This window comes from Cornus florida, unplaced genomic scaffold (assembly GCF_030987335.1).
Source record: "Cornus florida cultivar Cherokee Brave unplaced genomic scaffold, ASM3098733v1 CherokeeBrave_3.0.0_Hap2_Chr01, whole genome shotgun sequence".
NCBI classification, from domain to species: domain Eukaryota; kingdom Viridiplantae; phylum Streptophyta; class Magnoliopsida; order Cornales; family Cornaceae; genus Cornus; species Cornus florida.
Window position 1 is genome coordinate 97,263,383 of NW_026775571.1, and position 72,089 is coordinate 97,335,471.

The 72,089-nt window shown below is 34.1% G+C and overlaps 2 protein-coding genes across 3 annotated transcripts; one reads left to right on the plus strand and one right to left on the minus strand.

Annotated features, from left to right (window-relative positions):
- Positions 1–4,719: 4,719 nt before the first annotated feature.
- On the plus strand, positions 4,720–17,728 carry LOC132308320 (arogenate dehydratase/prephenate dehydratase 1, chloroplastic). The gene is made up of 11 exons (XM_059806372.1): positions 4,720–5,448; positions 9,889–9,956; positions 10,038–10,130; positions 10,217–10,417; positions 13,131–13,211; positions 13,300–13,395; positions 14,503–14,580; positions 14,674–14,763; positions 14,969–15,036; positions 15,222–15,303; positions 17,316–17,728. The coding sequence occupies exons 1-11, from the start codon at positions 5,163–5,165 to the stop codon at positions 17,391–17,393; spliced, it is 1,221 nt and encodes a 406-aa protein (XP_059662355.1). The 5' UTR covers positions 4,720–5,162; the 3' UTR covers positions 17,394–17,728.
- Positions 17,729–18,282: 554 nt separating this feature from the next.
- On the minus strand, positions 18,283–24,765 carry LOC132308329 (lactoylglutathione lyase GLX1-like). Of its 2 annotated transcripts, none has more exons than XM_059806385.1 (9): positions 24,662–24,765; positions 23,547–23,683; positions 23,295–23,419; positions 22,605–22,669; positions 22,309–22,521; positions 19,629–19,676; positions 19,433–19,540; positions 19,187–19,339; positions 18,283–18,561 (listed from the first exon to the last, which is right to left on the minus strand). In XM_059806385.1, the coding sequence occupies exons 2-9, from the start codon at positions 23,660–23,662 to the stop codon at positions 18,511–18,513; spliced, it is 879 nt and encodes a 292-aa protein (XP_059662368.1). In that variant the 5' UTR covers positions 23,663–23,683; positions 24,662–24,765; the 3' UTR covers positions 18,283–18,510. The 2 variants fall into 2 exon arrangements, with proteins under 2 accessions (XP_059662368.1, XP_059662376.1); XM_059806393.1 differs by having other exon boundaries at positions 23,547–23,686; positions 24,662–24,754.
- Positions 24,766–72,089: the final 47,324 nt, after the last annotated feature.

Consider the following 72,089-nt stretch of genomic DNA (forward strand, 5'->3'; position numbering starts at 1 on the left):
TTGTTAAAATAATCAGAATTGAGATTCATCTTCTCTTAATTGTTGAAGATTAGTCTTTAAACACAACCATAAATGAGCTTTCTGCAAGCATGGTTTTTTTTTTATCACTATTGACTTTTAGGTAGTTGTAGCTAGAAATGGATCCATCTTTGAAACAACTATCTGGGCTTTTGGGTTTAGTTGTATGTTTGGGCCTACTAGGCCTTATTGATTGTAAAAGGGTGCTCATTGGGTATGGGCCCTTTATACCTGTTTTATTACTGTCGGGCTAATGGCCATTGGGCTGAATTCTATGTCCTTTGGGCCACTTTGTACATACTTTTACATAGACAATTGGTTTAACTTCGAAAAATAATAGAAGAAGAAGAAAAAAAGAAATGGATTCATCTCAACATGTGCACACGGTTTGGTACGATTTTTGACGAAATCAAGCTGAAACTCAACAATTCCAAAAACTCAGAATTGGTGAGGATTTGGAACCGAAGCATCAGTTTGGTTCAATTCCAATCGGTTCTCCGATTCCACTGCTTCTTTGTACACCCCTAAATTCATCTAACACCAAAATTAAAAACGAAAATGATCAAATTCAATTAAGATGCCATTGAAACCTTCTTCTCCAAGTCCAATTTGATCGAGAAAATGGGTTATTCTTGGTCATTACAAGAATATGTTTAAAATTTATTTTAAAACCATATTTTTAAAAAAAGTATTTAAAAACCATCATTGTTGTCATATATAATCTACTGTTTCATAATACCACGAAATCCTTTACCCTCTCATAGGCTGTATTAATAAATCATCTATGTATACTCCTATAAGAATGGAGGAAAGGTCCCCAACTTCTTAGGGTACCAAGTAAATTGTACGACCTCTTTATTTTCATATATAGTCTTATAAAACTAACAGGTCAAATGTGGCAAGTGAAAGACAGCCACACATTAGATTCCCAATTCTGATAGTCCTCTATGAATACGAGAGGATGGAGATCATCTCACGCAGGGCAAAAGTCTACTCGATTTGTGAGCGATGACACGGGTCACACCCTATATCTAGTGTTTCTGTGCACTGAAACATGGTCCTAATTCTTAACCACAACATGGCCGAGCGGCAAATTCGGTACTAGGGACAATGTAATTAAAGAATTGGCAATGTACAGTACCACTACTCCCAAGTTAGGTAGTTGGGTGTTTGAATCTCTTGATATTGAAAAATCCATGAGAAACATAATGTTTGAATAAAAGCACAACAACAAAATCAGATGTGGGAGATCCTGCTTTTTTACATATGCGTTTGGGACGCCGACATATCTGATTCTAATTTCATATTCCAATCCCGAATAGACAAAAAACACAAAGTTAAGATGTGTACTGTTTCCAAACACCACCCCAATTATTGTAAAGATTGTTTAAAGTTGTTTTTTGGGTAGTTAGCTATGTGCCTTTCCAAGTAAACGCAATTCTCACTTGATCAAGAACTCACCCTAGCATATAGCCGAAAAATGGCCACACTAAGTTATGTTCATTTGCTATATATATATATATATTATGTGTGTGTATATATATATATATTATGTGTGTGTATATGTGTGTAAAAAGTGGGTTGATGGGTTATTTTCATTGAGCATCCTCCACCAACTTACCAAATTTATCATCCACCAATACCAGAGGACAAAAAAAATCAATCATTTTCCAAGAAAAGCCGACAGCACAAAGTAATGTGAGGGATTTTCTCACAACAAATTAATAGGACACCTACAACTACAAACCGATGCTCAATCATCATCAATATTATTTTTACAAAATTATATGACTCTTTTCATATCAGTGTTCTATCATTTTCGTATTTTGACTCTTATAGAATCAGTGGACTATAGTTACAAAAATAAGTAATCATAACGATTAAAAACAGTGTTCAATCATCATCAATATTTATGATATATGGCATTTAAAAGTTAGACATATCCAAAAATGACTAAACAAAATTATTAAAACCATTTTTAATTTGAAAGCATTCAAAGGTAGTTGGTGCAACATCACTAGCTTTAACTACATTTCCACAATAAACGAAAGAATAATGCTAAATGTATCGAAGCACATTAATTGAAATTGTGAAACAAGGTCTTAAGACATAAGCTTAAGGAGATTTGAATTCCCGAATACCATATTTGACTATAAGTTATTAGATTGTCATTCCAAATTCAATCAATTTGTTTCGTGTAGTGATGTTTAGAACATGCACTTGAGTAGATTTGAATTTCGGATCACTATATTTGACTATAAATTATTACATTGTCATTTCAATTCCGATTTGTTTCTTGTAGTGATTTTTTAACAATTAGCTTTTATTACCTTTTAATTCTTTTCACTTTATATTTTGATCACTAATTGTGATTAATTTGTACACAATTCCCCTACAATAGATGAATGACAATATAATAACTCTACATTAAATAGATCCCTATTAAAACATTCCATTTATTTATTTATTTATTTATTTATTTTTAGGGTTTAAGGATGTATCATCCCTTTTATTCATCATTTAAAGAAAAATTAAGGTATTTATGAGGCTGGCTTTTTTCTTTTTTCTTTTTTTTTTTTTTTCTTGCAAAGCAAGAAATGTTAGATATTAGATACTAGATGCTAGATGCAGAATGTCGAATTCAAGCATTCCAAGATTCACAGGAGGCATTAATCTACTAAATTATCAAAGCAATTACATTTATGAGGCTTGTTAATTAGGCTTATTAATAAAAGTGTATTCTTTATAAATTTTATGTTCCACTTGATTCCAGATGCCGAAATTTTTATTAGTTCAAAAATGATGTTTAAGGACAAAGAAGATCTCTAATGATTTAAACAAACTTTGATTACGAAAATGAGTAGTAGGTAAGCTACAGATCATCATGACTACATTCAACATTAACAATAATAATTTCAAAATTGAAACCATATTGGTGTGATTTTGATATCGAAATATAAGATGTTACAAGAATAATGATACTATATGCATCACTAAAATGCATTTCACGTTTCTAATTCAACCACGACGATTACATTATACAACTAAAAAGATTGATATAATAAGATCAAAGGATTCTAATGATCCAAACAATGACAAATTTTTTATATATCAGCCATAAATTTGAACTAGTTGTACTAATCTTGAAACAAGGTGGTAAATCATTTTTTTTTTACCAAAAAAATATTTGTTTTATTAATAATTTGAGAGTTCACCTTTCACCTTAGAATATAGAGAAGATATAGTAGACTAAAGCTGCAAAAGCTATATATATATATATTATGTGTATGTATTCCGTTTTTTTCTCCCAAGTTTCTACTCTCGAATTGGGATGTTTGTATTGCCAGTGTAAAAATAAAATAAAATTAGTAGTGCGAAAATAACATTTAATGAAATATATAAATTGTAAGTAACTTTTTACAATATAATTTTTTTTTCTGTATATATTTTTTATAAAAATGAAATTTTATCAATTGAATTCCTTTATAATAAAGGTTCCAAATAAGAAGAATGGAAATAAGGATTTTTTTTTTTTTTTACTTCATTTTTCTATTGTTATTTACTTTTCCCTCCAAATGAAAAGTTTCGAAAATAAGGTAAAAATGAGTTCAAATGAGCGCCACAAATTAAATATTTTTTATGATTTTTATTTTATTTTTTATTTTTCAAAATTTTGGGGGCTCATGTCCCCATGTAGATCCGCCCATCCTTTTCAATAATGGAACCACATGATTGCACTGTTGTAAGAGGTAGGATTTTACAATCAAATTTAAGGTTGAATAGAGTCTATTTGAATTTGAGTTCGGTTTCAAACTATTTGATTTTGAATTTAACTAGCAAACTTGAGCTCGAGTCGAGAGTTTAAATTTATTTTTAACATTATTCTTGACGTTGAAGTTTAGTTTGTTCGATTTATTTAGACAATTTCAAACACAAATTTAATTTATAGGTCAAGATCAAAAAGTTTACAGTTCTTTTAATTAGCGTATTCAAAAGTCAATTAAGAGTTGTTTAGACTCAATTTGTTTATTAAATAAATGTTAAATATGAGTTCGAATTCAATGCGTCTTTTAATAAATGAGTTTGAGTTAATTTTTACTTTGTGAAACTTAAACTTAAACTTAAAATATTTATAAAAAGTTGGACTTGGTTGACTCCCAGTAAAATGTGATTACATATTTAACTTGACTTTTTAAATTAATTGTAATTATGATAAAGAAATAAAAATAATAAAACAATCTCTGAAAAAATGATTCCTGCAAAAATATATATAAAAATTCTAACTTGACTTTTTAAATTAATTATAATTATGACAAAGAAATAAAAATAATGAAACAATCTCTCTGAGGATCATTCTTGAAAAAAATATATAAAAATTGGGTTCAATTGAGTATTCAGCAAAATGTGATTACTTCATTAACTTGGCCTTTTAAATTAAATGTAATTATGACAAAGAAATAAAAATAATAAAATAAACTCAGACTTGAAAAAATGGTTCTTGCGTATTTAATTTGGTCTCTTACATTAAATGGACTAATAAATTAGCTCAACAAAGAATCAAATAGACTTTGAGAGATTTTACCATATTACTAGTTAAATATGGTTAGATGCACTTAATTTGACGGCTGCTCTTAAATCTCTCTCTCTCTCTCTCTCACACACACACACACACACACACACAAAACACAAACACACTCGCACATACCTTATATTGAGTGATTCTACTGATAACCCTTTTACACACACACAAACACATACATATATACACATTCATCCGCTTCTCTCACTCTGGCATCTGCGTTCGTTACAAAACTGCACATAAAGACACCCTCTTTCTCTCTCTCTCTTCTTCGGTGGGAACGTGCTGCCAACATTCAGCTCACCTACCTCTTTCTCTCTCTAACCAGTCTTCCTTCCTTCGTTCAAAGGATTCTCTCCTATATCCCTAAATTTCAGCGTAACGTACGAGTTGTGGGCTCCACTTGGGCACTCCCACACCATACTCGACCTCCCTCCTGACAATGTCGTAATTGGTCTTGCCAAAACTCACCAACAAACCTCCAACGCACTCTGTCTCTGATGAGCCTGAGCCTGGCGTTTTATGATTCTCTGCTGCATTGGGTCGTCACAGATTGGTACCATTCATGGCTCTCAAGGCTGTACCCATCTGGGTTTCTTCGAACAATTCTCATGTCCAATTGGGTTTTTCAGAATTGGGGACCAAGCGTTATGGGTCTGGTTTGAATCTGAGGTTCGATCTTGATAGGTATCGGAAGTGGGAGTGTTGTGGGTTGTTGTTGGCTCAGAGGGCAATTAGTCCAGTTGAAGATGAAAAGCCATTAACGCCTGGGTTGGAGTCACCTGGTGAGACTGATCAGACTCAGATCACTGAGTCCAGGGGCTTTCATAAGGATTTGAACTCTCTTCCTAGTGAGTTAGTTCAATTGGGTTCTTGGAGTTACATTTATCTACATATATGTTATTGTCGATTCTCACTTAGTTCAATTGGGTTCTTGGAATTACATTTATATATATGTTATTGTTGATTTTAAATTTGCAGGCTTATAAGCTTTAATACTGCTAAATTTCTATTTGAGGCTTAAAAAGATTGAATTTTTAACAGTTGCATGACTCATTTAGCATGAATTCGGAATGCCGAATAAATTTTCAGTTGGTAGCCTATAGATAGATTGATTGTGTGTAGAGGTTTTTAATGCTTATAGGTTATTATCTTTTAGCTTCTATGTTTTACCAGATCCAAATGGTTTCATTTAGGTGGCATTAGACTTTATAATGATTGGCATTTACCATTGAGTGCTCCTTTGCCATTTCATGTTGTGGTTTTGAATATTAAACCAGGTGTCATGAAGACCTGTACTGTGTCTTTTTGAATGTCATTACTATGATATTTTTTGGATATCCAATTGTGCAACCATCATGTGTATGTGTTCGAGGAAAATTAGGTTTAAAATGCATGAACTTGTCTTATCAGGCATGTATATTGATAAGATGATGTTTCTGCATTATAATTGGGGTACAAATTGATCACTCCATTATTTCAGCATCCAATTGGCAATCATCAACGGATGCATGCGACAAATCTTAGGTTTAAAACACACGATCTTGTCGTATTTGGCAAACATATTAATAAGTGATGCTTCTGCAGTATAATTGGAGTACAATGACCACTTGGTGGTAATAGTCAAGGTTCCTGTCCTCCTTATCCATAGTGAATCCCAACAAATAATTCTAATCAGGATCCATTCCTAAGCTTAATACTGCTAGATTTCTATTTCATGCTTAAAAAGATTGAATTTTTAACAGTTGCATGACTCATTTTCTTTTATGTTTTTCCTTTTTGATTGTCATGATTGTGAATCACAACAAATACTGTAATCAGGTTCATTTCCTAACTTTGACTACAGATAAATGGGCTTCGATTTTTCTTATGTAGTCATGGCCTGACATGGTAGGATTGCATTTTTCCATATACTGCAAATGATATTATTAGTGACAGAGCAAGAAAATTATTTGAGAGGGGTCGGCCTTGAACAATAATAAGATAAAAATAATTTAAGCTACCATAATAAACAAAAAAACTTTAACTTAATAAATATTTTCATTTAAAATTGCTCATACTTCTGTTTCAAAATTTTATTTTTTTCAGTAAAAGCTCTAATTTCAATTATAGTTAGCCTATAGATAGATTGATTCGGTGTAGAGGTTTTTAATGCTTATAGGTTATTATCTTTTAGCTTCTATTTTTGACCAGATCCAGATGATTTCATTTAGATGGCAATAGACTTTATAATGATTGGCATTTTACATTGAGTTCTCCCTTGCCATTTGGTGGTGCGGTCTCATGAAGACCCATAATGTGTTTTTTTGAATGCCATTATGATGATATTTTTAGGATATTCAATTGTGCAACCATCATGTGCATGTGTTCGAGAAAATTAGGTTTAAAAAGAATGAACTTGTCATATCAGGCATATATATTGATAAGATGATGTTTCTGCATAATAATTGTGGTACAATTGAGTCAATTGACCACTCCATTATTCGGGTATCCAATTGGCAGCCATCACATGGATGCATTTGACAAATCTTAGGTTTTTTTTTCCTAATTACAAATCTTAGGTTTAAAAATCTTATTAATATGTAAATAAAAAGCATGATCTTGTCGTATTTGGCAGATTTTTTTAAAAAACATGATCTTGTCGTATTTGGTAGACATATTAATAAGTGATGCTTCTCCAGTATAATTGGAGTACAATGACCACTTGGTGGTAATAATTGAGGTTCCTGCCCATATCCACAGTGAATCCCGACAAATAATTCTAATCAGGATCATTTCCTAAATTTGACTACAGATTATATCTACTTCTATTTTGCTACGTTTTTCAATTCTCTAATATCGGAATCTTTTTTGCTATTACTCTCAATCGTATATAACATATTTTTATATTTATATTTCCTCTATCTCCCCCGAACAGTCCAATTTTTCCTCCACGTCGATAAGGGGCCAAAAGTTTGTATATAGGCATGGCCTGACCTGGTAAGATTGCATTTTTGACATATATTACTGCAAACTTGGATCATGATAACGGCCTAAGGCATTCTAGTGAATTATAACAAAATTGAAGTACGTTTATCTGTGGAAATGATCCTGATTACAGTATTTGCTTTGATTCACAACAATGACAATAAAAAATGAAAGGCAAAAAAGATAGCTATAGGTGATACTCTATGTGTTGAGTCACAACCACAACAATATTTGTCGTGATTCACTAGGATGCCTCGGTCTGTTATCTTGTTCGAAGTCTTGTCTTAATATAGAGCATTATATGTCAAAAATGCAATCTTGCCGGGTCAGGCCAATAGAATGAGATGGAGGGGCTGGTCAGTGAACTCCTCTCTAAAGAGAACACCATGAAAGCAGAAACGAGTCGATGAAGAAAGAAAAAGCAGTCGTAATATAGAGCAGTATATGTCAAAATGGCAATCTTACCACATCAGGCCATGAATACATACAATGTAGCATAAGTGATCGAACAAGATAACGGCCAAAGGCATCCTAGTGAATCACGACATATATTGTTGTGCTTGTGAACCACGACAAATAAGGACTATGCTCTATATTTATCTTTTATGCTTTTCCTTTTTGATTGTCATGATTGTGAATCACATCAAATACTGTAATCAGGTTCATTTCCCAACTTTGACTACAAATAAATGTACTTCGATTTTTCTATATTTTATGTAGTCATGGCCTGACCAGTAGGATTGCATTTTCCCATATACTGCAAGTGATATTATAAGTGACAGCCAGAAAATGATTTGAGAGGGGTCGGCCTTGAACAATAATAAGATAAAAGAATTTAAGCTACCATAATAAACCAAAAAAAAAAAAAACTTTAACTTAATTTCAAATTAAATTTTTTTTTTCAGTAAGAGCTCCAATTTCAATTATAGATAGCCTATAGATAGATTGATTCTGTGAAGAGGTTTTTAATGCTTATAGGTTATTATCTTTTAACTTCTATTTTTTACCAGATCCAGATGGTTCCATTTAGGTGGCAATAGACTTTATAATGATTGGCATTTTCCATTGAGTGCTCCATTGCCATTTGGTGTTGTGGTTTTGGATATTAAAGCAGGTCTTGTGAGGACCTGTACTATATATTTTTGAATTCTATTACTACAATATTTTTTGTATATCAGATTGTGCAACCATCATGTGCATGAGTTCGAGAAAATTTAGGTTTAAAAAGCATGAACCTGTCGTATCAGGCATGTATATCAATAAGATGATATTGCTGCATTATAATTGGGGTACAAATTGATCACTCCATTATTTCGATATCCAATTGGCAATCATCACATCGATGCATTTGACAAATCTTAGGTTTAAAAAGCATGATCTTGTCGTATTTTGCAGACATTAATAAGTGATGCTTCTCCAGTATAATTGGAGTACAATGACCACTTGGTGGTAATAATCGAGGTTCCTGCCTATATACATAGTGAATCCCGACAAAAAATTCTAATCAGGATCATTTCCTAAATTTGAATACAGATTATATACTTTGATATTGCTACGCAATGTTAGTTGTGGCCTGGCCTGGTGAGATTGCATTTTTGACATATACTACTAGTCATATTACGACAAAACTTTGAACATGATAACGGTCTGAGGCATTCTAGCAAATCACGACAAATATTGTCGTGCATTTGACTCATGACAATTTAGGACTATCCTCTATAGTTATCCTTTATGCCTTTCCTTTTGGATTGTCATTATTGTGAATCACAACAAATAGTAATCAGGATCATTTCCCTACTTTGACTACAGATATACTTCAATTTTGCTACATCGTATGTAGCCATGGCCTGACCTGGTAAGATTGCATTTTTTGACATATACTGTTCTGTATTACGACAAGACTTCGAACATGATAACGGCCTAAGGGATCCTAGCGAATCACGGAAAATATTGCTTTATTGCCGTGCTTGTGAATCACAACAAATAAGGACTATGCTCTATAGTTATCTTTTTTGTCTTTCCTTTTGATTGTCATGATTGTGAATCACAGCAAATATGTAATCAGGATCATTTCCCAACTTTGACAACAGATAAATGTACTTTGATTTTTCTATATTTTATGTAGCCATATATAGTCATGGCCTGACCTGGTAGGATTGCATTTTTTCATATACTGCTAGTTATATTATGATAAAACTTGAAATGATGATCATGGCCCACAGTACCCTAGTTTGTTACAGGGACAACGCTATCCTGTTTTCTTTTGTTTCCTTCCTTTTTGATTGTGTACTATTTTAAAGCTTATGTACATGCATAAATTGCAGGACCCTTGTCTGCAACAGATATTTCTTCATCTCCAGGTGATGGTTCAAACGTGCGGGTTGCATATCAGGTATAACACTCATAAAAAAATTTCTCCTGAACGTCCTCGGCTTTCTTTTTGTTCTCATTTTGGTTTAATTGCCTGATGTAGGGGATACCAGGTGCATACAGTGAGGCTGCTGCACTTAAAGCATACCCCAAGTGTGAGACTGTCCCTTGTGACCAATTTGAGTCTACATTCAAGGTTCAATACGTTCTTAATATGTAATTCAAATTCTAAAGTGGACTTGTCCTTTGTTGCTACTTAAAATGTTGATTTTTATTTCACAGGCAGTTGAACTGTGGTTGGTCGACAAAGCAGTGCTACCCATTGAGAATTCTGTAGGTGGAAGCATCCACCGGAATTACGACTTACTCCTTCGTCATAGGCTGCATATTGTTGGGGAGGTGCAGATGATTGTCAACCACTGCCTTTTGGGGTTGCCTGGTGTTAGAAAGGAGGAGCTAAAGCGTGTATTGAGCCACCCTCAGGTTTACCATTTTCTTTTTCTTTATCACAAGTTGTAAAGTATTTTGTTTTTTTGTTAGTTAAAATCAAAGCATACTAGTGTGATGTATAACCTGTTTCAAATGAAAAAGTATTGGTGCTCGTCAATGTAGGGTAAAAAATGCCAGGGAGTTGCTCTTTATGCCCATATCTCTAGAATCTGTCTCATCAGATAACCATAGCTGCTTCTTGATACAGCTGAATATCTGAAAAGAGTGGCATGAAAAGATAAATAAAAAGCGACAATGGTTCTTTTTACACACTAGGTATATACTGGAAAACAGAAGCGATAATATAAAGACCCTGTTGTGTATCCCATTGTTATTTTGGACCAATAATTTTTTTTCTAATAGATTATGTCAGCTACATGGCATTTCGATATCCAGATGCATAAAAAAGTGTAGCAAGGCAGGTTCTTTATGCAGATAACATATTTCAATTCTAATGGAAGATTTAGGGCCTGCTTGGATCAGTTCTCAGTTTTCAAGAATGGTTTTCAGAAAATCAGAACAAAAAAGAGTTTTCAGTTTTTTTAGTTTGAAATCTGCTTGGTTGAAAAAATTACAAAACAGTTTTCAGAGAACAAAAACTCAGCAATCTGTTTGGTTGTATCTACTGAAAATGATTTTCTGAATTAACCAACTCATTTATTTTACACAAAATTAGCTACAAAATCATGAAAAAGAGATGAATAATCCAATTACATGAAAGGATGCCAACTATAATCAATATTTGAATATTTACTATAGACAAACATCTGATCTGAATACATCCATCCTAATATAGTAATACTGCCAATTGATTCAGATTATATGGTATAGGTCAAGTAGTTATAATTCAAAATTTGAAGCATTTGTCTAATTAGCAGTGTGGTCCATGGACTTATATTTGAAAATAGAAAGTTAAAAGCAAGGAGAGAATATAAATTGTAGAAGTAATAACAAATTGGTGAACAATCATAAGGGACTTGTTATTTTTTTTTTTCCTAGTTGGTACTCACACGCACATGCCTCCACTGAAACTCGAACCCCTGACCTCTCTTTGAGAAGTAGGGGCCTGGTACCGCTAGGCCATTGGCGTGTTGGTTAAGGGACTTGTTATTAGATCAATTGTAAACAGCATTTTCAAGGTTTAGTTTGTCAAACATGAACCCATCGATACAAATAAGGGAACAGAATGTCAGATTTAGATGTGGGCACTTCTTATTAGCATTGCTTATGAATATTATTAGCTTTAAGCATTAGAACTCAGAGATGAAAAATGTTTCCAATTGCAGACGTCAGCAAAGATCCTTGGAAATTATGAACCTTTGTGATATCCTTCACCAAACAAGATACAGTATTCCCCTTCAGACAATATATTATGAATAATCATTTAAGAGCAGTGATCAATTCTATACCCCCCAAATCACTAATGTTTCATATTCATTATACCAATCCATCTATCGATTCTATCTATTGCAGAAGTAACAAAAATATCATACAATCCTCAACCATATGTTCTAAAATCCTAAACTATCTACAAGAACTCCATGGTTTGCAGCAAAGTATAGGCCTATTGCTTCTTTCTACACTACCAATTGAGGATTTATAAAGAAACCGAGAGAGGGACCCTCATACCTCAACTATAGTAAGAATCATTGATTCGGCCAAAAAAAACCAATGTGTCATGGACTTTCGAGGATTTCATATTCAATTCTAAAATACATCTAAAGCCCCGTTGTGTTATTCTGTGTCTTCCTAACAAAAGCTCAATAATTTCCTCCATCCCCACCTTTGTATCATCATCAAAAGCAAAACTACATTTTGTTTTCCATAACCCAAAACCAGACACTTCAGAAATTTGCTATTCCGAACCCTTCTCAGCCGAATTCTGCTTGGACTCAGCTGACGACAACATTGACGCAACCACCTCTTTCCCTTTCTATCTCTCCAATTCCTTAACAGCCACCTCCTCAGCCGCCTTCTCCGCCTGCAGAATCAGCCCGTAGCATTCCAGACTTCAACATCCCAGTCACCTTGAAACACTTCTTGACAATGTCTTATTTGCTCTTCTTGGCTTCTTGGACATAGTTTTCCCAAGCAATGAAGCTGTCTCTGCATCCACCTCCTTTCATGAACAAGCATAACGCACACTCTCCATCTTCTTCATATTCACCTTCCTGATTTTTTTCTAGATTGATTTTGTCCTTGACCTTCTTCATTAGGTTTCTGGGGATTTGGGTTTAGAGAAGAAGCACAAGACAGAGAGAGATCAACTATGGTGACTCAGAAATCTGCAGAGAGAGAAATACATATTCTTCTGTTAGAGAAAAAGAGAGAGAGAGTGTATTGTGTGGCTGAGAGAGAAACGTTATAAACAATTGGATTTAGTGGCTTGTCCGTACTTTTTTTAAAGTAGCCCATAGTACTCTGTGTTTTCCAAATTTCTAACTCCCGTTTCCAAAACTCCCAAAACACCATATAGTAGTTCTCTAAGAACCCACATTCTTGCAACTCACTTTTCTAAAAACAATTGTTTAAAAACTGATCCAAGCAGTCCAAAATTGAGTTTTTTGATTTTTTGTCCCTCAAAAAACAGAAAGCTGTTTTTTTAGTGCCAATCCAAGCAAGGCCTCAGTTTCTCAGTTTTTTTAGCCCTCTATGAAAAAGAAATACTAAATGAAATATTGATAAAAACATCTCTTTGCACTTGCAGGCACTTGATCAATGTGAGATGACACTGAACCAGCTAGGTGTTGTCAGAGTTAATGCTGATGATACTGCTGGTGCTGCTCAGGTGATCTATGGAAGTCTTTCTTAACTTGCTAATTAGTTTTACGGTCAGTAACTGTTGCGGGTGTATCTAAATAAAGACTTTGGGACAGATTATAGCCTCTGATGGCCTAAGAGACACTGGAGCAGTTGCAAGTGCTAGAGCTGCAGCAATCTATGGGCTTGACATTCTTGCAGAAGGAATCCAGGTAAGGCAATTATCTCATTTTGGTAATTGTGGGTCTTCAGTTTTTACCAATGTGGTCCACTACGTCATCAACGCGTCTGTTTATCCGTGCTCTATTTGTTAGTTTTCTCCCCCTGATAAAATCAAGTAATTGTGACGCACCCCCCAAGCAGATCAAAAGTAATGGCATCCATTACATAATACGACTAGCACCTACATTGTTCTGCTTCAAGCAAATTAATTCTTGAATTTCCAGGAAATCTGGAAGTTGGAAATGACAAAATTATGGGGGGAAAAAATTTCAAATTTTCAACTTTCAATGTCATTACTTTTGTTTTTTTATTTTTTATTTTTTGTTTTTTGTTTTTTGTTTTGTTTTTTCTTTCCCTTTTTGGCGTGTTGACTTATAAGGGACAAAAATAAAATGACTGATGAGGTAGTCTTTTATTGTTTTGACTGTATTAGACAACATCTAGAAATGATTAGCAAAAAGCTACTTACTAAAAAAGAAAGATTATGCAGTTTTTTTTTTTTTTTTTGCAAAAGAAAAGAAAAAGATACAGCTCCTTTTTTATTTCTTATTTTCATTTTCAAAAACAAAACAATGGTTTTGTAAACAAAACCAAGAAACGTTAGTGCTAGCAAAGCGAAACATTTGATTATATGTGAAACTTTTCTCTCACGTGCCTTGTACTCTTTTTGTGGGATGTGTACCTTGCTTGGGTAAATGGGTACTTATATAAGGCTATGGAATGTGTAATTTGGAGTCAGTAATTTGTCATCATTACAAAGCAGCAGATAAATGTTCACACAGTGGACTTGCATTGAATTTCTCCATGTTAAGTACCTTAATCTTGATATTTGTGCTTCGGAAGATGATATATGCAAGTATCTCTTTATTGTTTATGAGTAGGTAATACATGTACGTATAAGCATGTCTGTACATATAACCTTCACTGGTGACTTATATGAGATAGATAGATAATTAAACCTTCTCTTAGATTTGTATATGAGATTCATTTCATGTCTGAAATGTCACTTTATCATCTACTTCTACTTTTGAAAAATGTAGTCAATATGATTAACGAATATTGTTATCCTTTTGGTTTTGTTGCCAATGCACTGCCAGGATGATTCCGATAATGTTTCCCGTTTTCTGATACTTGCAAGGGAACCTATAATTCCAGGAACTGACAGGCCCTATAAGGTAGTGCTTTTTATTTAGTCAAATGCACTTTCTATAAATGGTTAAAAATTCATTATTTCCTCTTTTATTTTTATTTTTATTTTACCTTTGCAGACTAGCATTGTCTTCACTCTTGAAGAAGGGCCAGGAGTACTATTCAAAGCCTTGGCAGTATTTGCTTTGAGGGGCATTAATTTGTCCAAGGTATTAAAGAGTTCTGATCGATTACTATAACTCAAACTCAAACTCAACAAAACCATGCCTGCATATTTTGGGCTAGCTACATGAATCATGTTTCCATTGTGCTCTATGTAGTGCCATAACTTTTTTGGATCCATTACTATTTTCCTATATCAAAAGTTTTTGATCATTGTCTTTTATTTCTTTCTTTTTTCACATGCAAGTTCAGATAGAGAGCCGACCGCAGAAAAAGCGTCCATTAAGGGTTGTTGATGACTCTAATAAAGGGAGTGCCAAGTGAGTGCTATTGATTTTTCTGATACATTTCCTATGTTTCCTTCTCTCCCACTTCACACCTCGGAACTCATCATTCTTATAGAAACAAAAGCGCTTTCACATCTTCTTAACCCAAAATAGCTGGGGAGAGGAAAAGTTCTTATTTTTCAGTCCCATTTGCACAAGTGATTGAATTGTGTTGGCAGGTACTTTGACTACCTTTTCTTCATTGACTTTGAAGCTTCTATGGCGGAGACTCGTGCCCAATATGCTTTAGGTCATCTGCAGGTAAGTCCATTATAGTTCATGATTTATTGGAAGTACATCATCCTTGATATTCTGTTTTCTGTGAGATTATTGAATTCCTCATTTTCAGCAAGTGGTGCTCTTAATTCAATATATTATAATTCCACTGCTGTGCATCTCAAACTGTGTGGATTATTGTGATTCCATCCGTGCCAATTGATCTTCTCTTTCCTTTATTTATTTATATGGGACAATCTTTTTCTTGTCTAATTTGTGAGTTGTAGAGTTAATTTATGAGCAAATTGGCACATTCTTCTTTCCCACTTCAAAATTGTGATATATTATTCATTTAGGGTTAGTTTATGCCTACTCCAACATGCAACCCTCTTAAGATTTCAATATGCATCCTAAGTAGTTTATGTCCGCCTGTTGTGGGTTCAAGTTGCTGATTGATGTTGTTGATTTGGATGTGACAAGGGGAGCCAGAGATAATAGTATGGCGATAGACCTAGGCGGAAACCCAAACAAACTAGAAGGAGAGAGTAAGTGGCAGCATTTTATTTCTTGAGGTTCATGCAAAGACCGAGCTTCCTAGATTCTCTGTACCTTTTCCCTTTTCCCTTTTCCCTTTTCATTGAGGAGTCCTTTTCTTGAGTGGTGAGTGCGATAAATGAAGGGGTTGAGCCTTTTATAGCATTAGGGATGTAATGACCCTTGGACAAGGACCTTCAGATAACAAGGGGTATTATGAAATAGTTATTACCAAACAGAGGCTATCGTGGTAAGCTCAAGGCTAGATGTGATTTCTTATGGTCGTCTAGGATGGCACTAATGAAGAAAGTTCATTAAATATGATGTGATACAATCAGACTGGATAGGTGAACTTTCTAAATACGACAGAACAAATGAGGTAGGCTCGGCCTTCCTCAAGACATTATGGAGTTCCCTTCTCTTTCGAATTTGTCCAAGGAGTTCCATCCTCATGGGACAGAATCACCTTGATTAATCTTGGGTTATAGCCTCTAGGGCACTCATACCCTAGGATCCCATGTTGTTACGCCTTGTTATTTTGTAATGTCTCCTGAGGCCTACTCCCTACCAGAATCAGTTCAAGGCAGTTATTTCCACTATCTTATGATTCTCAAACATTTCTCGAGGTTTATCTCCACAGGAGAGAAGGTCCTCCAGGTGAAGAATGCCTGTGGAGAAGGCTGTGAAGCTCATTTATGAGAAAGAAGTCCTCAAGGAGAGAAATGTGTGATTTACCCAAAAAAAACGGAGAGAAATGTCTGTGGAGAAGACTGAGGGTTATTTGTAAGAGAGGAAGCCCTCCACAGTTCTACGCTTGCGACTTAGCTTTTTTTTTGAAGAGATTCTCACAAAGATATATATTATATATAGGCACATGGACGTGCCTGCAGAGAAGGCCGGCCCATGGTATGTTCCTTTGGTCTGGCAAACCTCTGTCTTCAAGGTTCTACCTGTGGAGGTAGCCCTTTTCAATCCCTCCAATCATTTCCGCAAATTGGTATATTGGGGTGTAACTTCACAGTTCATGGGTTCTCTCCTATCTGTTCCTCGAGTATCCTATGCAACCATGGCCCCTCAAGTGTATATGATCTGTCCATGCTTCGTGCCATCATGTTCTTATTACTTTAGACACGTGGTAGCTTGGTCACATGCACCCATCTTGTTTAACCAGTTCTTCATAGCATGGCTGTGTTATTTCGAACCCGAAGATTTAGTATTCTAGTTGTTTGGACCTCTAAACAGATTTTGTCCTAATTTATTTATTTTTTATTTTTACGTATTTGTGTTGCTAAAGAATTATTCATGTGAGCCTTCTTGAGTTGTATTATTCATCTGCCTCTGTCATGGAAGTTCTCAAATGAATTTTTTATGTTCATTTTTAAATTTACAGTGGAAGTGTAGCTTAGCTCTGAAAAGAATTGGTATATAAAAAATAAATAAAAAACTAGTTCGTTCTTTTATTTTCTTAAACTTTCACCTCACTGCTTGGAGCATGTAAGGATGTGTTTTATTCTTTTTCGCAGGAATTTGCAAGATTTCTTCGGGTTCTTGGTTCATATCCTAGGGATACATCTTCAGTGATAGAGGCTTTTCCAAAATAATCAATCTTCATATATTTATTTGGTTTGTTGGGCTTCATCAAAGAAACAGCTCATACTAAAAGGTTGTACATTCTGTTGATCCTGTTGAAGTCAGGTGGTGGGAGGACAATTTTCCCAGCATTGAGCGAGAGTTTTGCGAAGGATAGAATCTCCTGCAGCAGGATCTTTCCAATTTTTTCGTTCTTTTACCCTCCATCCTGGCAGAGGTTTCTTGGTATGTCAGTCTCTCTAGGATAATGAATGTAGCGGCAACTTTGAACATAAACTCTCTCTTTGTTGTTCTGTATCGTGCAAGATAATGAACATTGACTATGCATCTGTTTCATTTTCTTTTCTTTTTTCTTTCCTGCTTAGGCAAACCAACTCACACACACACACACACAAATTTGCTCCACTTGGGTCCCAAACCCTCACCTCCTCTTTGGGATGGAAACGTTATACCTTACCTCCTTGACCTGCAGCCCGGTAGTATGATCCACCTACAACTTGTTACGTTGCAAAAGACAGTACCATCCAACCAGGAAAAAGTAAGTAAATGAATACTAATATCTAGTTCGTTAAACATACCATGAAGTGCTTTGAACGCTTTTTGTGATCTGCTCAAATTGAGCAAAGGGTTACATTCAGAGTTCACAGGGGAAGAAGTAAGAGAAATCAACACAAGGTTGATTTCAAATTTTCGCGTATAAGATGTCAGGATATATCAGAATATCCTAAATGAAGTTGATTCTTACAGATGAGAACAAATTGTTTCTTCATTTTACTGATTTGTTAGTTCTACCAATCTGCTACACCTTGATTTCTGATTGGTTAGTGCCTTCCCTGTCTTCGTTCTTAAAAGATACCAAACATGATAATAGCACAGAAAAATTATTTGGGACTTGGGAGCTACCAAAAATAGAACAATAATAATATATAAGCACCCACTTCAATATTATATAGATAATACAACACCACCAAAGTTTGTAAGTAGTCAAAATGTCCAGAACAGCCATGATGGTTGCTAATACTGACACACTTATTCATATAGATAATACAACAAACTTATTCATATTAGAGAGACATCAAGATTTGCATGCTTGAAGCATCACTCGAGAAAGCTTTTTCACTCCCGCCATTACTCTTTCTTATGCAGTTCCTTCAGAAAATCTTCAGTGTCAACAAGAACCTACACGTACAGCAAAAAGAACCAGAATTTAACTAGTAATTAGTTGACGGTAGTTCCTACACAAACACATTTAAATGATGAAGCTACTCCCCAACCCCATATAGCCTAATGGCAAGGCTCACTCAAGAGTTTGAATTCCAAGGGGTCAGTTTCCCGGTAATTGTGGGGTGTGTGTGAGACCGGGGGACTACATGTGCCTGGCAGTGGATTATGGGGTGCTCTAAAAGGCCCAACACCACCATCGTAAACAAAAATATATATATAGATGAAGCAACTCAATACATAGGTTTAAACATGGGATCAAATTTGTTGCTGTGAAACATCATGGGATACTCGATATTTCTACCAACACAAATAAATGGATATGATACCACACAATCAATGCATGAATTAGAGGATGGTACGAATTGAAAATGCATGTTCAAAACTCTATATTGAGCCATGACTTCATTCTCTTTCCTTGATAAGGCCAACAAAGCTTCAATGAAATGTTTATGCCCTTCTGCATTTCCAGATGCACATTGACTGAGAAGTCACTATACTATTTCTCAATTGAAAATATTATTTCAACCATGAATTTGGTATTGCACCTAAAAGGGGCTTATTTGTTGAAGAAAGAACTTACTGTTTTCCAGCCATCTGGATCTAAAAAGGAGGTAATCTTAGTGTTGAGTCCCGGAATCGGTCCAGGTTGTCGAGTTATCTTCCCTCCAAGCTCTTGTGTAACGAAGTTGACAACTTCAGCGCTTTTGTACACATCATCGGTACTGATAGCAATCTAGCAGCAGTACATCCCATAATTCAGGAAAAACAAGAAATCCATTTAAATGAAAAGAAAATTAGTCAAGTATTGAAGAAGAATTATACAAACCTGGGCATATGCATTTCCTTTGGTGTATTCAGTCACACCATAGTTATATGTCAACTCCAGAACCGTCGTCTGATCTTCAGCAGCATATCCCATCATTGCTAGAGTGAACTGAGCAGAATGCAATAGAATAAACCTCATTGATAATCAATATACCACCTGAATTCTAATTTAAAAATTATAATAAAACAATTTTCACCTTGTACTCCGGATTATCGATCTTCCTCAACAGTTTCATTCCCAAGGCCTGTGCAAATGGGAAATCGAAGAAATCGGATGTGAAAATTTGTTCAATACAATTACTTAATACAGGATGAAACAAAAGATATATCTTTTATGGACCGGACCTATAAAAGTACAAAATTTTCAAATTCCAGAATCAATTATTGCATTGCACTAGTTAACATCAGTTTCTATAATAATTAATTGATATTTAAAATTAAAAAAAATTAAAAAAAGTCTTCAAAAATAATGTTACAAAAAATGTAGTTTAAAAAAATATTACACTTAATTATATATCATTCGCAAGAACTGGGAGCCAACATGAACAATATTCCACTTTCACATCTTTGCACCAGGAAAGAACTGTAGTATACTATTGGTGCATCTTAAAAAACTTCGGCATTTTAACCCTGACCTAGATCAGACACATTTAAATCAGATCTCCAAACATAGAAAAGTTGAAGTGCAACTTGAAATCAAGTCAGAGAAAAACTAAATTAGGGTTAGATACAGTCAAAAGTTAATTTATGGAGCAAAGGTAAATCGTTATTAGTTGGTTAAAACATTCTGACGGATGAATCAGACTACAGAGATTCTTGAAGGATTCATATTGAATGAGTTTTATATATGGTTAGAAAAATTGTTTAGTTTGGCTGATCATAAAGAGCATTTTAGTAGCTTAGTATATAACATACCAAATTGGAGATCAAAGGACCTTCCCGCTTTAGTATAGATAATGAATGGTGTAAATAAAGATATCTTTTTAATTCTGTTACATGTTGTGGTAGATCTAAATCAATATCATTGTTTTCTGAAACATCATTTCTTCTGGTGCATTGTATGAAAATGGAAACATGGTGTGACAAGACTAAACTTGTAATGGGTCATAAGAAAAATGGGAACAACAAAAACGACAACAAATTTATCTGGAATGAAATTATACAGTTGAAATACAATATAGAAGAAAAATGAGAGAATTGTGTAAAGGCTTAAATGAGATGAATCACTCATTCACATCTCTAGTATTTATAGATAAAAAGGGCACATGCTCTTATTACAAGAAAGGAAACTAAATCAAATTTAAATCAAATCACAACATATTCTATGGCATATTTTATAACATAATCAAACCTCTGCTACTATTGTAAGTCATTCCATAAATCGTGGCTATCATATATGCTAACATATGCATAGTCAAGTCTCTGCTATTATGGCAAGTCATTCTATAAATCGTGGATATCATATATGCTAACACTTCCCCTCAAGTTGGTGCATGTATATCTAAAACGCCCAACTTGGATAACACATCTTCAAACACGGTCTTGCTAGCACCCTTCTTCAGAATCTACAAGTTGCAAAGTGCAAATCTGACTAGATTAAAAATGTCAATCAACAAACCAAAAATGTCTCCTCAAACCATAAACAATTAATAATGTCTCCTCAAACCGTAAACAACCAATCACGTCTCCTTAGACCGTAAACAACCAACTCGTCAGACCGTAAACAAACAACGATATATCTCCTCAGACCGTAAACAACCAACAATGTCTCCTCAGACCATTCCCCTTCACATGTTTAAAACATGATGGAAGAATCAACAATGTCTCCTCAAACCATTCCCCTTTATACATATGTTTAAAAAAAGTAGAAGAAAGAATCAATAATGTCTCCTCAGACCATAAAAAAGAAACAACTATGTCTCCTCAGACCACAAAAAAGAAACAACTATGTCTCCTCAGACTGTTTCTGAATGGGTGGGTGCTGAACTCGCAATGCCCTCATTGCAGTCGGACCACCCTGACTCTGATACCAAGTAGAAATACAATATAGAAGAAAAATTAGAAAATTGTGTAAAGACTGAATCACTCATTCACATCTCTAGTATTTATAGATAAAAAGGGCACATGTTCATATTACAAGAAAGAAAACTAAATCAAATCTAAATCAAATCACAACATATTCTAAAGCATATTCTATAGCATAATCAAACCTCTGCTAATATGGTAAGTCATTCCATAAATCGTGGCTATCATGTATGCTAACATATGCATAGTCAAGTCTCTGCTATTATGGTAAGTCATTCTATAAATCGTGGATATCATATATGCTAACATATACTATGTTCAACAATGTGCACTTCAAAATGAAAATCACTAGATGTTAACTTTATCAAATGTTATACAATAATACAAATGCCAATGCAAGATAACAATTGGAGATGCTTAGGAAGGTTGAATAAATCTATATATGGCATTAAAATCAAGGTACTAAAAAAAGGTCTTTTCCCAACCACTCACAAGTTCTCCAATTCTTCAAAAACTTTGCTCAAGTAAATTTACATTTTCCGAGTAGTTCAAGCCATAGGAGTTAGGACGAACCATATTGTTTAACGTTTATCCTTTTAGAGAATATTATATTTGATAGTTTTTATAGTCTTTCCACATATGAAAGAAAATTTCTTCTGCTTTTCTCTACAAACTATAAAAAAAAAATTACTCAAAAATAAAACCTCTTGGAAACTTTTTTCCCGATATAACATGCACGTATTCAACAAATAATAGATATGACCACATTAAAATGCTAAAACAAAATGACTTGGAAGGTAAATTCAAATGACACGTGGACTTCACACCAAAAATCAACTAAGAGAACTCTACCTTCTCGTAGAACTTGATAGAGCGATCAAGATCACCCACACGTAGCATTACTTGGCAGAGTGGTTCAGGAGTAGGACCTCTTTGGATAAGCTCAAAAAGGTAGCCATCAGGATCTTTCACGAAAGCAATGACTGTCGTTCCACCTTTAACAGGACCAGGTTCCCGTGTGACATTCCCACCCTTGGCCTTTATTTCTTCAACCAATTTGTAAACCTGATAGCAGGTAGGATGAGGAAACCAGATTTGGCACTGAAGCTAAATAATGATCCAAAATTAAACAGCAAATTAAAGCTCACATCTGGACTTGCAATAGCAAAATGTCCAAAGCCCGTTCCAATGTCATATTTATCCACTCCATAGTCTGTGAATCAGTATTTGAAAAAAGCATATAAGAAATCATATATTAGAGAGAGAACAAAATTTCAAGTTATAACCTTCTTTTTCCCTAAGATACAACTTTTAAAAGTAAAATTTCGTATGCTGACTCTAGGCTAGAGATGGTGGCACTCGTGAGTTGATCTTCATTATTTTTATAAAATCTACTTGTAGCTCACTTCATTTCATCAGCACAAATCGTGAACATCAGAAACAGATTCTACTCCTTTTGTGGAAAGGAAGGGAAAAGTATTTGGTGGATGAGAAATAGAGAGATTGAGGACGTGTTTATCAAACACACACCGAATGTATTCTGGCTAAACTTGCTCATTTGGATTGAATGGTAACCAAGCAAGAAGAAACTGTGATTCTGAAGGTCAAAACGACTCAATCACCTACTCCAGGAAGTCTGTCAAGTGGTCTAGATTTACCAATGAGACAGAATAATAGGGGATTTATATATATATAAAGGAAAATTAACTGTTAAGTGAACCAATTGTGAACAAACTGCTCACTATACCAACAAGAACATAAAAATTTATGCAAAAGATGAGAATTTATAAACAGGAAAAAACAAAAAAACAAAAAAATACAAAAAATACAAAACATACTGTATGTTAACTCCACTACAAAATGAGACTCTTCTGGACCAAATCCAAGAAAGGCATTAGAGTATTTTTCTTCTGGAATATCTCTATGCCTCAACAGCTTCATCCCAAAACATTCTGTGTAAAACCTGATAGTGATAACACATCAAAGTAAAATGAGAAACTTCGGGAATTTCAATGCAAAAATCACAACTAGATCAAAACCCTACTTTTATTTATTTTTGAGCACATAAAGTGAATGTCGTAAAGGCATACTTGATGGTGCGTTCAAGGTCACCGACACGATAAACGGCATGTAACATCCTGTGTTTGTCCTTCTTTGGCCATTCCAACAATTCATCACTTGAAACAACAGGTGCAGCCTCAGCCATGTTCAAATATAAGTGAACACCCTACTTACAATAAAAGTTGGTGTCAGAACAATATATATCAACTATTTATATTGTTATCACATCCTCTACACTTGCAGATATAAGGAAACATAAATTGATGTTCAAATCATTGCAATGATGAGGATAAGATCTAAATTCAAATACCATTATTTATTAATAATAAAAATGTCCTGACAACCAAAACAAAAAGACTCATCTTAAGTTCTACCAAGACTGATCAACTCATATGAATAAAAAATCAATCCTCATCCCTACATTTTTATAAAACATCTCCACGTCCCCAATTAAAAAAAAAAAAAAAAATGTATATATATCTCTCTATATATATTCTTCCTTCGATTGATGGCCAAAAAAACATAAATAAATACTTAAAAACCGAGCAAAAAATATTTAACAAGTATCAAAGTGATTTTTTTTTTTTTTAGGGTGTTCCAAGAATCCTCATCTTTTCCTCCTATTATCTGGCAATCAAACAAACCTATAAATTGATTTTCTTAGGGCAATTCTATAATATGATGTAAGGGGGAGAGGGAGAGAGAGAGAGAGAGAGAGAGAGGGGTAATAATAATAATAATAATATTGTGTATGTGTGTCTCCAAATTTGTTAGAACTCATCAAACCAACGAGTAGAAAAGTGTAAAACCCATATTTTGGAAACAGAGGAGACTGAAGCTCATATTTGGAATATTACAGCAAAAGATGCTTCTTTTACCTACCAATCAATTATTAACCATAGAGAAAACTCAGCATTCATTTACAAGTTTGAATCACTATTTTTGTGTCATTTATTTTTTTAAAAATTTGAAAATGCCAAAGTTGAGCTCATTAGGGTACAATTCACAAGCCCTCTTACTTAAATCAACCAAAAAATATATATATTTAACAACAACAAATACAATATATATATACATATGCCGTTGCACACACACAATGTAAATGTGTATTTGTTGCAGAGAGAGAGAGAGAGAGAGAGTATACCAGAGAGTGAGAGCGAAGAAGAATAGAGGAGAAGCGCTAGAAACGATCGTGTGAGCACTTCACAGTTCACATGTATATACACACAATAGTAACAATATTATAATTTTCAATATATATATATATATATATATATATATATATTACTTATCTTCTTCGCTGGGGGAAGCTACAGTTACAGAAGCTCATCACTGTTTCTGTGACAGACAAAAAATAAATTCCAAATCAGGAGACCAAAATTGACAAACAACGAATGACCGGTATTGGTTACAAGTGAATCCCATCATATACGCTGATTCCACTAAGATTTGACTCGTGGTTGTAACTCTTAGCTAACGTTCTAATTATCACAGTCAAATGTCTTGTATAGTTTTTTTTTTTGCCGTGTGACGTGTCAGAAGAACAGTGGCTAACTAGTGAGGCAAAGCCTTTTTTATACATCAAATTATCAATTTTTGGCAATGAAGCATTTTATTTTAGTAATTTAAAATTTTAATGTCCATCAATATGTTTTTCAGATGAGTGGCGTCCAACTTCATGCTGGTAGATGAAAAGTTGTGGCTAGTAGGTGGCCACTTTTTGAAAAGCATGTTGTGTTTATTTTGGACATACATTTTAGCTTTGATTCCCGTTTCCCAGCCTACAATCATTGTGTCAAGGTTGGATGCATCCGAGGGGGAATTATTGCGTAATCCTAGTCCACCAGGTGAGATATCTTATTTGGTGGACTAGATCATATAACGAAGGCAAAATGACTACTTATAGATAAGCTGTCGTGTTAACACCAAAAGTTGAAAAAACTTAACCACTTATTATCCTGCGTGTTGCATCTGTTGACCCTAAAATCGCTCTTTAGATTCGATTTGGAATTGATGTGGTGTGAGCGTGTCAGAATCAATATTGTGATTTGAGTGTGAGTTGTCAAAATTAGTATCTTTGGGAATGTTAACTTTCAGGCGATGCGAGAATAAAGAGAACAGTAAAACTGTTCTTTTGAGTTCAAGAATTACCTTAGTTAAAATGACTTTATAATGAATAATTTATAGTAACAATTGAGAGAATAGAAATGTGAGAAAAATAGATAGATATAGAAAGAAATATAGAGAGAAAAAATGGCAGAGAAATATAACGAGATATTGAGAGGATAGATAGAGATAGAGAAGAAATAGCAAGGATGTTATTCTAGGAAAAGTTGAGAAAACAAATAAATAAATTAAAGGATTCTGAGGGTGCTGGACCTTTTACAAAGCATGCCTTTAGCATTATTTATAAAAAAAATTACGTAAAACAAACTCCTACACACAAGCACTTTACTTGCATTACAATTCTATCACAACTAACTAAAAATTCAAAATAAACTAATCCTATAAATAACATAATTATGCAACTAAAAATAACTAAAATATAAGTCTTAAAATAATAATCTTTATCCACAACTTATTCAAAATACTCTTCCCATTTTTGCATGCAATTTCAACTTCAATCTACGTGGAATATCACCCTTCTCCACTACCACGTCATCAATACAAAATTTACCAAAATGGGTGTCAACAATGCCCCAATTTTAAATGTCCTATCGGCTGTCGGCCGCCCAAACCGATAAGATATTTGAAATTTTAAAATATATTAGAAGGAAATTTTAAGTTAATCAATTGGAATAAAATTACAAATCAACGAGCTCCAAAACTTTATTTCTTCTGAATCACCCCTAAGATGTTATTTATTTAGCCAAATCTGCCGATTTAGGCTTCTTCCTAGATTCTTAGAAAGTTTGCCAATATCACTTGCCCAGAAACCCAGGAAGGACTTACCCACCATATGTTTTCTAACTCCGCTAGCAAATCATGATCATGATCGGTAGGAATTAAATTATTGTGAAGCGTCATTCTAGCCGATCTGCCTATTATCTCTACTAGATTAATGACATTGTGCCAGCAAGGAGTTCTCTTAGCTGATTTCCTTCCAGCCAGTTTCATTTCAGACGATTTTGCCTTCAGCTCAATCGGCAGGACTGCATTATACCCAAAAGTCCATTGATCAGCAAACATGACCTCACTATAATTGGCAGGCTGAAGTAGAGGGTATGAATCAAGTAACTTTTGTTGGGGGTTTGCAATCACATGCCCCACGGCAGCCGCTAATAGTGTTGGTGGACTTTGCTGAACTACCTCGGCCTGGATTAGGGCTAAAGCCTGAGCCATCATTGCTTTAATCTCCCGATTCTCCTGCCGATAATCGGCAAGTGCCTTATTAAATTCTCCCATTTGGAGATTTAGTTGGGATCTTATTTCTCCCATTTGTTGATTTACCACCTGCCGATAATCAATAAGTGCCTCTTTAAATTCTCCCATTTGGAGATTTAGTTGGGATCTTATTTCTCCCACTTGTTGATTTACCATTTACCGATAATCGGCTGCTAGAACATGTCGATAATCGACTGCTGGAAGATGCCGATAATCGGCTGTTGGAAGATGCTGATAATTAGGGGTTGTTGGCGTCTTCTGATAATCGACTGCTGGAACATACCGATAATCAGTTGCTAGAACATGCTGATAATCGACGGCTGCTTGAACATGCCGATAATCGACTATTGGAACATACCGATAATTAGTTGTTGGAATATGCCGGTAATCAATTGCTGGAACATACCGATAATCGGCGACTGCTAGAACATGCCGATAATCATCTAGCCAACCATATGGCTTATTAGAATACTGATACATTGGCTGAGAAGCCGACTGCATATTTTGTATTATAAATCACTCACCTAGTGGAGTCCCACCGCGCGTGCCAAGAATGTTAACGCTAAAATCGATTCCTTAGATCCGATTCGGAATTGATGTGGTACGGGCGTGCCAGAACCAATATTGTGGTTCGAGTGTGAGTTGTCAACGTTAGTCTCTTTGGGAAGGTTGACTTTTAGGCGATGCGAGGATAAAGAGAACGGTAAAACTCCTCTTTTGAGTTCAAGAATTGCCTTAGTTAAAATGACTTTACAATGAATAATTTATAGTAACAGTTGAGAGAATAGAAAGGGGAGAGAAATAAATATAGAAAGAAATATAGAGAGAAAGATTGAGAGAGAGAGAGAGAAATAGAAGAAGATATTGAGAAGACAGATAAAGATAGAGAAGAAATAGCAAGGATACTATTCTAGGAAAGGCTTGAGAAAATAAACAAATAAATTAAAGGATTTTGAGGGTGCTGGACCTCTTACAAAGCATGCCTTTAGTATTATTTATAGAAAACTACGTAAAACAAACTCATACACACAAACACTTTACTTGCATTACAACTCTATCACAACTAATTAAAAAATCAAAAATAAACTAATCCTATAGATAATATAATTATGTAACTAAAACTTACTAAAATATAAGTCTTAAAACAATAATCTTTATCCACAACTTATTCAAAATACTCTTCCTATCTTTGCATACAATTTCAACTTCAATCTACGTGGAATATCACCATTCTCCACTGCCACGTCATCAATACAAAATTTACCAAAATGGGTGTCAACAGCATCATCCAAAGTTCTCTTTGGTTTCATTTTCCCTTTTTTTGCATCATCCAAAGTTCATCTTTCTCTCTCTAAACCATTCCATCTAACCTACCCAACCTCCATCTTTATCTAACAAATTCTTCTTTTAAACCCAACAAAAACTCTGTGCTTTGTTTTTCCTCTTTCACCCGTAATCATCAACATAACAAAATTTCTTGCTCTATTATTCCTCGTTCACCCATAAGCATCCCAGTTACATTCCTGCTCTATTATTTTTATATTATTGATATTATTATCCTGTTCTATTCCTCTTTCACCCATAAGCATCTCGGTCTCGTTCTTTCATGTCAAAGCAGGATGATCGAGAACATTGAGTTTTTGTTTTTGCTTTCATGTTTTGGCCTTTCAGTCTTAGACTTGGATTTTTTTCTTTGATAATGGAGTTTACTCCATTTCTTGGCTTGTATTAAAATTGAATCGACGTCTGAAACGAAATGGGATTTTGAATCCTTTTGTAATTATACCATTTTGCTTTATATATAAAAACAAAAAACATCCCATTCAGGAAAAAAAAAAAAAAAAAAAAAAAAAAAAAAAAAAACCTGAAATTAAGAGAATTTTCAATCTGGTCGAATTCTAGATTTCATGATTTAGAATTTGAAGTTGTGGTAAATCTCCAAGTCCAAAAGACTATATATATATCACACACATGTATATATATATATATGGTTAAATATGTGATGAGTGGGTTGAACATCACATATTTAACTGTAAAATATTAAAAATATAAATTTAAGCTACATGAAATAAAAGGAATTTCAACTTGCTTATATGAGCATTATTGACAGACAAATTGATTTTATATTGGGTTATGTTTTAGCTTCTATGTATTCCTCTTTTTATTTATATACATAATTTTTCATCTCAGTTATGATTTTTTCTTTTCTTATAATGTGATTTCAAATAAGATGTTGAATGAAAATTTTAATAATACATTGTATCATATCCTGATTCACATAATAATCTTTGATAAAAATAAATAACAAAATTTGTTAATAGACATCTTTAAACTCAAAATTATAGTTTTCTTTCTCATTATCTTCATTTGAACCTAATATGACACATTGAGGTTGCTTTAATTAAAGAATGTTTTAACATTATTATAATTTTGATCTTATGCCATACAACCCTAATGGAAAAATCATCATGCACCAATGAAAAATCATTAATGTTGACAATGATAACAACCCTTATGTCACACATCAGAGTGATGATAGTTTTGATCTAAAAGTTGGAATGCTGGTATATAGCGAGGAAGAAGCTTATAATCTCTATAATAGGTATGCTATAAACAAAAGGGTTTAGTGTGCGGAAAGGCAAAGTTCGGAGGTATGAAGGCACAGGTGGTTTGCGATAACGCATCTTTTTGTTTTCATGTGAAGGATTTAAAGAAGATAGTTCACCTTTTGAAGATAAAAAGTTTGAAAGAATGCTAACTGGGACTGGTTGCAAAGCTCGTGTTGTATTTAGTGTGGAAAATGGTGTTTGGGAATTGGTTAAGTTCATTTCTGAACATAACCATGCACTTGCAAAGCCTGAGCAAAGACATTTATTGAGGTCAGGGCGAAAGATGAACAGCACTAGTGCCGCTGTCTTGAGTTCCATGTCCAAAGCCGGTATAAAAGCAACCAAGGCATACTCATACTTGTCTAAAGAAGCCGGTGGAGTTCAAAATGTTGGGTTCACAGAACGTGATTGTCATAACTTTTTACAATCCGAAAAATCAAAATCAATAGAAGCAGGGGATGCTCAAACTCTCATTAATTATTTCAAGTCCAAGCAATCAGAAAATCCAATGTTCTTTTACACAGTTCAAGTGGATGATCAAAATCGAATGACTAATTTTTTTGTCGTGATATTTGATACCACTTATCGCACAAATAAATACAATATGATTTGTGCCCTTTTTGTTAGAATAAATCATCATTGGAAGATTGTACTATTCGATTGTGCTTTTTTATTGAATGAAACCACAGCTTCTTTTGTTTGGTTATTTGAAGCATTTCTGGAGGCTATGGGAAATAAGGCTCCTAGAACAATTTTCACCGACCAAGATGATGCAATGACAAATGCTATACGTAAGGTGTTACCCACCACACGACATCGCCTATGTACATGGCATATCTTGAAAAATGACGCCCAAAACATTTCCACTTTGTTTGCAAATCCAAGGTTCAAGGAGAAGTTCAACAAGCTTTTTTATGGTTGTGAAACTGAGGAAGAGTTCGAGTCCACCTGGGGGAAGATAAATGAGGAACATGACATTATAAGAAATAAATGGTTGAATAAATTGTATGACATTCATGAGAAGTGGTGCCCAACTTTCAGTCATAATACATTCTCGGCCGATATTACATCAACACAAAGAAGTGAGAGTACAAATAATATATTTCAATATATTGCTTGCAAGATCATGACTCTTACTGAATTTGTGAAGCATTACGATGAAAGTGCAAGCCGAATGCGTGAAATTGAAGTGGGTGATTGTGACACCCCGATATTTTCCACGCTTAAGTTGATCAGGCTTATACACGAAAAATGAGAGATATCAAAAACAATTAGTAATATATAAGCATGGAATACAAAATGCTAATAATAGAAGAACTTAGACAGGAAAGGAAAACTAAGTACTAAAACATCCATCCATCATTTATTAAATACAATACTCCTTTATTCAACTTGAAAATCCTATGTCAAGGATCCCTAAATATAAACATAAAAGTTCAACGTCGGAAGTAAATAAAACTGAAATCAAAATAATACATAAAACTTCTACCCTGAACAAGACCGTAAGAGTAGATGAGTTCGGATGGTGGTCCCATACTGTTAAGCCTCAACCTTGAAACGGGTACTGACAGGGTCCTGAAATAACAACGATGGTGGGTCAAACCCACGAGCAAGTCCTCTCTACTATGACCCAAATTAGAGAATCAAATAAATTAATCATTATTATTCGGAAGTATACTATATCTGTATACACCCTAATAGAACTACACAATATATAATATGATCTCAACCAGAATAGACGGTGATCACTTAGACTCACACGCGGTGGTTAAGTGTCTTTTTTCCTTACCTGAGAAATCAGCTATTAATACATGGTGCACAGTACTGACAACACAGACTATAAGTCCTACACAGTGCTAACACATCTCAAGGTACTAGTGAATATACTGAGCATATCACTTAGGCAACACATGCCAATAATATTAAACCACATACCCCGACAGTCACACATCTGTCTATGGTAATGAATGCATAAGGTATAAATGAGTCTAAACTTATTAGTCAGCTTACATGGTTCTATATGGCAACACATCCATATAATATAAATGCGACATAATTTATTAATCAGTTCATTTACTACCTGAAATGCACACAACATAATAATAATGATTTATATTTCATTAACAACATAAATAATCCCATAATATATAATGGACAATTTATATGAATAAAATTTTGTAATCATTTAATTTACCATTAATGATTAGTACTATTTAATAACATAATAACACAATTAATATTTAAATATGTCATTAAATTAATTACATCTGTTTAATAGCAATCCGTACTATAAACGATACAATTAATGTTTAGAAATATTAATCGGACATAATAATAATTAACAGGTAATAAAATAATAATTTAATGTCCTGTTAATCCCGAAAATACCAACTCAGGACCCAAAAATGCAAGTTGAAGGTTCTGAAAATTACAAAACAGTCCCTTGGGGTATTCTGGACTTTTCCAGCAGCTGTAGAGGTCCCTCACGCGCCTCCACGCGCCTCTCAGAGCTTCCCCACGCGCGGCCCAAGTTTTCCCACTCTCACACGCACCGTCACGCGCACCCACGCGCGTTTGGGATCTCTCACGCGCTGCCACGCGCGCTCTAATGCTACCTGCTGACGCGGCGCTTGCTGATTCGTTGGTTGCATTGCCTTACTATGGGCGCGCTACACTGGATAAATCTATCTTATCTTCACCTAATCCAATGGTTATTGATCCGGGTGTACTGCAGTAACATGGACTGCGATGCACTGGATCAATCTGATTCTACCAATGGCCAAGATGCGCGTGTACACTAACCTATAGTACGCCACATCACACGGAATCATTCTGGTCACCTTCCTCACTGCCGGTGGCCGGAAACCTCGCCGGAATCTCGCCGAAAATTACAGAAAATTCCCGAAAATTCCCAAAAAATTCTATAAAAATCCCTAAAGCCTTAAATAATTATGTTTAGCTATAATTAATTACATAGGCCAATAAAAATAATATCTAACACCTTAAATAATTAATATTTCACTAATTTAATAAACTAAAAATCATAATTTATTAAAATCCTAGCATACTTTCTATGCTCCAAAATAACCGAAATAAATTAAATAATTAATTCATGGATTCAAAGGGGAAAAGTAGATAATAACTTGCCTTATGGATTTGAAACAAATCCGTCGGTTGCGCATAGTCGGGTAAAATCACCTACACCGGTCCAAGCTTCTTTCTCTCTCTTTTCCTTTCACTCTTCTAGAATAGCTCACTATTATTTTATTTTTCCTCTTCTATTACGTGAGTTGCCTTCAAATGGTAAGCTAGCTAACTAATATATATATACTAACTTATATAATATAAATATTACAAATATCTAACTTATAATAAATACCAAAACATTCCTACCTAATTTAAGTTAAGGCAATGCAATCTAAGTCAACTTATTTGACATAAAATTCTACCATAGTAAATGAAATCCTATCCTAATATCTAATTTACATCATGACACTTTATTATTATTATTATTATTATTATTATTATTATTATTACATAATAATACACTACATTACAAATGTACTACTTTAATTAAGTAATATTAAGTAATATAAAATATAACCAATAAAGTATATAAACTAACATTATAATATATAGAGCATACAATCTATATTACATGTACAAACAAATAATATTAAGTTAATAATTTAGAATACACAATTAAAAGGTGAATAAATCTACACATTAAATAATTAACCTAATACAGAATTAATTTAAATAAACTCTTTAAAAATACGGGGTATTACAGTGATGATTTTTCATCAGCTAGAGGTATGTCTCCCATGCTAATACCTAATAATGGTACTTTAATACATGCAACTCAGGTGTATACACATACCATTTTTAGAATGTTTCAAAGTGAGTTCTTAACCGCAGTAAATGGAGAGGTTATATGGGTTGATTCTGTTGGGCCACTTGTCATTTATACTTTAAAAAAAATGGGTTGTCATCGAGAGCATATGGTAGAATTTCATTATTCTAATTTCATTTTTTGGTGTAGTTGTAAAATGTTTGAATCTTTGGGCTTGTTGTATCGACATAGTTTAAGGATATTGAATCTTAATGCCATCAAAAAAATTCCAAGTGAAAATATATTGAAGAGGTGGGCAAAAGGTGCAAAGGAAGGGATTATCATTGATAAGTATCGCAAACCATCCCAGAAGAAAGAATCATCATCAAAGACAATATTCTTGAACAAGCTCATGTGCAAAGCTTTTAGCGTTATGAGTTTAAGTGCATATGATGAGTAAACATTTGCAATTGCTAATGGTCATTTAGACCAAATTGTGCAAGAAGGTAGAAAGATTAATCAAGGAATGTGATGGATAGTTGTGATTCTGATAGAGTTGATGTTGTGAATGAAGTAAATGACTAAATTGGTGAAAAGGTGGTGTTGGATCATTCACGTATAAGGCCAAAAGGGGTAACATATGGTAGGCTTAAGGGCTGTTTGGATAAGCGAAAGAAAAAGGCAAACAAAAGGGCAACAAATTCCCTAAGAAAATATATTTCACACGTCCCTGCCTGCTCTCGACAAATGAGTTCTAACTCTCACAATCAGGTACAATATAACACAAAGTGTATGTGTAATCATATAGAGATTATCTTATAATAACTATTTATTTATTAGGTCTATTACAATTTGTCATACAGAGTTTTGGATATCATAACAGTTCTTTTGGAAACTTTCAACAAATACACTATTTTTTGCCAAATTGGAGTCAGGTAAATTTTTTTAAAACTTAATTGTCTGCTTCAGTCAGACATGAAAATTTTACGCATATCATTTTCATATATGTATTTGTAGGTGTCATACAACAATGTTATACAAAACCAAGCAAGCCATAATTTTGATAACATTAATCAAGGATGAGCTTTTCACATTCATTTTAGGCGTGAATAAATGTTTTAATTGTCCTTTATATTCTAACTTTATGTCTTTTAATCATTTTTGTTATTTTTGAAGCTGTCGAGAAATGATGCCATGGAAAATAGTGGGAATTCCTAAGAGCTATATGAGCATTTGCTCTATTCCTCTTGGCTTGATAATTCTATCCTTTTGGCTTTCCTGATGAAAAAAAAGTTCATTTTGCTCTTTTAGTTATGTTGCTCAATGCTTTTGTTCTTGGCTACGCTGCTCAATAGTCCATAGATTCATAGACTTTGTTTTTGTAATGGAAGATGAATCCCCATTTTGATGTGCAAGATTCCTATTGATATAAATTATAGCTACCATGAAAATGTTGTTGTTGTTGTTTTTTTTTTTTTTTTTTTTTTTTTTTTTTTTTTTTTTTTTTAAATAATTATGCATCATTTTTTCTTTTTTCTTATTTTGAGGATTTTCTTTTCCATTCCAAAAGTGTTTGTGCGCGCGCAAGTATGTAAGAGTGTAATTATGAGACCTTCAAGGAGATGGAAAGTTCAAATGATAGTTTCATGGACATTCAACAAAAATCTGGATTGGTTACGAAGCCAAAGTTTTGCTTTTTGAACATTGTTATGAGCTTGCTCTGGGCTAAATTTCTCTTCATACTAATACATTTTCAAGCTAATGCTTAAATCTAGTTGCTATGGAGTTTGGCTAAGCCCAGTTTGTTATACATTTCCTTTCTTTAAAAAAATTTATACACTTGCTACTCAGTATCATCCAAAAGAAAAGTGTTCATTAAGTTACCTACTCAATACTTGATTATATTTTGTATATCATATCATTCAAAATAACAAAAGAGAAGTGGCAATATATCTTCTTCCTTATTTCCTCTCCTTTCTTAATGTAAGGAAAATAATACACGAGAGGCCATTCATGCATTTCTTGTTGCAATAAGAAAGAAAAATTGAATTATATTATTCATAACCTTAGCTATTTGAGGGAGATATTATTGGATGACCAAAGAACAATACAATAGCATCCTTTTTTTGTGTTCTTGCCTAGAACTGAAGGCTCCAAAGCCACAACAGTATGGGGCCATCAGAAAAGGGTGGCAATTGTGAGCTGTATCTTGTTCTTGGAGGAAGGTGAGATTTTGAACCCTGAGCACACCATGGAATTAGCCATTGCAGGGATAAGTATTCTGGATTTGCATTGCAAATAATTTCATCTCACAACTTGCCATTGGACTATTAACCTGGGCAATTTATTTCTTCATCAACAAATATGATTCATGGATGGGGCTAATGTTCTTGAATATGTTAACAAGAATGTTGTCATGCCCCTAGACCGTAATCCGGATTGTGAACACAACACACAAACAATCACAGTCTCAAAATCAAGAATATCCCTGTAACCTATCTCAACCACACATCAACTATCTATTTCCCTTTACAAAACAAGACTGAAAATAAATAGATAAGATGCAAATATTACAACTTTAAAGTTTTAAAGTCTGAAATAACATTTATTACATGCCAGAAATATTCTAAAGAAATATAATACAAAACATAGACTATTATACGGAATATAACACAACAACATTAGCCCTGACTCTGCCTACAGCTGAGGAGGAATACCCTCCACACCATCTTTGCTATGACCTGAAAAGATGTGAATAAAATATGAATGAGCAACCACAGCTCAACATGAATTGTCTAAAGCGCACTCCTTAATACCTCCGTGAATCCAAACAAAGAACGGATAAAAGATAAAGGGGTCATACAGGCTCGGGAAAGCAACATATCATATGAGATAATAAAATGAAGTGTCATGCAATGTCAATGCCAATACTAATGTCACTGACACCTTTCACTTCCCAAAATCCATCACAAAAAATTAATGTAATCCGCCCAGGGCTGCTCCCCAGTACCACGAGAAGAGAGTTAGTCACCTATACCTGATACAAGGCCACTCCTTGTGATCATTTGGGGCTCTAATGACACAACTACGCGTAGAGCCACTCCCTACGTCTCCTCTGGATTCCCATTAACTGCACAGACGAGGTAACTCCTTGTCCGGTTTTAAAATCATTAATTCAATTCCCTTTTCTAAACTCACGGATATAAGGCACCTCCCTGTAATCCGGTTTTCAAAACCATTTTAATGAGATGCTCTCACTTCCTTTTCCATTCTAACCTTAACACCATGACCATGCAAGATGAATGCACAATTGTGTCATGTCCCAAAGTTTCCAAAATAACAAATCAGTTAATACGCAACATGTTACTTCAATCTTTGAAAATTCATAACAAATTCAATTCTAAGTCAAATTGAGTGATTCCAAAGCCTAATGAAAGCTTAAACAATGTACTTTGAGAGTGTCAATTTAGTTTAACAAAATCCCTTCCCAATTGGAATAGTTTTGATCCAAAAATTCGAAATAAAAATCTGCCAGAAACTGATTTCCAGCCTGTAGCTTCCTGTGATACCCCCTAATTTTGGAACACGGATTGATCAAGTCCGCGCACAAAATCAAGGGATATCAAAACAATTTAAGTATTTAACAAGCACAGAATACAAAGATGAATAATAAAGAATAAATAAACCGCTGAAGAAAACTAATAAATAAATATTACTTAATGATTCTCCAACAATTACAATTCGGAAATCCCATAACTCAAGGACCCCTTAAAACATTATCCAATAATCCAATACTATTTAAAAGTACACAAGATGAATAGACGAATGACAGTCTCCCAGCTGCGGATCCTCAACCTCGAGACTGGAACCTCTAATAACCTGAAAAATAAATCGTGGGTTAAACCCTACGAGCAAGTTCACTCTACCAGGCCTCTGAAAACCAATAAGCAGATCATCTCTGATCAAAACCAAACCTAATAAAGTTTTAACTTTAATAAAGCACGATATACATGTCTATATATAATTATATATACTATACTAATCACATCCATTAATAGGTTTATTAAATTTCCATACCTATTAAATAATTATTAAAATAATATTCATACCTAGACCAATCTACCATTTCATTTTATAAAAACTCCTTTGACCTTAATCCCATCCTAGTCAGTTGTCTAATCATTTAAACAACAAATTATAATAAAAGAAATACTCTATTTAATCCCAACCCGATAATGATTTTAATTGTTTAAATCACATATCCAAAATCCAAGTTTTGACAAATCATCCACGTCTTCCCCAATATTATTTTATTAATGGAAAATAATACACTAACCAATAAGTACTAAACTATTCTCATTTAAGAATATCTAACCCTAATCTAATCCATACATACAACAACCATAGATGATATTTTAATCATCTAACACATAACAACGTAATTATGCTTTGACAAATCAACCATGCCATTGTAAATATTTTTATTTATATATTGGCAATTCAACCATGCCTCCATAAGTATATTTATTTATACATTGGCAATTCAACCATGCCTCCGTGTATGTATATTTATACATTGGCAATTCAACCATGCCTCCACAGGTATATTTACTCATACATTTAATTAGCAATTCATCCATGCTTTCCATATATGTATTCTATTCATACAAATATTTAGGTAATATATTTAATCATTTGACAATTCATCCATGCCCACACTTTAACCATGAATTAACTTTAAAATTAACAATACGCTAAATCATACATAGCCATCACATGCATATTATACGTATATCATTAATTTAACAACCAGCCTATTAAGATATGCCAAATAAGAATGATAATATTAATCATCTTAAATGATTTATATATATATATACCTACACATATGTTATTTAATGTATATATGTGTTTAACACCTTCTTTAATAATCCTTGATTATTTAAAATCAATATACATACATACATACATATATACATATATATATATATATATATATATATACACTTCCTTCCATAACAAATTATTAATTTATTATATTTACCCAAATTAGTGCAACTAAATATGTCAGAAATAGTTTCCTTTAAATACTCCATACCGGTTTAAATAGTTTTCCGACACCGTCTCACTAAAACGTAAATATCTCTTATTAGGATAAGAATCTGATAATGAAATTGGTACCATTGGAAAGAGGACGAAAAATCCTTGAATTTGAGCTCAAGAATGACCCAATTTCGATTTAAGATGACTAAGTTATGACCGTTTTAATTTTATGTCACAAACAGACAAAATAATTGGCTAAGCTCAAACACTACTGTGAGCGCGCCCACACTTAATTAGCTCACTTGAGCTCACACAAACGCACCCACACCAGATTAGCTCACTTGAGCTCACATGTATGCACCCACACCAGATAAATCTTCTGTTGACCAAACTTAATCCATGGTCCAGATTCACATGCGCACTCTTTTATGTACACCGTAATGCACCGAATCATTCCACTTATATTTAAACTATTCCAATGGCCTAGATCAGTGATGTAACCTTTTACTATGCATTCTACCACACTAGATCATACCTCGAATCACCCATCTCCTGATTTATGCGCCGATTCACACAGAGTGCATAGAATTAATTTAAAATTTAATAAAAATAATTCTAAAATAAATTCCAGAATATAAAAAAATTACAAAACAAATTCTAAAAATATTCTGAAAAGTACAGAAAAATTCCAGAAAATATAAAAACCAAAATTAATCCCCTTAGGTCACAGTTCCACCTATACATTGATTTTAATATATATATCCAACATCTACATATACAAATAAAATCCAATAATCCAAAATTAAAAATATATAATAATTCATACTTTTAAATAATCATATCTAAACACAATTTAATAAAATAAATTAACTTGATGCTTTTAATTAATCCAAATTAATAATTTAATTAGAGCCTTAATACTTAAGATGAAATCCTTATAGGTTCTAAGAGGAAAAATAGAGAAAACTCGCCTGAAGGTTTCGAAACGAAACCGACGCTTCAAGCTTTAATTATCTCTTCCAATTCCGACGTCCTCCTTTTCAAATCCAACCTCCTCCTTGTCAGCCCTTCTTTTTCCTCTCTCTCTGTCTGTTTTATTTTTCTAACGTGTAAAACCTTTAACCCTAAAGTTTTATGTGTATTTTTATACACCTTAAATTCCAAATCCTATTCCAACTAGTATTATGAATTAAAATAATAACCTTTAAATAATTTATATCTATAAACATATATTATATATAAATATATATTCCTTCCATAATTAACTCATTAGTTAATTAAATCATATATACTTATAAATATCAATAAATATATATCTATATATATATCTTTCCATAACAATTATTAATTAATTATATTTATATATAATTATATATATATATATATATATATATATAAATATAATTGATACAAAAGTGATCATTTAAATAATTAAATAACCACGGACCTTCATTAATTAACCCAATAAGGTTTCATACAAGCCCAAGACCACATCTTTTGGTCCAACTTTCCTTAAGCCCAATCCAATTAATTTAAATAAATAAGATAATTAATTAAATACAGAAATTAAAATAACTAATTACATGAAGCACATAAACAAACAAGAATTTACAACTAAGTCATATAATACCAATAAAATCAACACACCAATAATTCAATCAATAATCAACCACACAAACAATCAATCATCATACATAATCACGAAATATAACTTAATTAAAATAAGATAATTAATCTAGCACTCAATAAAATAAAATAAATCATTGAAAAATAAAATAAAATAATTAATCCTAATTAATAAATCTTTTAAAATTATCGGGGTATTACACTTCCATCTTCAAAAATTCATAGTAAATTCAATTTTCGTCCAAATTGAGTGAATCCAAAGGCCACTGAAAGTTCAAAGACTATATTTTCAAGATAAAATTTTATTTCATCAAAATACCTTACCATTTAAAGCAGGTTTGATGAGAAAGACTCGGACAGAAACTGACCTAACCCAGAATTTCCAGCAAGAACATTCTAACTTCAAAAATTCATAATAAATTCATTTCTCAACCAATTTAAGTGAAAAAATTTCTTAATGAAATTTAATTAACTATATTATCATAATATCAAATCATCTCTAAAAGATAAATTACGAATTTACATGATTTTGAGCAAAACAGTAGCATGTAATTAAGTTTCAGCAGCACAAAATTTCCGTTTTGTTTGTATACACTTTGCAACTTAAAATTTGAAAGAAATCAACTCACTAAAGGCAAAGGAATTGAGGTTTAGACAATCCTACCTCATTGAAGCTTGAAAACCCTTGTAAGAAAATGTAAAAGCCTCCCCAGGATTGAATCAAAGCTGCCCAAAATGATGAAGATGGAAGAACACTTATTTCTTTTTCAACCAAAACCCTCTTCTTTTAACACCACTTTCCAAACCCAGCAACAAAAGAAATGGACTTAAGTTTGATATCAAAAGAACCTTCACTACTCAAGAAACAGTTTTCCTTCACAAAGCCCCGTCAAAATCCCAACATAAAGCTTCCAAAATTGCATGACAAGAAAATGACTATAAAGGAGAAAACAAAGGCACAAAACTGATTTATGCAGATTATGTTATTTTGTATAAAACATTTTAATTACAATACAATAGTCACCATATACACACACAATGAAGCCACGTGTCCCTCCACATGTTAAGCATAAATCTAGCCAAAGCATGCCCCTATGAAATGACTAAAAGGCCCTTCACACATTTATCTATTACCAAGTATGCCATTTGCATACTAAAATTCCACACTACCCCCATGAAATGACCAAATGCCAAATATGCCATTTCAAATAATAAAAATCAACTTTGCCCTTTATAAAATAATCAAATACCATATATGCCATTTGTAAAACAAAAAGTTCATAATGCCCTTTATGAAATAAACACATGACATTTAATTAAATTAAACACATTTGCAACTTAAATCATAATTTCTAACAATAAAATAAAACGCACGAAGGTCGAAATGACCAGAAAAATGATAAAAATGCAAGTGCTCACAGATGCCACCTACAAAAGCCAAACTTTTTATGCAAGATTTTTTTTTTGATACAACCAAAGAATTAAACACAAACCCAGAATAAATATTCTAACCAAACTACAGATTTTGAGATTTGAAAAGTGATTTAAGAACAAATTAGGTTACATAATTGGCTTATACCAAAATTGAGGGTTTAAAAACTTTAAAAATACTTGCCAAAACAGAATTGTATGTCATACTAAAAAAAAAAATAATTACAAACAAAATAATAATAATTACTAAGAAGGGGTAAAGTGCATTAAACCCCCCTGAACTATTGGTCATTTGCAAGAAACCCCCCGGAACTATGATTTTGTTGCAATTTACCCCCTTAAACTATTGGTCATTTTCAAGAAACTCCCCTGAACTACAAAAAACCCCCTGAACTATGATTTTGTTGCAATTTACCCCCTTGAACTATGATTTTGTTGCAATTTACCCCCATGACATCAGCTTCAGGTACCGAAAATTTTGAAAGACCAGTTTACCCTTATAACACGTACACTGCGTCTTTTTAACTTATACACTTCTTACTTTTTTTCTGCCAAAAGATGCCTTTCACCCAACACAACCCAAAACTGAGAGCTAGAGAGAGAGAGAAGAGACCAAAGAAATCCGAGGTCGGCGGGATGGCTCGGTCTCAGATGATGGCAGCTTGTGCGCGGAGGACTCAGCTGTGATGAAAGCTCGGTTGACTCGGCCATGAACTGTGGAGGCGGCGGCGAGCTCAAGGGGGCTCTGCGGTGAACTATGGACGGCTGTGTGCTCGAAACACGGACCGCGATGTGCTCAGTTATGGAGATGGCAGAATGGGTCGGCGAGATTGGAATGAACGGTGGAATGGACCGGCGAGCAAGGTAAGCTAAACGGCGGGCAAGGCGGTGATGGCGATGGGCTGACGCAACGGTGCAGAGAAGTGCGATATATATGGCCGACGAATCTAGCTAGTGGTGCAACGGCTATGATGGAGCTATGACAGAAGACCTACCGATCCCAGCAATAAATTCTTCCTCTTCATTGTCCTTTTCAGTCAATCAATTCGCTTGGATGGGGCAAACTGCAAAAAAATATATAGTTCAGGGGGGTTTTTTGCACATACCCCAATAGTTCAGGGGGGTTTTTTGCAACTTTTATAGTTCAGGGGGGTTTCTTGCACATACCCCAATAGTTTAGGGGTTTTTTTTGTAGTTTTTATATTTCAGGGGGGTTTCTTGCATATACCCTAATAGTTCAAGGGGGTTTAATGCACTTTACCCTTACTAAGAATTCTAGGAGAAAGTAAACTATATACTCATCAGTGAAGAACAAGAAGTATAACCATCTATCTCAAAAAGGCTTTCTGCAGCGGAATGAAGCCAAAAGAAGAGAGATTTCTAAAGAGAGAAAGGTAGCCAAGAGAAAGACAAAATTCTAGAGAGAGAAAGCAAGATAGACTGAACCATCGGTGTTTCCACCCATTTCCCAAACCGGCCGATCCCAAACTACAACCCGTAGTCACTTCCACCACACCAACACTGCCAATAAAAAATATGTCATCAATGGCGATTTTTGCACTAGAAACTTATAGGGGAAATGCACCAAACGGATGGGGTAATGTCTATGGACGGACTGGTGTATGTATAAAGGGGAGGGGAAGAGAGAGAACGACTCCGGTGAGAGATGATTGTGATTTTTTTATGAGAAAGGAAAGAAGAAAAGGGGATGAGATGCTGAGGAGAGACATTGGTTGATTTTGTCTCAAAATAGATTCTTGGAAAATGATTAATTTTGAATTCAAAATTTAAACTTAGAAAGAGAATTTTATCCAAGAGGGAAACAAAATCAGAAAGAGGGAAAATGAAATTAGAAAGAGATATAACGTTTGTCTCTATCCGTTAAATTCTTTGTCTATGCTGACATGGCAACTTATATAAATATCTGACATGGCAACTTATATAAAGAGCTCATATAATTTGATTATATAGCCTAGTCCACCAAATAAGCTATCTGACCTGGTGGACTGGGACCAAGGAATAATTTCTCGCATTTAAGGTTTTTTTTTTTTTTCAATGAATGAATGTTAGCCACCCACTTAAATAAAATCGAATGAGTTCGACTTTCATATTCTGTATTACAATTCATACGATTGATCGTGTTGTTTAATGTCTAAATTTGTGTTCATTTATTGAATAAATTAATTTTTTTTATCTCTTCGGGAATCGCTTCTACTTTGTGTTTTTTTGCTTCATATTATATACTGTAGCGAATCGAAAGTACCAAATGGTATTTCCGGTTGCTTCTGTAATAAAAGCACATTATAGTGATGAATAATACAAAAAAGTAAATTTTTTTAATTAATTCTTGAATTACCTTTTAACTAGCCGTTTTATTTTTCAAACTTCAACATTTTTTTACTGTTTCATATTTTTGCTTCCAAAACACTTGCAACAAATAATGTTTTCAAACATGTTTCTGAATAGTGTTGAACGCATATCAAAACAGAAACATTGTTTTTGTCCAAAATAAAAGTGATTTCCAAAAAGGCTCTTAATTTGAGTTTATATATATATATATATATATATATATATATATATATATATATAATTCAAGTATATGTAATGTTGATTTCATCCGTGTGAACCGTAAACATGAACCATAAACATGACTCTTGTTGACTTAGATTTCTCAAGTTGATGATGATGAAATCGATTGGTAGTTGGTCGAACAAAGGCTATAAAAATCGATGATCTAATTCGCATTGCCACCACCACTAAACTCGCCAATGGAAGCAAAATCAGTAAAGTTCAACTTCATATCAACATACATGAAAAATAAAAAATAAAAAAAAAACAACTAGAGGAAAAAAAAAAGAAAAAAGAAAAAAAAAAAAGATTAATTTCACTAACACCCATTAGGTTTGGCCAAATATCATATTGAATCATTTTTCAAAAATAACTATCACTCGCATTACAAATATTTGGTCTGTTTTTCACTTACATCCCAAAAGTTATTTTTCAAGTGTATCAGATACCTTTTTGCATGTAAAATGACATTGCTACCCTTCTAACTATATGTTGACTTTAAAATTATTCTTCATATATATATATATATATATATATATATATATATATATATATATATATCATTTGAGAACCAACCAAATTATAAATATAAATTTATAATTATTTTTTAAAACTAAATTATAATTATAAATTTATAATTATTTTTTTGAAATTATTCTTTATATATGTATTTCTCATGTATACAAAATATATATATATATATATATATATATATATATATTTATGGAGAAAAGAGCGAGATAAAGAGTTTTGGGGGAGAGAGAATAATAAATGAGAGGAATTTGATTATTTTAGGCTTTCAATATTTTGAATGAAAATAGATTTAAAAATAGGAATAAAATTGTCAATTTGCACATTTTCAACGAAAAAGTATATTGAAGTCTGATAGCTAATTTTGATTACTTTTTTCGTTGTCCATTGTTACTAGAGAGAGAAAAGTGCAGGTGGAGAGGGATGGAGGTATTGTATTAGACGTACTAGTCTAATTTTAAAAAGTTAAAATATGAATATATATATATATATAAATTTTAAAAACTTATTTGAGTGTTTACGAGTGAGACAGAACAAACTTTTTAAAGAATGAAAAGTAACATTAATATAATTGTTTTTATAAAACACGAAAACACACGTAATTTTATTTAATTACTCCGTAAAATTTAAATAACTGTTTTAAGATGCATATAAATATTATAAATGCCAGGCAGTAGTGAAAACCCAGAAGTGAATTTAATATCTTAATTAATAATTTTATACAAATTAAAAAAATTCCCGTCATCCAAAATTTCTTTTTCAATTATTCTAATTTATTTCAAAGCATTTAATTACAATAAACTTCCTTTTCCAATTCTATTATCAAAATCCAATTTTTTTTTGATTCAAAGCACAGCGTGAATAGTACTGAATCAAAAAAATCTTGTTGCAAAAGACCACAGTCGATTGGGAGTTCACGAAAGGATGGCGGCAATCTCTGAACTTATTTTGGGCGCAAAATCGGTAATTCTTTTCTTATTCATATTCATATTCATCATCGTTTCTGATACTTGATTAGGTGTTAGGGTTTATTTGGTCGTTTTCTGATTGTGCTTTGTATATTTCAGTCATAGGCGTTTTACTTTTCTTAAAATATTTTTCTCGGAAGTTTTTTTTAGGTAATATATATATATATATATATTTATTTATTTATTTATTTTTGAATGTTTGGCAAAGTTATAAGTGAATGCATACGTTTTAATATTATTTTTTTTGTTAATATTTTCCGACAATCAAACATTAAAAAATTAAAAAATATATTTTACGGCTAAACAAACTGAGCGTAAGTTGCCTAAATTGCCGAGACTTCTGTTTTACCACAATTTTGCACCACAGTTCATTTTGTAAATTAACTACAATGGAAAATTTTCTTGTCAATATTGTGACAATTTTGGATCGTTCATAATGGTCAAACTGAACATTTTAGTGTTATCTATATCTGGCATGGAACTTTTGTTGTAGCTTGATATCACAGATGATATGATGCTAACGATAGACCGAGTTATTTCCAATATTGGATTGGAAGAGAAGGTCAAGTTAGAGATGGAGTATGGTGTCCACATCGATGAGCGTCAATTGGGATATAACCAATTCAATAATCAACAAAGCATATAACCCACAAATGAATGCTAGTGTGCGCCTGTGCTAGTGTAGAATGCTAGAGTGAATCTCAAAACGATTACAAAATCAGGATGATGTGGACCACAAGGTGCAAGCATGCTTCATGGCTAGGAGGTGCTCCGATTTTGAGTGGGCTTACATTAATTCTTCTTCATCATCATCGTCGTCCCTTTCTTCCTCCTCCTCCTTCCTCCTCCCCTTCTCCTCTTCCTACTCCTCCTCTTTGTCCTCCAACTTTATTGCCCAATGGAGGAGGAGTAGATATTAATCCAGAGGTGACCCTGCGAAAGAAGACAGTTAAGCTACTGGAGAAAGCCTCTAAGAGGCTCAGACATGATCTAGTCAATAATGTCAATGCGAAGGAGGCTTATTTGAATTGAGTTGAATATATGCTCAATCACTCACGTGTTGAATTGAATGAAATGAAAAAAGAGAAGGATCACGTCAGCCAATATTTTATCCGTTACGTAAGTATCTGCTAGCTGTTAGTTTGGAATTAAGCATAAGAAAACTTTAGTTAATATGTTTGGTTTTATATGCATGACTCTGCTTCAGCTGGAGATAGAAAATAAAGATCTAGAAGTGGTATGGGATAGATATTTGAAGCATTGGAGGCAGTTGCAGGAGACAGCAAGACAGAGGTTTGAGGAGACTTACATGTTGAAACAGGTGCATATAGAGCTGCTGCAATGTCTGGAGTTAGAATCAGCACAGGAGAAGGTTCCCTCTTCTGAAGAGTTTAGAAAATTTTGTGACACTTTGACTAAACTCTTTCGAACAACTACTGATAACTTCAAGTTTGACTTAACTGTCAGCTCACGTAGGATTGCAGAGGTGCATATGCTTTGATCCTCTTCCTTGTCTAGGCTTTGCGTGGCTTCCTAATGTTATTATGATATAATTGTGATAAATTTTGATTACCATGGATTCTGTGTAGGTAGCAAGCCTTGCGACTGGCGTTCCTATTTCTTGGATTCTGAGTAGTTATCGGTCACCATTGGTGACACTTAAAAACGATGTTGAACATAATTATTTTATCGACAAAATCTACAATGCTTTGTTAAAGATTAGGCAAGATGGAAGTGAGCGCCGTCCCATTGGATCATTTCTTTCCCTGGGTCCCCATCATGGCGGGTCAAAAGTGATTCCTGGCGTTCTTGCGCAACTCATGTTTGACAGCAGAGACGCGGTGATAAGATTCGACATGTCAGAATACAGGGATTTACATTCTGTTGGATGTGACTCATGCATTCTTGGTATTCACTCCAGGTAGCAAAATTCTCGAATATTCTCTTTGCTGACTGATCTGTTTTCTTCTATACAATTATATTGTTGTATTTGTTTATTTATTTTTTATTGCTTTCAGTGGATTCCACCATGAGCATGGGGTGGGTGGGAAGCTTATAGAGGCTATTAAAAATAGGCCTTTTTGGGTTCTTTTGTTTGACAATGTTGACAAGGCCAATAACTATGCCATTGACATTCTTCTTGACATTTTGAGACATGGTAGTCTAATTGACAGACAAGGAAATGAAGTTGACTTCACCAAATCATTAGTCATCATGACTTCAGATGTTGGTAAGGATTTATTCCAGAACTGGCTCTGCAATTGTTTGGAGAAGGTTCCTAGTCGTCTCATGAAGAATGAGTTGAATTTTTATCTTGCCCGGAAAGTGGAACATGCTTTCGGTTTCCTCCCTGTTCTCGGAGAGGTAAGATGTGGTAGGAAGAGTGACAATGTGAGATTGATCAGCTTTACTGTAATGTGTATATACTTAGTATTACGAGCTTCCTACTTTTTTTTGCATGTTTTTTTTTTTTTTTTAAATCTTTAGCCTAAATTACACAGGTTGACTAACTTTGTGCTGCATCTTTTGTAGGCAAAAAAGAGGTTCAAAATTGAGTTGCTTGAACTTTTGGACAATGTTATCGTTTTGAATGGCCTTTCCCTGACACATCTCAATGCTATTGCGAGGAAAAAAATTAGGGAGAGAGCATATCACATAAGGGAATATGATCTCATTGTTTACCCATCTGATGCTGCATTAAGAAATTTCATTTTTAAGTCCTCTTGTGCAATAGTAAGTATCTTTTTATTTAATCCTATTCTTGTGAATGTTAATCTTTCGGTAAAAGGGAGATATAGTCTTGCAATCCTTTGATTTGAGCTAAAAATGAGCTACTTCTGCTAGCAAGCTTAGGCTTAGTAATCCTGCTAGGGGCTTTGATCCTTCCAATTTCTGTAGGATCTTGATCTTTTTGGTTAAAATAACTTTAGTCCTTCATTATTTTAATTTTTATGCTAACAAAGATAAGCCATCTCTTGCAAGTCCTGCCTAGGTAATTCTGACAGGGTAATCCCTACTTTATTTCTTTTTGGTTAAGTTTTTTAGAGCTTTCAGATTTAGAGTTCAGGTGCATCCTGAATCAATTCTTCTGCAGGGTGACAGTTCAAAGCTACACTGGGTGTATTCTATGTCTTTGATAGTAAAAGAGCTTAGGGGAACCTTTAGTAACGATTTCGCTTTGCAGTCTCCAGAAACCATAATCATGGTGATTTTTCATTTCTGAGTGGAAGCAAAAAATAGAAATGTCGTTTATTAACACTTACTACGGCTACAATTTTGATAGAAAAAAACAAGTTACAGTGTTTAATAACACAATTTTTCCAAGATATACATATAACATTTCTTAATTTACTAATCCGCATGAATGTGTATATAAGGTTCTATGGACATAAATACACACATACACACACAATATATATAATTCACATATACATATACATATACATATACATATACATATGCATATGCATATTCACTGTATATGCACATATACATTGACCTATATAAACAAATATAAATATTTTTATAATTTATACACCTACACACATGCATAAACTCACATATACAACAATACACACCTGGCATATACAAATGTGAACACTTATTTACACCCCATACACGTTGATATACACACATAAACATATAGGCACACAAATATACACCTATATACACATATATACATCTACGGTGGTGTTTACAATTGTATGTGTACACAACTGTTTATAGGTGTATGTGTGTGTAAATGTGCATTTGTGTGTTTTTTGGTGTATATTTGTGTAATATAGTTACATATAGGTGTGTGTATACATGTGTGTTTCTAGTTGCATATAGATGAATATGTGTGTTTACGTGTGTACATGTGTGTGTGTATAGGTATATATTTATGTATTCAGGTGTATATAGGCGTAGGTTTATATGTGTGTGGGTTTGTGAATGGGAATATGCATGTGCATATGTTTGTGTACGTGTATATATGTTTGTGTATCATTATATGTGAGTGTATATATATGTCAATGTATGTGTATACATGATATGTTTGTAAATATGTTGTTTTATATGTGTGCGCGCTTTTGTATATATGAGTGTGCATGTGTACACACACACACACAGGTGCCACGATTTTGCATAAAAAAAGAGAGGAGACTAGTGCTACAATTGTTTAGGGTTGTTTGTGCTTACATTTAGAACCCGCTAATTATCTAATCCGTTATTAAATGACCCTTTTTCTCAATTTTAGATCACTCGCCGAAATTCATTCTTACCACTAGGCCTCTAGCCTAGATGGAATGATCTCTCCTTCTCAAAGGGAAGGTTGGGTGTTTGGGCCCCATAAGGGGCAAGTTGTGGCTGGGTGCATTTCCTTTAACTTCCAAAATATATATATATATATATATATATATATATATATATATATATATTAATATGGAGTAATTTCTTGCCTTCATTTATTTATTTATTTATTTTTGTTAACATCTATATTTGATTGTTTTTTCCACTTGCATTGTCTTCATCCATCAAAATTGTCTGCCATTCGAAGTATTGCAATACAAGCATGTTTGAGTTAAACTCATCACCATCATTTCTGACATCTCTTGCCATGTAATTGTTTAACCTAATGGTCAGATTTTATTAGCTTCTAATTTTGTAACAGGTAGGTATAGAAGGTTTGGTGATTTGGCTTGAGAAGAATATTGATCCCGTGCTTTCTGAGATGGTATGTGAGAACAAAAAAAATGTTGTGTCAACCATTTATATTGATGCCTATATGGGAACGGATGAGTTGTCTTACAGAAAGGAGAACAGTAGAAGTCCAATGGGCAATGACGTTTCTAGCCAGTTCAAAGAATCTTTGAAAGAATTGAGACTCGTGTACTTGAAAGAGAAGGAGTATGTGAACAATATTTACACTTTATGGAGAGCATATTTAAAATTGATAACTACATTGGATTCAGAAAATATAGCAAATCCAGTTGATGTTATGATGGTGATTCGTAGTTTGGGTTATATGGTGGATGATCTCATAAATACAGCTAAAACCAACTTCATGCATAATGATTATAAGTTGGTAGGTATATATCTTCTTCTTTAGTGAATGACTTTATTGAATTCAGTTTAAGTTTATTTCTCATGGATCTTTTGCCAATATATTTTTTAAGGCGCCAGTGAATTCCTTGAATGAAGCAGCAGAATCAAGTCAGAGTGTGCGGCTTTGTGAAAGGACTGGTTGGTTGGAGGGTTGTAACACCCCTAACATTTTCCACGCATAAGTTGATCAGGCTTATACACGAAAAACGAGGGATATCAAAAACAATTGGCAATATACAAGCATGGAATACAAAATGATGATAATAAAAGAATTTAGACAGGAAATGACCACTAAATAATACAACATCCATCCATCCTTTATTTAATACCGTACTTCATTACAACTTGGAAATCCTATGTCAAGGATCCCTAAATATAACCCTGAGAGTTCAACGTCAAAAGTAAATAAAAACTGAAACTGAAGTATTACATAAAACTTCTACCCTGCACTGGATCGTAAGAGTAGATGAGTTCGGATGGTGGTCCCACACTGCTAACCTCAACCTTGAAACGGATACTGACCGTATCCTGAAATAACAACAATGGTGGGTCAACCCCACGAGCAAGTCCTCTCTACTATGACCCAAATCAGAGAATCAAATAAATTAATCATTTATATCCGGATGAGTACTATATCTGTATACATCCTAAGGGAACTATCCAATGTATAACATGACCTCAACCAGAATAGACGGTGATCACTTAGACTCACACTAGGTGGTTAAGTGTCGCCTTTCCCTACCCGGGAAATCAGCTATTATACATGGTGCACGATACTGACAACACAGACTATAACGAACTACACAGTGATAACACCTCTCAAAGTACTGATGAACATACTGAGCATATAAGTTAGGTAACACATGCCAATAATATTACTAAACATACTGAGCATGTCCATTAGGCAACACATGCCAATAATATTAAACCACATACCCCGACAGCCACACATCTGTCTATAGCAACGAATGCATAAGGTATAAATGAGTCTAAACTTATTAGCCAGCTCACATGGTTCTATATGGCAACACATCCATATAATATAAATGCGACATAATTTGAACAGTCCATTTATTCTCTGAAATGCGCACAGCATAATAATCATGGTTTATGTACGATTAACAGTATAAATATTCCATAATATATAATGGGTTATTTATATGAATAAAACCAAGCACTAATTAATTTAACATTAATGGTTATTACAGTTTAATAAAATAATACCATTAATAGTCGTTAAATTAATTACATATGTTTACTAGCGATTCGCACTTTAACTGATACAATTAATATTTAGAAATATTAATCGGACAATTATAATAGTTAACGAGAAATAAAATAATAATATAATGTCCCGTTAATTCTAAAAATGTCAACCCGAGGCCCCAAAATGTATAGTGAAGGTCCTGGTAATGACAAAACAGTCCCTAGGGGTATTCTGGACTTTTCCAGCAGCTGCAGAGGCTCTTCACGCGCCCCCACGCGCCTCCCAGAGCTCCCCACACGCGCCGCCAAGCTTTCCCACTCTCCCACGCGCCTCCACGCGCGTCTGGCATCAGCCACGCGCGCGCACGCGCTCCCACGCGCGCGTTGATGGCTTCCTGCTGACGTGGCGTCCTCCGGTTGGTTGGCTGCATCACCTTTCCTACATGCGCGCCACACCGGATCAATCCACCTATGCTCCTTTCATCCTACGGCTGATGATTAGCGCGCACCATCATATGGTGTCCCGCGCTACACCGAATCAATCTAAGGATTCACAACCCATCTAACGGCTGCTGATCCATGCGCATGCTGGTTACCATACACCGCAACACACCAGATAACTCCGGTCACCTTCCCCACTGCCGGTGGCCGGAAAACTCGCCGGAGTCTCGCCGGAAATTACAGAAAACTCCCGAAAAATTCTAGAAAATTCTAGAAAAATCCCTAAAGCCTTATTTAATTATTTTTAGCCATTATTAATTTCATAGGACATTAAATAAATATATACCATCCTATATAATTAAAATTTCACAAATTTAATAAACTAAAATTCCTAATTTATTAAACTCCTTACATGGTCTCTTTGCTCTAAAATAATATAAATAAACTAAGAAATTAATTTATTAATTCAAAGGGGAAAAATAGATAATAACTTGCCTTTTTGGATTTAAAATAAATCCGCCGGTCTGCGCGTAGTCGGGTAAAATCGCCTACACCGGTCCAAGCTTCTTTCTCTCTCTCTTTTCCTTTTACTCTTATAAAATAGCTCACTAGAATTTATACTTTGCTTCTAACTCCCTTTCTTTTCTTCTAAGGTAAGTTAGCTAATTTATATACAAAATATATAATATAAATATTACAAATATCGAATTTTTTTCATCTACTAACCATCTTCCCAACCATAAGGCTTCAATTCCACCCATAACCATTGATGCAATCCTATCCTAATCTCTAATTTCATCATGACATTGGTTTAATACTATTATTATTATTATAACTATTATTATTATTATTACTATTATTATTATTAATAAACTTTTATAATTATTATTATATTATTATTATTATTATTATATTATTAAACTAATATAATTATTATTATTACAAAATAATACATTATATCATCATAATACTATATAACACAAATATAATACTTTAATTAACTAATATTGCTTAATTAAACATAATCAACAAATAAAATTAATTATAATAATACATGCACAATTAAATAAATAAATTTACTATTTTAATATACACAATTAATTTACATGCACCATTAAATGAACTTAATATAACAATGTAGTATGCACAATAATAGGTAAAGAAATCCTCACATAAATGAATTTTTTTTTTATAAACTAAACTCTTTAATAAATTACGGGGTATTACATTCTCCCCCCCTAATAACGGAATTTCGTCCCCGAAATTCACTACATACCTAGAGTAAAGAGCTCTGGATACTTGGCACGGATAATATCTTCCCGTTCCCAAGTAGACTCTGTAGCACTATGATGACTCCACTGTACACGTACTAATGGAATAGTCTTCGTGCGCAGTATCTGATTCCTACGATCGAGAATACAGTAAGGTTGTTCCAAATAGGTTGTATCGGGTTGCAACTCAATCTCACCCACATCAATGTGTTGGTATCGATCTTCTTCCCGTAGAAATTTTCGCAGCATAGATACATGAAAAACATTATGTACCCTATGAAGATTATCTGGTAGAGCCAGACGATAAGCTACTGCCCCAATCCGATCTGTATTCATAAAAGGACCCACAAAACGAGGCGATAACTTACCCTTTGACCCAAACCGCATTACTCCCTTCAGGGGAGAAACCTTAAGCAAAACCTGATCACCAACCTTAAACTCCAAAGCACGAGTTCGACGGTCAGCATAACTTTTCTGTCTGCTTTGAGCTGTATGCATCCGATCCCAAATGATAGCGATCTTTTCTGACGGTCCTTAATAAATTCAGGACCCAAAAAGCTGTTCTCACCAACTCCAAGCCAACAGACAGGAGACCTACACGGTCTACCGTACAAAGCCTCAAATGGTGCCATACCAATAGTTTTCTGATAACTATTGTTATAAGCAAACTCTGAAAGCGGCAAATATTCCTCCCAATTGCCCTTAAAATCAAGAACACATGCCCGCAACATGTCTTCTAAAATCTGATTAACTCGCTCAGTCTGTCCATCTGTTTGAGGATGATAAGCAGTGCTAAGATAAAGTTCTGTACCCAAAGCCTGCTGAAAGCTCCTCCAAAATCCTGATACAAACTTCGGATCTCTATCTGATACGATGGACAATGGTACACCATGAAGTTTCACCATTTCTACAATATACAGCTTAGCATACTGTTCTGACGTAAAGTTTGACCGAATAGGCAGAAAGTGAGCGGACTTGGTCAATCTATCAACAATGACCCAAATAGAGTTGTGATTATGCTGTGAAGTAGGTAATCCCTCTATAAAGTCCATGGAAATACTCTCCCATTTCCACTCTGGTATGGGAAGTGGCTGTAACGATCCTGGCGGTCTCTGATGATCAATCTTAATCATCTGACAGGTGCTACATTTAGAGACAAAGATAGCTATATCTCTTTTCATGCCGGCCCACCAAAACTGGCGTTTCATGTCGTGATACATCTTGTCTCCCCCTGGATGTACAGAGAACTGAGAAGTGTGTGTCTCTCTCATCACCACATTTCTCAAATTGTCAGCTGAAGGCACAATTAAACGTCCCTTGTACCTCAATCCTCCATCAGTCCCTATAGAATAAAAAGGAACATCTCCGGAGGCTAACTCCGAAACCCGATCAATACACTGTTGATCTGAGAGTTGCGCTTGAATGACCTGATGAATGATAGAAGGAGTTACTACCACACATGCCATAAAAGCGTCTGCTAACTCATCAACAGTCTTCACAGCATCCCACTCTGTTGCAAACAAAGCTGAAAGGCTGACATAGGGTCGACGGCTGAGTGCGTCTGCTACAACATTCGCTTTCCCTGGATGATACTGTATAGAGAAGTGATAGTCTTTCACGAACTCCAACCATCTGCGCTGTCTCATATTCAGTTCCCTCTGTGTGAACAAATACTGTAGACTTTTATGATCGCTAAACAATAGAAAAGTCTCCCCCAAAAGATAATGTCTCCAAATACGCAAGGCAAAAACCACTGCGGCGAGCTCTAGATCGTGAGTCGGGTAATTAAGCTCATGCGGCTTAAGCTTCCTAGACCCATAAGAAACTGGTCGCTCTTCTTGCATCAACACACAACCCAAACCCTTCAGAGAAGCGTCGGTAAATACTAAATACTTGATTCCACTCTGAGGTGTGGCTAAGACAGGTGCAGAAGTTAACTTGCTCTTCAATTCAGCAAAAGCAGTCCGACAAGAATCATCCTATACAAATGGTACATTCTTCTTAGTCAGTTGAGTAAGTGGACCCGCAATTTTGGAAAATCCCTGGATGAACCTGCGATAATACCCCGCCAATCCCAGAAAACTGCGAATCTCTGTTGGTGAGGTAGGCTGTCCCCACTCCATAACGGCCGCAACCTTGGCTGGATCTACTGCTAACCCTTCTTCTGACACTACATGACCTAGAAATTTGACCTCTTTCTGCCAAAATTCACGCTTCTCAAACTTCGCAAACAACTGATGTTCTCGAAGTGTCTGCAATACTGTGCGTAAATGTCTGGCATGGTCCTTCTCCGACTTAGAGTAAACCAGAATATCATCAATGAAAACAATGACAAACTGATCTAAGTATTCTCTGAATACTCTATTCATCAAGTCCATAAAGACAGCTGGAGCGTTCGTTAAACCGAAAGGCATAACACGAAACTCATAAAATCCGTACCTCATGAGAAATGCTGTCTTTGGAACATCTTGTTCTCTGACTCGTAGCTGATGATAACCAGACCTCAAATCGATCTTTGAGAAGTAAGTAGCTCCCTTCAACTGATCAAACAGGTCATCAATTCTGGGCAACGGGTACTTGTTGCGAACAGTGACCTTGTTCAGTTCTCTGTAATCAATACAAAGACGAAGAGATCCATCCTTCTTCTTTACAAACAGTACTGGTGCTCCCCATGGTGAAGTACTCCTACGAATAAATCCCTGGCTAAGCAACTGCTGAATTTGATCCTTCAACTCTCGCATCTCCACTGGTGCCATTCTGTACGGCGCCTTAGCAATAGGCGTAGTGCATGGAGCTAAATCAATGACGAAGTCTATCTCTCGACTCGGTGGCAAGCCTGGAATTTCCTGGAATACATCCTGGAATTCCTGTACTACCGGGATGCTGTCAAGAGATACCGCAGTCGCTTCCTGTGAGTCCTCCTCAAGAATGAATAAATAAGTGCTAGGCCCTCTATCAGGTTGTGGTACAACAAGAAGATACATCTCCTGTCCTGGTATAGAAAATACAATAGACTTTTCGTAACAGTTAACCTGAGCATGGTACTGAGATAACCAGTCCATCCCAAGTATAACATCATACGAATGCATATCTAACACTAACAAATTTGCAAGAAATCGAAGCCGGCCCATATCTATAAGGATATCACCGCTACACTCTTGTAAAATTGCGCCAACTCCCAATGGTGTATAAATATTAAGAGGTTGGTTACATAACTGAGTCGTCATACCAGATAAGATAACAAAAGATCTAGACACAAAAGAATGTGATGCACCAGTGTCAAACAGTATACGAGTAGTTCTACCATGTATAGAAAACATACCCTCAATAGCCTGAGGAGCCTGCGCATTATGTGGCATGAAGTTATAAACTCTGTCGTGATGCAACTACTGTGGAGGTTGTCCCGGAGGAAATGGTGGTGCTGGAAGTGCCGGAAAATTCTGAACTTGCCCACGTGGCATCGGTGGGGCCGGTAGAGGTAACAGCTGATTAGGTCTCGGCTGCCCATACTGTCCCTGCTTAGCTTTGGGACACATCTTGGCCGGATGCCCAATCTCTCTACAGTGATAACAACGTCCCGTAAAAGGACCTGCCTGCCTTCTCTGTTGATTTCCCGACCACTGTTCCTGTCCGGTCTGAGGTATCCCACCTTGTCTACCCTGATTAGGGACTCCATCCCTCTGCACATCTGGGTTTCCTTTGTTTTTCTTCCAAGGTTGATGTCCTTGAAATCTGCCCCGATCATTGGACTTGGCACCACTGCTGCTTCCTTTCTCCACTGTCTGGTAGTCTCGGTTAGTCCGCTTATCTCCCTTGGACTTTCGGTAATCACTCCTCATCTGGCAGTGCTGTAAGGCGGCATTAACCACCTGGATATAAGTAATATATGCAGGACTACCTATGATCACCACTTTAATCGGCCATATCAACCCCTTCACAAAGCGGTCTCGCTTCTTTTCTTCCGTATTGACCTCCTCTGGTGCAAATAATGACAAATTAATGAACTTCTGTTCATACTCAGCCACAGTCATATCCTCCTATTGCAGATCCAGAAATTCAATCTTCATCGCTGATCTTACTGACATAGGAAAATACTTGTCGTCAAAGCGCGTCTGAAATTCAGCATAAGTCAATCTGGTCCTCTCTTCGACAGTAGTAATAGACTCCCACCACTGCAATGCATTGCCTATCAGCATAAACGTAGCTAGCATCTGTTTCTGCACTTCGGTACAGATTACCATCCGAAGATGACGCTCGCTCTCCTGTTTCCACTGATATGCTAACAAGACATCTGTGGACCCTGCAAATGTTGGTGGATTTCCCCAGATAAACGAGTGACGAACTTTGTCCCATGACATTGGCTGTGCCACTGGTTCAGGAACAGGTACTATCGGAGGAGGTTGCTGGTTTCGTAGAGCAGATGCTACTCCTGCTGCCACAGCTCGTGCAATGATATCAGCAACTTGAGGGGAAAATTCCTGATTCTCATTTTGAGTTGGGGAAATACTGCGATGACGGTTCGCATTCCTTGTCCCACGCCGAGACATCCTTCTTTTAAATTCAGAAAAATCTAACGTCAGTACATTATAATGGACCGACTAAAAGAATACAAAGAACCCTAATATTTAGGCTCTAATTATCATAATACACAACACGGAAGTATAGTAATCACAGATCCCTAAGACACTCGAACCTGGAATGCTCTGATACCAACTGTAACACCCCCAACATTTTCCACGCATAAGTTGATCAGGCTTATACACGAAAAACGAGGGATATCAAAAACAATTGGCAATATACAAGCATGGAATACAAAATGATGATAATAAAAGAATTTAGACAGGAAATGACCACTAAATAATACAACATCCATCCATCCTTTATTTAATACCGTACTTCATTACAACTTGGAAATCCTATGTCAAGGATCCCTAAATATAACCCTGAGAGTTCAACGTCAAAAGTAAATAAAAACTGAAACTGAAGTATTACATAAAACTTCTACCCTACACTGGATCGTAAGAGTAGATGAGTTCGGATGGTGGTCCCACACTGCTAACCTCAACCTTGAAACGGATACTGACCGTATCCTGAAATAACAACAATGGTGGGTCAACCCCACGAGCAAGTCCTCTCTACTATGACCCAAATCAGAGAATCAAATAAATTAATCATTTATATCCGGATGAGTACTATATCTGTATACATCCTAAGGGAACTATCCAATGTATAACATGACCTCAACCAGAATAGACGGTGATCACTTAGACTCACACTAGGTGGTTAAGTGTCGCCTTTCCCTACCCGGGAAATCAGCTATTATACATGGTGCACGATACTGACAACACAGACTATAACGAACTACACAGTGATAACACCTCTCAAAGTACTGATGAACATACTGAGCATATAAGTTAGGCAACACATGCCAATAATATTACTAAACATACTGAGCATGTCCATTAGGCAACACATGCCAATAATATTAAACCACATACCCCGACAGCCACACATCTGTCTATAGCAACGAATGCATAAGGTATAAATGAGTCTAAACTTATTAGCCAGCTCACATGGTTCTATATGGCAACACATCCATATAATATAAATGCGACATAATTTGAACAGTCCATTTATTCTCTGAAATGCACACAGCATAATAATCATGGTTTATGTACGATTAACAGTATAAATATTCCATAATATATAATGGGTTATTTATATGAATAAAACCAAGCACTAATTAATTTAACATTAATGGTTATTACAGTTTAATAAAATAATACCATTAATAGTCGTTAAATTAATTACATATGTTTACTAGCGATTCGCACTTTAACTGATACAATTAATATTTAGAAATATTAATTGGACAATTATAATAGTTAACGAGAAATAAAATAATAATATAATGTCCCGTTAATTCTAAAAATGTCAACCCGAGGCCCCAAAATGTATAGTGAAGGTCCTGGTAATGACAAAACAGTCCCTAGGGGTATTCTGGACTTTTCCAGCAGCTGCAGAGGCTCTTCACGCGCCCCCACGCGCCTCCCAGAGCTCCCCACACGCGCCGCCAAGCTTTCCCACTCTCCCACGCGCCTCCACGCGCGTCTGGCATCAGCCACGCGCGCGCACGCGCTCCCACGCGCGCGTTGATGGCTTCCTGCTGACGTGGCGTCCTCCGGTTGGTTGGCTGCATCACCTTTCCTACATGCGCGCCACACCGGATCAATCCACCTATGCTCCTTTCATCCTACGGCTGATGATTAGCGCGCACCATCATATGGTGTCCCGCGCTACACCGAATCAATCTAAGGATTCACAACCCATCTAACGGCTGCTGATCCATGCGCATGCTGGTTACCATACACCGCAACACACCAGATAACTCCGGTCACCTTCCCCACTGCCGGTGGCCGGAAAACTCGCCGGAGTCTCGCCGGAAATTACAGAAAACTCCCGAAAAATTCTAGAAAATTCTAGAAAAATCCCTAAAGCCTTATTTAATTATTTTTAGCCATTATTAATTTCATAGGACATTAAATAAATATATACCATCCTATATAATTAAAATTTCACAAATTTAATAAACTAAAATTCCTAATTTATTAAACTCCTTACATGGTCTCTTTGCTCTAAAATAATATAAATAAACTAAGAAATTAATTTATTAATTCAAAGGGGAAAAATAGATAATAACTTGCCTTTTTGGATTTAAAATAAATCCGCCGGTCTGCGCGTAGTCGGGTAAAATCGCCTACACCGGTCCAAGCTTCTTTCTCTCTCTCTTTTCCTTTTACTCTTATAAAATAGCTCACTAGAATTTATACTTTGCTTCTAACTCCCTTTCTTTTCTTCTAAGGTAAGTTAGCTAATTTATATACAAAATATATAATATAAATATTACAAATATCGAATTTTTTTCATCTACTAACCATCTTCCCAACCATAAGGCTTCAATTCCACCCATAACCATTGATGCAATCCTATCCTAATCTCTAATTTCATCATGACATTGGTTTAATACTATTATTATTATTATAACTATTATTATTATTATTACTATTATTATTATTAATAAACTTTTATAATTATTATTATATTATTATTATTATTATTATATTATTAAACTAATATAATTATTATTATTACAAAATAATACATTATATCATCATAATACTATATAACACAAATATAATACTTTAATTAACTAATATTGCTTAATTAAATATAATCAACAAATAAAATTAATTATAATAATACATGCACAATTAAATAAATAAATTTACTATTTTAATATACACAATTAATTTACATGCACCATTAAATGAACTTAATATAACAATGTAGTATGCACAATAATAGGTAAAGAAATCCTCACATAAATGAATTTTTTTTTTTATAAACTAAACTCTTTAATAAATTACGGGGTATTACAAGGGTCTTCTAACAATATTAAATGGTAATTTGGACAGAAAATATCGGGCAATTGATGTTGTATCAGAGGCTTTAAGGAGGTCTATTGATGCACCTCATGGTTTACCGCATCTTCGTGTCACGTCTCTTCTGTTCCTGGGTCTCACGTGTTGGTAAGGCAGATCTTGTGAAAGGTCTTGCGGGGCTCATTGGTACAGATGACAGAACACAGATCGTGACTCAAATCAATATACAAGAATCCAGTGATCTTGATTCATTTTGTCAGCTGATTGATGGATTTTTTGACCTTCCATCATACGTGAATTTGACACTTGTTTGCAAATCTTTTTGTCCATTCTTTTTACTTGATGTCCACATATTATATTATTTTTCCTTTTGTGTGCCATAACTAGTACTTTCTGGGTATTTTTAGGCATGGTAGCCATGAGCAACATGGTTTGGGGTTCCCTGAAGCCATCGAGATGAAGCCATATCGTATTCATCTTGTTGATCAGGTTGAAAAGGCCCAAATTTCTGTTTTCAGCACTATACTTTCAATGCTTGATCATGGTACATGGAGATGTAGGGATGGACGCGTTATAGATTTATGTCACACTATTGTCATTTTTATGTCGGATTTGGGAAACAAGCGACGTGCTTCTCAAGCTACTGTTGCAGAAGGTGGGGTCGAACAGGTAAAATTAGAAAAAAAGCAAATTAAGTTGTTGTAGTGGATAAAATGAATTGCCCCCCTTTTTTTTTTCTTCTTATTTCTTTTCTTTTTATTTTCTTTTGGGTTGAATTGATTGAATCTGAGTTTGATTTTGTAATTTTCTGAAGAGCAATCCTGTCGGTCATGCTTCTCAAGCTACTGTTGAAGGTGGTGGGGTTGGACAGGTAAAATTAGACATCTGGATGAAGTTAGTCGTTTTTTTTTTTTTTTTTTTTTTTTCCTTTTCTTTTTGGTTGATGAATCTGTGTTCTGGTACTTCTGGTGTAAGAATGCTTTACTTAAGTAAAGTACTATATATGATATGAATGCTTCTATACGTATTTGTTCATGTGGTTGTTTAATAATGGTTATTGTTTTTTTGTGGCCGGTTATATGGCAGGAAGGAGAACATTTGAGATTTGAGTTGATGAATCGGATAGATGAGATTGTCATGTTTAATCCATTTGCTCAGGAGCAGCTGAGAATAAGTTTCAGGTTATCACCGAGGGCTGGAAGTCCTCTGGAAGAGGGATTATTTCAATCGGCGCTCTCTGATCTGTTTACAAAATTCGATGATTCAGTAAGGATTTGTGTTGTGCGTCGTATCCTCAATCTCTTAATTATTTTTTTGTGTTTTCTTGTGCCATTTTTGATTGTATGAATGATTTGTACTTTTGTCATTAGTTTATTGATAGGTTAAGTATAGAGTTTGCCTTGTTGCAACTGAGAAGAAGCGGAAACTATACTCAGATTTCAAGTATCACTCTGCGTTCAGTATACTCATCTTATGGTGGCACTCCGAATTCAGTATACTCATCTTATAACAGGCTGTACTCATCTTATGGTGGTGGCACTCCGAATTCAGTATACTCATCTTATAAGAGGCTGTACTCATCTTATGGTGTTGCAAATAGGAAGGAGACTGTGTGATGTTATGAGCTGTTTTGAGTATATACACTTACAAGGTGTCTACATGTGGACCAAGTTTGTTTCCGGAGCTGCTGTGGAATGTTCAGTATTAGATTAGGAAAGAATCTAAGGCTATGTTTGGTACGGTGGGTTTGAAGGGGGATGATAAGATTAGTTACGAGGGGAGGGGAAGGGAAGGGAAGGGAAGGGAAGGATGATTTTAACCTTCCGTTGTGTTCGGTTGGTTAATGAAGGAAAAGAAAGGGAAGGATAATAATTATGTTTGGGAAAAAAAAGAAAAGGGAAGGATAATAATAAATTTACTATTATACCTTTATTATATTTTAAAAGAGAGAGAGAGATATATATATATATATATATATATATATATATATATAATCTCTTATATTTTGCTACAAAAAAAAAATTAAAATAAATAAAAAAAAGATTAGGGTAAATCATTTCAGCCTCCATCTCTAATCTCATTCTCAAAGCACCTCTATCTCTAATCTCGTTCTCAAATCTGAACTTGCCCTTTCCTCCTATCTCTCTCTCTCTCAAATCAAAACCCACATCTTTCAGTTTCCATCGTTGTTCTAGTTTGGGTTTGCCATTCGCCTCAAAAAATCAAAACCCACATCTTTCAGTTTCCATCGCTTTTCCAGTTCGGGTTCGCCGTCGCCGTCGCCGTCGCCGTCCGCCTCAAAAAATCAAAACCCACATCTTTCAGTTTCTATAGCTGTTCCAGTTCGGGTTCACCGTTCGCCGTTCGCAAGCTTCCCGCGCTGAATACATGCCCAATATCAAGTGCAATTTTGAGGGTAAAAGTGGCATGACAAATATTATATGAGCCATTGCCTGCCATTGCCTTCCTTTTCCTTCCTTATCCTCCCATTTTTGGAAGGTTAAAGAAATTACTTTACATTGTTATGAAGAATCCCTCCAAACCCTTCCCTTTCCTTCCCTTTCCCTCCACTCGCCTTACCCAAACACAATTTTTTTATAACCCTCCATCACCTTCCCTTCTATTTCCCTTCAAACCCACTCTACCAAACTGAGCCTAAATTGTAGAGTTACAATTATTTATTTATTTAGTTGAAAGGTAAATTTGATTTGTATATATGCAAGTGTAAATCTACAAAGCCCAAATGTGAAAGACAAGTCGGCCCCACTAGCAACATTATACTGTAAATGGAACGAACTAAATTACAAATCCTCAATCGTTGGAGACGCGACTCTCTCAAATTGACTAGGTCTGGTGGTCTTGTGATTCGCCTAACCATTGGATTTAGCAGCGGATGGAACTAGAAGTAGAGGAAAGTGGGGAACGTACAGGATTCGGGTCCCTGTGTTCCTCCCTCCCGCTACCACATCACCACCCTTCTTCAATCCTTCCCCTCTCTCTCTCTATATATATATATTTTTTGTAAAATGTTAAAGATCACCAAAAAGAATTTGGTGATTTATAACAATTGAGAAAAAAGTTTCCTGAAAAATCATCCTTGCAAATTATTTTGTATTGTCCATGTTAGTTGTGTGTTTTGTTCATCCCTCAATATATTATCTATCTCTCAATATATATATATATATATACACACACACACTCCATATAAGATAAATCATCATCTGGGTTAAAAGATAACTCATATATAAAATATATTTATGTGTGTATATATATAAGAAAAAATTATAATCAAAATTAGGGTTTATTTTCATCTTTGCATCAATGATGGTAGGACTCTTAAAAACAAAAGATATAATCAAATTAAGTCCCCCCCCCCCCCCCCCCCAAATAGGGATGGCAACGGGGCGGGGTAAGGCGGGGATTCCATTCCCCATCCCTATCCCCGGTGCATTTTTCATTCCCCATCCCCGCCCCTATTCCCGCTTAAAATTTTGCCAGAATCCCCATACCCGCCCCCGACACCTTATCCCCGTCCCTGCCCCGCCCCCGGCCTCATAATTTTTTTTATTAAAAAAAACACATTTTTTCTTATTTTCATATATATATATAATAAATCTAATTTAGTAATAAATTATTTTATGTAAGGGTATATTAGTAACTTCACACTTAATCAGGGCGGGGGCGGGGCGGGTTTACCCCATCCCCGCCCCTGGCCCAAGCCCCGGTGGGGATTCATAATTTGCTCCCATTTCCATCCCCATTTAGTTAAAAGGATCCCCATCCCCTCTATAAACCGGGCGGGGCGGGGCCCCGGCTAGAATGGGGAATTTGCCATCCCTACCCCCAAAAAAGAAGAAGGAAAAAGAAGTATTTTGTCCTTTTTAAAAAATAGAGTGGTTTTAGGGCACTAAGGCCTCGAACTTAAATGTGAATCTTTATTACTCTTGTTTGTTTCTATAAAGAATATTGATTTAAAATAAGAGAGTACTTTTTCCAATTTAAAAATAGAGGGGATTTTAGTGCACTGTGGCCTCCAATTTAAATGAGCATCTTTATTACTCTTATTTGTTTTCAAAGAATATTGATTTAAGGATCGAATTCAGTAATCCTGAATTCAATTTATGTGAGTGGAATGGTGGATTTCACCATATGATATCACCATGACGACGTAATGTGATGTGACTCACCACCCATTTCACATAAATTTAATTCGATAACTACTGAATTTAGCTCTAAAATCACCACTCTTCAATAAAATACATATTTTTCCTTATCTTTTTAGTTTCAATAGCCACACAACTTTTCTCATATTCTTTTTCGTTTTCACAGCAAGTTTTATTGGACTAAAATATAATAATTTGATTGTACATAATCTAAAACAAAAGTTGCATTTGTAAAATTTGAACATCAACAACATTCGAGCTCTTAAACTTGCATGTTATAATTAAGGATTAGTGATGTTTACATTGTAGTACTTATGTTATTTTCTTGATTTTTGTCATTTTCAGGTAATTTCTAGAAATTCAGTTAATTTCGTTACTTTTAAGGTCATTGAGTTCAATTGACTGACGAAGATGATGAGAGCTAGAGTATCTAAGGTGATCCAATAACCATGATCATTCAAGAATAATTTTAGAAGACTTTTAAAGGAGTTTCTAGCAAACAAAATTCGTTTTGGGTCATGACATGAAGAAATGAAGCTTTCCTGCAACCAAAAAAAAAAAAAAAATTAATAAATAAATAAATAAATAAGAAGAAAAAGCTTGAGCAGTGTTTTGGGCATAACATTTTACCCAAAACTTGGAATTAGGAAAACTCAACGGATCTGGAAATAAGACTCGAAGCCCCTCATTTTGGTGTCTAATAGCAATTTCGTGAGGAAACTCTACAACACATATATATATATATATATAGAGAGAGAGAGAGAGAGAAGGGGGGTGGGGGGGGGGATGTCCAGCAGAAAGAGGGAGAACATATAAAAGATTGCATTTCTATTTTCATCCAAAAAAAAATACAATGTTTTTATTGTGGAGTGTTTTCAATAATGATTGAAAGCATATTTCGTAAAGTAAAATTTGTGCAAGATTTTTGGAAGTAAAAAAATTAAAACATATTTGATAAATTAAAGCAAATTTGAATAATTAAATGACTACATATATATATATATATATATATATATATATTTTATTGACTAGAAATTAACTCACACCCCCAACATGCCCTAGGTTTCAACTCAGGAAAAGTGAGTTAATATGTGTCTTATACAATTTTTAAAATTTTCTCGTGTTCCACTAGTTGATCATTTTTAATAACCCGTGCCGAACTTTACATCATTAACATGGTAGTTTTAGAAAAATTATTTTAGACAATATTAATAGTAGGAAATGAGCATCAAGGAGTGATTTTAATTGTAGGACATGAGCTTCAAGGAGTGAGATTAATGAGGTTCTAACCCACAACCTCAGTCATGAATTTTCTTTTTTCTTTTTTTTTTCTTCTTTAGTAGATGGAAAGAAGAGGAAAATTATATATATATATATATATATATATTATTTGAATGCATATTGAATGACTTCAACCAACCATGAATTTTAATTTCTTGTTTCTTTCTTTTTTATTTTTTTCTCCTGGAAGTTAATTTATTGCTTTTATTGTGCATATATATGTTAAAGAAAAATTACTAGTTCAAATTTATTTATTTATGCAGTTAATTGTTTGACTATAAAAATAAAAATAAAAAATCTTAGACAAACTCTATTACTCTGAAAAAGTAATAAAAAGTGAAATATAATTGTTCAACCAGACACAAAATGAATTGAGTTGACAAGAGTCTAGGATCTAAGATATAACTTTTTAGGATTCCGACTTTAATAAGGTTTCAATTCTATCATTATACAACCAGACACAAAATAAATTGAGTTGACAAGAGTTGGAACAGACAAAATTATTCCAACTTTAATAAAGTAAAAGGATACCATATATTAGGTAGTCATTTTATCCCATGTTCTTGTTGCCCATCTATGAATGCCATTAGCACTTTTTTTAAAATAAAAAAAAAATTTATGACAAGAATGTTTAGGTTTAGTTGTTTGCGGAAATGAGTGATGGGAAGACTCGAAATCAGACTCTCATTGAGAGCAAGGAGCAACCTAACATGACAAAGACCTACAATAACATGGAACATTAACCTAAAGCCCAAATACAAATCCCTACATTAACATGGAACAAGAACATAAAGCCCAAAGACAAAGCCGAAATAACACGAAACATGTCCCTAAAGCCTAAAGTACCTAAAGCCCTACTAATACATGGAAACATGTACCTAAAGCCCAAAGGTAAACAATTGAACAATCGAGCCCAAAAGTATAATCAATTACAAAGACTAATTATTAAAGACCGTCAAGACACTTAGTAAGACCGAGTCGGAATGGAGCATGAGGACATAAAGTCACCATTACGAAGCGATTCGACCGTGATCCTTCTTTGATTTTTCTTTTTCCAGCAACAAAAACAAACTTCTAGGGTTGGTGTGGAAGGCACTTTCTTTGACTCAGGAAAAAATATAAAATAAAACAGAAAGGTGGCACATATTTCTTTAGGCAATGGTACTTTTTCTTCTTCAGATATACGTTTTCTTCCTTAAAACAATATTTGTCTCCTAACGTGGGAGTAAAATTCTTCCTCATAATGTGTCACACGATGAAAAATGATTAAACAAAAAACAAAAAAAAAGGGCCCGAATGTGTTTGAGTATCAATTTTTGTAATATTTTAATTTTACGAAAGGAAAATATTATGAAAGGAACACCTGATCTAATAATACCTTGACACATCAATTAGGAGGAGATTTTTATTGAAAATTTAGGTGTATGATTAAATTCTTATTTCTATTTAACTAAGAGCATCTCCCACTATTCTGTATATTTTTTATTTTTTGCAAATCTTATTTAAATCTAGCGGTTATTTTATAGTTTTGTGTAAAAATATATCTCCCAATAACAACCGATTAATGTCATGCCTAGACCCCACATAATTTTTACAAATTTACTTAATATAGAGTTGATTCATTAATAAAATGAGAAAGATGGAGAAGAAAGAAAATATGTGTAAAATACACAAAAATTTTACATATTGGTGACGTTGCAGTGTATCTTAACAGGTCTAATGGAGATAAAAAAAAAATTACACATCATACGTTAGTAATGTGACAATATATATTTTATACAAAAGAGTATTTTAACATACCACTGGAGATACTCTAAGTAACCAAAATACTTATATATTATACTACCTCCGTCCCATATTAATTGTACTCTTTAAAAACTTTGGCTCACCATTTTTGTGAGTTAAAATTATAAAAGTAGACATCTAATATGAGATATAGATAGTATATAAGTATATAAAAGTAATATGACTATAATTGACATTAAATGACTCAAAAATAAAAAGTGGTAGTGAGTCAAAAGTTTTGCATTGGACAACTAATATGGGACGGAGGGAGTACTTTATATATCATTCATGAATCATATCACAATATAATTTATGTAATCGTATCATAACATAAATAATATAAATATAGCAATATAAAATAATAGGCTATTAAATCATCAAATTAATAGAACATATTAAAGTAAAGTAAAAGAGGGTAAGAAACTTTTGGCGTGTTTAATGGAGAGACATGTAGCATGCGCTATCCTAAAGTCCTTACAACAGCCTCCCTACATATAAGGCGGCTCAATATAATTTGAGACCTTAGGCGAAAATTATAAAAGTGATCTCTTAATATATTAATAATATTATTTAAATAAAACTATTTGAAAATAGGACAATACAAATCTAAGTGAATAATATATATATATATATATATATATATATATATATATATATATTTTCACTATTGTATTATTTTAAAATTATTTAAAAATTAATTTTTACAATTATTAATTAATTGTTCTAGCTTAACTTTATTAGTAAAATATATATTCAATAGGAACGTGGAAGATGGGAGGAGGAAAAAAAAATTAGATTAGGATATAATTGTGAATCTTGATAGAAAGTGAAATAAATTTTTTAAAATTAATCAAATTCCTTAGCTACGCGGAGTATAATAATATAATAAAATAAAGAAGTATATAATAACTATATATATTGTAAATAATAATAATAATATAACAATAATAATATATAGTAAGGAAGTAATAATTTTAGGGCCTTATAGTATGGAAATATTTACAATTAGTTGGAATTAATAATATAATGAAAGAAAAATGTTAGGATCTTACAAAGATAAAATAATAATTAGGGGCTTTATAATATAAGGAAATAAATTTTTTAAGAAAGTAAGAAAATAATAATTTTAGAGGTCTTCGTATTGGCTCGACTACCTAATAATGTAAGAAAATAAAAATGTTAATAAGTTGAAATAATAATTTTAGGGCCTAACTGATAAAGGAAACAAAAATTTTAAGAAGTCTAATACAATAAAGAAAGAATACTTTTAGGGCCTTCCTATTAGCTAGAGCCTTAGGTGACTGCCTAAATCACCTACGGGTTGAGCAGCTCCTGCCTACATGCAAGCTCCGACGGACTGTAAATGACTCTAAAATACAACACTAATGTTCTTTATGAGCACATTCACTAGGCCTTATAGTGTCATATTGCTCATAAATTCAAATATATATACACTAAAATATATTTAATATAGTGTTTTGGAAAAGAGATTGAAAGAGAACAAGTAAAAAAAAAAAAAAATTCTCTATCATTTGTTGGTTAACTCCATTAGGTTATCATGTACCTCTAGTCAATAAACCCAACATGTACATGTGCCAGTCACCCTCTCATTTTTACTCGTAACCCTTCATTAATTAACCGTTACATGAAATTTTAGAAAATTTATAGACGTGTTTGGTTGCATAAAATTAGAATTAATGAAATTTGAGATAAATAATTAAAAAAATTGAACTATTTTTTTTCTTAAATTTTACAAATTCTAATTTCAAAACTTCAACTTCATGCAGACCAATGCACTCTATGCAAATTTCTCCTCAGGTTATATTTGCACGAGGTCATTGCACACAATGTTCATCTTGCTGCTATTAAGAAACTTATATGATTAAAACCAGTGTTTATATATAAAATATTTTTTTTCAATATATATATATATAAAAGAAATCATCAACTCTTGTGAACCTCAAGAGTCAAGAGTCAAGATTTTAATTTCCATGGTGGGGTGTCCATTACCAAAGAAATTAGTAGATACAATAATCGTCCACTTCTGTGACCTGTATCACTTTCTAACGCATTATATTGACTACAGCAGCTCCATATATTTTACCATATTTCTATATTTGATGTTCAAGGTATGTGGATTCCACACAGCGATAAATACATTTTGTTTCATTGCCGCATGTCATTAATGACTACATCAGAGTCTTTATCACCATACTATTAACAAGCTGCCCATTTTTAAAAAATTCAATTTTTTATTTTTTATTTTTCAAAACATGTGCTTATGACTCTGGTCAGTTGGTTCTAAAAAACATTTTCTTCTTCAAAATCTAAAATAAAATCCACTCTTGTTGAACTAAAGCAAATATATTAAAGATTTGTCTCAATTTGAAATAATAGGACACACCTTAATTGACATTATTATATAAGAAAAAGAGATAAGGATTTTTATGCGTGTGTGGTTGTCACAATTTGTACCAAGTCGTTTTCATTTTTGCCAAAAAAGGAATATGTGGTTTATTCTTTTATTTTTATTTATTTTTTAAAGTCATTTTTCATGTTTGCCAAAAAAGGAATATGTTGTTTATTCCTTCTTTTTTTTCCGATATTTATTACTACTAGGGATAGCAACGGGCGGGGTGTGGCGGAGATTCCATTTCCCATCTCCATCCCCAATGCGTTTTTCATGGTTTTTGTCATTTTCAGGTAATCTCTAGAACTTCAGTTAATTTTGTTACTTTTAAGGTCATTGAGTTCAATTGACAGACGGAAATGATGAGAGCTAGAGTATTAAGGTGATCCAATAATCATGATCATTCAAGAATAATTTTATAAGACTTTTAAAAGGAGTTTCTAGCAAACAAAATTCGTTTTGGGTCATGACATGAAGAAATGAAGCTTTCCTGCAACAAAATAATAATAATAATAAATAAATAAATAAGAAGAAAAAGCTTGAGTAGTGTTTTGGGCATAACGTTTTACCCAAAACTTGGAATTATGAAAACTCAACGGATCTGGAAATAAGACTCGAAGCCCCTCATGTTGTTGTCTAATAGCAATTTCGTGAGGAAACTCTACAACATATATATATATATATATATATATAGAGAGAGAGAGAGAGAGAGAGAGAGAGAGAGAAGGGGAGATGTCCAGCAGAAAGAGGGAGAACATATAAAAGATTGCATTTCTATTTTCATCCAAAAAAAATACAATGTTTTTATTGTGGAGTGTTTTCAATAATGATTGAAAGCATATTTCGTAAAGTAAAATTTGTTGCAAGATTTTTGAAAGTAAAAAAATGAAAACATATTTGATAAATTAAAGCAAATTTGAATAATTAAATGACTATATATATATATATATATATATATATATTTTTATTGACTAGAAATTAACTCACACCCCCAACATGCCCTAGGTTTCAACTCAGGAAAAGTGAGTTAATATGTGTCTTATACAATTTTTAAAATTTTCTCGAGTTCCACTAGTTGATCATTTTTAATAACCCGTGCCGAACTTTACATCATTAACATGGTAGTTTTAAAAAAATTATTTTAGACAATATTAATAGTAGGAAATGAGCATCAAGGAGTGATTTTAATTGTAGGACATGAGCTTCGAGGAGTGAGAGTAATGAGGTTCTAACCCACAACCTCAGTCATGAATTTTCTTTTTTCTTTTTTTTCTTCTTTAGTAGATGGAAAGAAGAGGAAAATTATATATATATATATATATATATATATATATATATATATATATATATATTATTTGAATGACTTCAACCAACCATGAATTTTAATTTCTTGTTTCTTTCTTTTTTATTTTTTTCTCCTGGAAGTTAATTTATTGCTTTTATTGTGCATATATATGTTAAAGAAAAATTACTAGTTCAAATTTATTTATTTATGC

Coding starts and splice junctions, on each gene's coding strand:
- LOC132308320 (XM_059806372.1), top strand. CDS start 5,163: ATGGCTCTCAAGGCTGTACCCATCTGGGTTTCTTCGAACAATTCTCAT. Junction 9,957..10,037: donor ACGTGCGGGTTGCATATCAG/GTATAACACTCA, acceptor TGCCTGATGTAG/GGGATACCAGGTGCATACAG. Junction 10,131..10,216: donor AATTTGAGTCTACATTCAAG/GTTCAATACGTT, acceptor TTTATTTCACAG/GCAGTTGAACTGTGGTTGGT.
- LOC132308329 (XM_059806385.1), bottom strand. CDS start 23,662: ATGGCTGAGGCTGCACCTGTTGTTTCAAGTGATGAATTGTTGGAATGG. Junction 23,420..23,546: donor GACCTTGAACGCACCATCAA/GTATGCCTTTAC, acceptor TATCACTATCAG/GTTTTACACAGAATGTTTTG. Junction 19,541..19,628: donor TCGATAATCCGGAGTACAAG/GTGAAAATTGTT, acceptor CATTCTGCTCAG/TTCACTCTAGCAATGATGGG.